The 64,379-nt window shown below is 39.4% G+C and overlaps 5 protein-coding genes and 1 pseudogene across 6 annotated transcripts; 2 read left to right on the forward strand and 4 right to left on the reverse strand.

The window, feature by feature from the left end:
- The first annotated feature begins 9,069 nt into the window (after positions 1 to 9,069).
- On the forward strand, positions 9,070 to 11,028 carry LOC147790504 (bZIP transcription factor 17-like; annotated as a pseudogene).
- A 13,365-nt stretch (positions 11,029 to 24,393) lies between these two features.
- Positions 24,394 to 24,930, reverse strand: LOC147790505 (uncharacterized). The gene has a single exon (XM_087127610.1). It carries the CDS (start codon positions 24,928 to 24,930, stop codon positions 24,394 to 24,396), a length of 537 nt encoding a protein of 178 aa, XP_086983736.1.
- A 13,837-nt stretch (positions 24,931 to 38,767) lies between these two features.
- LOC111803353 (ubiquitin-conjugating enzyme E2 22) lies at positions 38,768 to 42,880 on the forward strand. Its single transcript, XM_023687714.2, has 7 exons — positions 38,768 to 38,887; positions 40,444 to 40,578; positions 41,010 to 41,154; positions 41,244 to 41,321; positions 41,424 to 41,536; positions 41,630 to 41,733; positions 42,339 to 42,880. The coding sequence occupies exons 2-7, from the start codon at positions 40,576 to 40,578 to the stop codon at positions 42,706 to 42,708; spliced, it is 813 nt and encodes a 270-aa protein (XP_023543482.2). The 5' UTR covers positions 38,768 to 38,887; positions 40,444 to 40,575; the 3' UTR covers positions 42,709 to 42,880.
- A 173-nt stretch (positions 42,881 to 43,053) lies between these two features.
- On the reverse strand, positions 43,054 to 44,397 carry LOC111803364 (calmodulin). The gene is made up of 2 exons (XM_023687729.2): positions 44,122 to 44,397; positions 43,054 to 43,680 (listed from the first exon to the last, which is right to left on the reverse strand). Exons 1-2 carry the CDS (start codon positions 44,195 to 44,197, stop codon positions 43,307 to 43,309), a joined length of 450 nt encoding a protein of 149 aa, XP_023543497.1. The 5' UTR covers positions 44,198 to 44,397; the 3' UTR covers positions 43,054 to 43,306.
- Positions 44,398 to 46,829: 2,432 nt separating this feature from the next.
- On the reverse strand, positions 46,830 to 48,833 carry MC9 (metacaspase 9). The gene is made up of 3 exons (XM_023687705.2): positions 48,693 to 48,833; positions 47,624 to 48,010; positions 46,830 to 47,543 (listed from the first exon to the last, which is right to left on the reverse strand). The coding sequence occupies exons 2-3, from the start codon at positions 47,973 to 47,975 to the stop codon at positions 46,939 to 46,941; spliced, it is 957 nt and encodes a 318-aa protein (XP_023543473.2). The 5' UTR covers positions 47,976 to 48,010; positions 48,693 to 48,833; the 3' UTR covers positions 46,830 to 46,938.
- A 730-nt stretch (positions 48,834 to 49,563) lies between these two features.
- On the reverse strand, positions 49,564 to 51,506 carry LOC111803357 (uncharacterized). 2 transcript variants are annotated; one of them, XM_023687721.2, is made up of 4 exons: positions 51,004 to 51,506; positions 50,339 to 50,463; positions 49,878 to 50,125; positions 49,564 to 49,782 (listed from the first exon to the last, which is right to left on the reverse strand). In XM_023687721.2, exons 1-3 carry the CDS (start codon positions 51,407 to 51,409, stop codon positions 49,919 to 49,921), a joined length of 738 nt encoding a protein of 245 aa, XP_023543489.2. In that variant the 5' UTR covers positions 51,410 to 51,506; the 3' UTR covers positions 49,564 to 49,782; positions 49,878 to 49,918. The 2 variants fall into 2 exon arrangements, with proteins under 2 accessions (XP_023543489.2, XP_023543488.2); XM_023687720.2 differs by having other exon boundaries at positions 49,564 to 50,125.
- Positions 51,507 to 64,379: the final 12,873 nt, after the last annotated feature.

Here is a 64,379-nt window from a genome sequence, read left to right on the forward strand (position 1 = left end):
CTACCCATGTCTTAGGATGTCCCTGACAACTTTTCTTGTTAGATGACATGTTTCACATTCATGATATTCACCACCATATGTGACTTTCTAGGTCTTCTACGGGGAGTAGTCTAGAAACTTGTTAGGGACAACTGCCATAACACATGACCACAAGCTAAGAAACCATGTCAAGTTCTCGGTTTGAAAAAGGTACACCTTAGCATCCACCATGGTCACAATCAAAAGCCTACCAGTAGGCTATTTACTGAATCTTGTACTCACTTCATGTTTTTCATACTTTTCAAGTAATTAGGAGTTGGTCGGAGATGGGAGCGGGATCTGTAGGAGGAGTTAATAGAGAGTCACACCCACATCCTCTAAAATTATTTTGTTGTTTTAATGTTTTTTTGAATGGTTCCCTTTGAACTTGTAAACTATACTTTTGGTTAACTTAAATATGTGTTTGCATATTATGTTTGAAAATTTATCCTATTTGAGTCTCCATTTGTGCTTCCAGAATCCACAAAAATTGAGACATCAACTATTTGGTTTCGTGTTAGCATATTTGATTACTAAACTCAATTATTGAAGTGTTGTTCAAATTAATCCCAGAATTATCTATAGATCATTTTGAAGACAAATATAATGGATCAACAATCAAAACCTTAGAATTTGAAGTTTTATGAAATAAAAATAAGGACAAGAAGATGCATATGACAACAAATTGGACAGCTTGGCCGAGTGGTCTAAGATGCCAGATTTAGGCTTTGGTTCGAAAGGGCGTGGGTTTAAATCCCATTGTTATTTGTTACGTTTCTTTATGAAACTTTCTTAAAACCACAAGGAGACCTAGCATGGGCACTTGAATCGTACAACTTCGTCAAAAAACAAAAAACAAGGAAGATCAAGAGGTAAGAGTTTCGAACTTTGTTCTTTGTTTTTCATTAGATTCATAAGATTCCTATAGAGTTAGGTTTTGAAATTTGAGTATGTTATTCTAGAAAGGATTTCGTAGAACTTCCATGAAGAAATTAAGAGTGGAAGCAGACTAGAAGTTGGAGTTCCAGTGAACCTCAAGAACGGTGAAGGAATCAAGTTACGTAGGAAAAGATACAAAAATCGAAAGAAATTAGAAAAAAACATAAATAACGCACGACATTCTAAAATAATTCATGAAGTTAAATTGTAGGTGACATGCGTCAACCAAAGAGGAAGCGAACGCGTCTGGAAGGAGAAGGTGCCATGAGTTGAGCAACGAGGAGTGATATGTGTCAAGTGAAGCTAGAAGACACGCAACAAGTGGAGGATAAATAAAAGAAAATGTGTAGTAATAATGTAGTACTGGATCAAACCTGGCAATGGGGAGCCGGACGTGCCAATGAGAGTGTATCACATGTTATGAGCATAGTATCACAGTCATATTATGAAGAGAGTAGGTTGTGACCCTCATGTTGAGATAAGCAAAGTGGCGCCCATCTGGCCACGCGAGGGCCAATATAGAAGAATGTCATGATGCGATCGAGGAGGACGGTACATTATCTAACACACCATATAATGTGTGCATTGAATAGGAAACGAGGCATAAGCAAGATAGGGGCAACAAGTAGACATTGTTGTGTGCCAAAAACGGAACAAATGTACTCACAACACCAATGAACGGAATTACACAAAGAGACACCAAGATATTTACGTGGTTCGGAGAGAAGAAGTTCCCCTACATCCACGGGTAGCAACCAATCACTAATAAACAAAGTGTTACAAGTGAATACCTCACTATCACACTACAAAGACTCTCACCAATATGTCATTCAAGAAATACAATGTGACACACAAAACTTGATTTTTTCCGCAATGATATTATATAGCCTTTGGTTGAACTAAAAATATAGCGAAGTCCCAAAGAATAGGACTAATCAGTCCTAAAGAATAGGACTTTATGACAATTTACAACAATCTTCACCTTGTCATAAAATCTCCAAGTTCAAGTTGCCACCACCTCAAGCCTCAATACGTATACCAAAAAGAATTTTCTTTTTCTTCATAAACCCATTTATAACCAATTTTCTTTTTACCTTTTGAGAGTTGTACCAAATCCCAAGTTTGATTTATTTGTTGATTCATATTCTCTTGCAAGTGTAAGTTATCTGAGCTCTGAATAGCATCTTTGTAACTGTTGGGAACTCCATCAATCAAAGAGAAAGCATATGCTATCGTATCATCAAACCTTGCAGGTTTTCGAATTACCCTTCGTGGTCTATTCTTGGCGATAGACTCAGGTTCCTCCACTCTTTCATTTACAAGGCTTTGCTCCTCCTATTCTAAGACATCATAGTTATTATCTACCTGATCAGTAGGTTCTTCAGTAGGAGCAACCATATCAGGAGAGAACACCACCTTCTCCACCTGCTTTAATGCCTCGTCATTATTTTCAATTTTCTGCAAAAACATTCTAGACTCATCGAATGTTACATCTCGACTATTAACAATCTTACTTGTTTTTGGACACCATAACCTATAGCCCTTCACGCCTTTGCTAAAGCCCATAAACTTGGCTTTTTTTGTTCTAGGATCCAGCTCTGAGTCTGTCACATGATAATAAGCAGGACACCCAAACACATGCAATTTATCATAATCACTAACAGGAGTACCTGACCATACCTCAAGCGGAGTTTTCCCACCATTTCCAGAAACAGGTAAATGATTCACCAAGTGAACTGCATAACTGAGAGCCTCAGCCCAAAATGCCTTACTCAATCCTGCTTGAGACAATATGCATCGAACCTTCTCTATTAATGTCTGGTTCATTCTCTCAGCAACTCCATTTTGTTGTGGCTTACCAGGAACAGTGAAGTGTCGAACGATCCCTTCATCTCGGCATACTTTAAGGAATGGATCATAAGTATATTCTCCACCGTTGTCTAATCTCAGCTTTTTGATTTTCCTGTCCGTCTGATTCTCTACCATTTTTTTTCCACTCTAGGAAGATTTGGAAAACCTCGTTTTTTTGCCTCATGAGATACATCCAAACTTTCTTCGAGTAGTCATCAATAAAGGTGACAAACCACCTCTTTCCTCCCAATGAGACATTCTTCGTGGGACCCTATACATCAGTGTGAACATAATCCAAAATGCTCTTTGTTTGGTGTATAGCTGTACCAAACTTCACATTTTTTTTGTTTACCTAATACAATATTCACAAAAATCAATTTTACCAGTTGTGGCACCCTTAAGGACTCCTTGATTCACCAATGTCTAAAGCGCCTTCTCACCAGCATGTCCGAGTCGCATGTGCCATAATTTCGATATGTCTTGTTCTTTTGAACTTGCCACAGCAGCATGCCTAATTATTGTGGTTCTGTTGAGGTAGTATATGCTACCTCTTCTAGTTCCTTTAATTGCCACCAAAGCTCCACGAGCTACTTTCAAATTCCCTCCTTCCAAAATGATGCGATAACCACTCGCATCCAAAACGCCAAGGGAAATAAAATTTTTCTTCAAGTCAGGGACATACCTCACATCATTGAGTTTTCGTATAACCCCATCAAACATCTTGATTTGTACTAAGCCAATTCCCATCATCTTGCAAGTACTATCATTGCCCATATAGACAACTCCACCATTGAACTCTTTGAATTCCAAAAACATCGCTCTGTTGAACACATATGATAGGAGCACCCAGAATCAAGAATCCATTCACTAGTTCGGCTGACTGATAGGGAGATTGTCAAGGCATCATTTTTATCAGTGTCGTCATCTCTAACCACATTGGACTTCGACCCCTTCTCTTTTAAGATCGGACAATCTTTCTTCCAACGGCCTTTCTGTCGACAATATGCAAACTCATTTTTATCAAGTTTTCTCCAATTATCAGATCTACCTCTCGACTTTGATCGGGACTCTCCACATTCGCTTCTTTTTCAAGTAGAAGTCCTTCCACGAGTAGTGAGAACATTTGAGCTAGAGTCTTGATATGTCTCCTTTTCCTTCTTTCACATCTCATTATTTATTAAGGTATTTGAAACATCTTCAAAATCAATATTAGGGATTCCATGTAGTAGGGTCGTTACTAAAACTCGTAGGATTCCGGCAAAGAATTTAATAACAACAACGCCTTGTCCTTGTCATCAATCTTAACATCAAGATTGAGCAAATCAGTGATGATTTTGTTAAAATCATCCAAATGCTCAGCCACTGAGATACCTTTCTTGTAGTCAAAACGGAAGAGTTTCTTCTTCAAATAGAGTTTATTTTCCACACTCTTCTTCATATATTTCACCTCAAGCTTGTCCCATAATTCTTTCGCCATGGTAACTTTCATAAATGGATATTTCTGATCCTTGCCAAGACAGGATCGAATAATTCTACAGGCTTGTCGATTTAATTTCGTCCATACTGCTTCTGTCATGTCTTCAGGCATCTCCTCTTGGAGAGAAACATCAAGGTCTTGCATGAACAACAAATCGCTAACTTCGCCTCGCCAAACACCAAAATTATTGGTTCCATTAAATTTCTCTACTTTGAGATTGGAACTCCACAATCTCGATCAACGCCGTGATTTAATTCCAGATGATTCTGCCATTTGCAATAATTAATCTGGATGTAACTAAAAAACACAATTCTTGAAAATTGATTTTTAAGAGAATAAGCACAATTGTGAGCACGTCTAGTGGTCGATGAGGCCAAAACTTTCACAGTACCCCAAATACCACAATCAGCCTCTGATACCACTTGTTGTGCGCCGAAAATGGAAAAACTGTACTCACAACACCAATGAATGGAATTACACAAAGAGACACAAAGATATTTACGTGGTTCGGAGAGAAGAAGTTCCCCTACATCCATGAGTAGCAACCAATCACTAATAAACAAAGTGTTACAAGTGAATACCTCACTATCACACTACAAAGACTCTCACCAATATGTCACTCAAGAAATACAACGTGACACACAAAACTTGATTTTTTCAGCAGCAGAAAGAATGGCATTATATAGCCTTTGGTTGAACCTAAAAATATCAGCGAAACTTAAAGTCCCGAAGAATAGGACTAATCAGTCCTAAAGAATAGGACTTTATGACAATTTACAATAGACATGAACGTCACATATAGGCTTGTTAAAGGGCCTAATAGGGCCCCAGGATTTAACCTCAAAAGTTGGAGTTTCGAAGGAAATTTGGACAAGCGTTTCTGGAGTAAGTCTGTCCATATGAAATATGAAAACTTACCGAATTTGGTCTCAATCGGACACCGGATAGACGCTCCATGACACCGTATGTCTATGCACCAAAACTATGTCTACCCTCAACAATTTAGAAATGTCTCAAAATGTACCTTACGGGGAGGCATGATGTCAACTCTCCACCACCCCTAGGCCCTATGGCCTAAGCGCGCTTCGCATTGACACATGTGTGTGTCACAGTGAAGGTCAGCATTTCGAAACGAGTGTCCCGGGAGACTTCCTTTGAAATGATTTTTTCAAGGACAGTATCAGATGGCACGGATGTGCTGGTACTGTGTCCCAGCCCATGTGTCAAAGGTTAGATTTTGCACCTGCTATCCTGTATGGAGTCCGTAAATGACATGGCTGATGGTGTTAATATAACATATGCGGAAGCAATTTGGATCTTAGGCACTTTTAGAACATCAATTATACTAAATAACTAGCATGTTTACAAGTATTAAAACTTAATGAGTATAGATACTAACCTTTTGTAGTTCAAACTTCTTTTTCCTTACGAACCGGTTTCGAACCTCCACTAGTGTCTTCTCCACTATCCTCCGGCCTTAGAACGGGATTGTGGAATCCGGTGAGTGACTAAACTTGGGAGGGATTTTGTATATGTGAAGAGAGTGTTTGTGAGAGGTTTTTCTCAAGGTTTTTTCACCAAGAAGAAGAAGACCTTCCATGTACCATGATCACTCTATTTAAAGAGTCATGTTTGCATGTTCATGCAAATTTGAGATCACCAAATTTTGACACTCAAAATTCCACTCAAATGTTTGGGATTATGTGGCAAGTATGCATGTTTGAGTTAACCAAAATTTGACACTCAAAATTCCACTCAAACTTGTGGGGTTTATTTGGCAAGCATGCAAGTTTGGTTAAACCAAATTTTGACACCTCAAAATTCAACTAACATGGATTTTTCCATTAAATGAAGTCAACATTTTGACTTTCTTCATTTTAATTCAACAATTAATTTGAATAATGAATTTCAAATTAAAGTAAAATTAAATTAAATGATTAATTAAACTATTTAATTAATATTTAATATTAATTCAAATGCCAATCCCAATCAATTCCGACACATAATTGATTAAGATATTTAAATCAGATTCTCTCTTTTTGTTTAATTCGTAAATAAAACAAAAATGCGGTTAAATATATCGTATATATGTAGCGCATATTCCCTAATTTGAATTCGAACACTTCGAACTCACTCGTCACACTATTCTATGGTTTAGTCCGATATGAGCTAGTAGAGGGACCTAATGGACCTATAGATCATGGGCTCCAACGATCCAAGATTAACCGGTTAAACTCGTTAACCTTGTTAACCAACATTTGTTAACTACTAGGACACTCCACTATAGCCTAGTAGTTGCACTCCCCTCACTATACATATATTTCTGTCCATTTGATATAACCATGATTAGTAAGTCGATCCTTCACAGGTTGTTCGTAACTAAAGCTGGGTCAATTTACCGTTTTACCCCTAAAGTTACTTCTTCTTCCTTATGTCTCACTGATCCTCTAATGAACAATTGGTTTGTTGTCCAACCAGTAAACCGAATCACTCTCAGGCCAATGAGAGGGTGGGGCCCCTTGTTCAAGACCTGGAGTCAGTGCTTAAGGGAACTACCTCTCTTCTATCCCTAAAAGTGGGTAGGAGTGAATTCCATCTTGCACCCCACGTCCCCAGCCATTCACCCAGTCTTACCCCTGAAATGGGAGGCCTATTGAGTTGGCGAACTAGAGCCACTCTCACCCATGCAAATCTAAGGATAATTCCGAATAAACAGGAGTTCATGGTTAGCTCAGGATTAAAACCGAGTTACCTAGGTTATCGAATGAAATGAAAATCAGTCTCAACAGTAAACGACATTATAAAGTGAGAGTGGTTTTCTTCATGGTCCGATCTTACTTATTGCATAGGACGCCCCCACTCACATGTCTCCACATGTACAATTTAGTGATCACATTGTTTATATCATATACAAAAGTGGGTCGCATCCATAGTGTCCCCAGAATAAGGTACTCAGCCTTATCCTTATACTATAGATCATTTTGACTATATACTTGAACTTGCTCTCTTATGTCTCTACATATAGTTCAAGTAATCATACTATAGCGAGAGTGTTCTTAGTTTATTGGATTTAGATTAATGATCGTAAAGTTCACTTTATTCAATAACAATCTTTACTGAATAAACAACAATAATAACTTTATTGAAAATAGAATATGTTTTTGTTTACAAACTATGAGTTTTAGGACATAAAACCCAACAATGGCGTGGGCACAAGAGGGCTAATACCTTGATAGTACCCAGATGGATGAATGTTTGGGATGTCCTGATGTTATGAATGACACGTGGGCTTGTTCTCGATGGCATGACTGAGTGAGCTACAATGACTGACGACACCCGTGACTTGGGACGGCATCAAGACATATGGGTCATGTTAACTGGGAACCAAGGTCGATTGGAATGACTTAACCTAATGTAGAGGCAAGTCGGTTGTGTTGCAAATGATTGAAAATGCACGCGTAGGCAGTGTGTGTGGTCGAAAAAGCTTGGGTTCCACAGAAGTGACATTCGGATGACGAAGACAAACCTCACCTAAGGTCCAACGAAACCACAAAGTCGGGTGAATGAATATGGGGTTTGGGTTCCCCTAAAGGTGATCCTGAGCATGTCAATATCACGACGCTGTCAAAATTAGTGCAACTTATTGTTAGATGGAATTAGTCAAGTTGTTAAGTTATTCATCTTTATTAGGAGTCAACCTGAATAGTTTATTTCAGTAGAGTTTTTGTAGGAGCTATTTATAGGATTTATTTTAGTTTAAATCGAAGCACTCAGGCTTAGTAAACCACAAGCCACAGTAAGTAGTTCATTATTTGTCTCTTTATTATCCTCTTTGAGTAATAATAATTTCATATTTATTCACATCTTTGAGCCTGAGATATTGTGACAATTGGTATCAAAGCCAAGTTGATACGGTTGAAATTATTACTCAACGAGATGAATGGTGGAAGTGCTTCTATGGGTGTAGCTATGGAAAAGCTTGTTAGCAATAATTACAATTATTGGAAGTTATGTATGGAAGCTTATCTACAGGGACAAGGTTTGTGGGATTTAATTGAAGGTGATGACACATAAATTCAAGCAGACACTCCACAAAATGCTGAATTACGCCGAAAATAGAAGATCAAATGTGGAAAAGCCTTATTTACCTTGCGAACTCTTATTCGCAAGGAATACATTGATCATGTTCGTGATTTAAAGTCACCAAAGCAAGTGTGGGAAACCCTTCAAAAGTTGTTCACTAAGAAAAATACAACTCGATTGCAATTTCTAGAGAATGAACTGGCTGTGGTGACTAAAGGTAATTTTTCTATTGAAGAATATTTCTTGAAAGTGAAAAATCTATGTTCTGAAATTTCAGAACTAGATGCTGAGGAGTCAATGAGTGATGCTCGATTACGGAGTTATCTTATTCGTGGATTACGAAAAGAATTTATGCCCTTTGTTTCCTCAATACAAGGGTGGGCCAATCAGCCTACAGTAATTGAACTGAAGAATCTTCTTTCCAATCAGGAGGCCTTGGTTAAGCAAATGACTAGCAACAATGAGTCTTCTCCAAAGTTAGAAGATGTGTTGTATGTCAAAGATCAAAGGAGACAGAATTTTCATTCAAAGCCTTGATCAAGCAATGCAAATCAATTCAGAAGTGAGAAGTCGTCAAAGAAGCCATTTAAAGCTTGCTACAGGTGTGGAAAACCTAGCCATTTTAAACGAGATTGTCAAGTGAAAGTGGTGTGTCATCTTGCGGAAAGCCAGGCCATATTAAGCCAAATTGCCGAGTCAAAATGCAGGAATCAGAAGCAAATGTTGTACATGTAAGAAAAAATTCTTCAGATCTAATTTGGGAATACTGCTTGACCACTGAGGTTCTTTATCAGCCAACAAACGTGACTTCAGCCGTACATCAAGATGATGTCTCTACCAATGATCAAAATCCTAATTCCACTACTTACGCTTCTGAATTTGATTCCCTCCAAATTCCGCCTCTAGACTCTCTTTTTTCTCCGATGCCAACTCTACCGCCCTTAGTGACCCTCCTGTTTATTCCACGGCCTTGGATTTGGGATTTGACAAAAATGAAGATTTCGACAGTCCTTTCCTTTCCTTTGAGGCTGACGATTTCCTCATCTCCGAATATTTGGATCAAACTACCAATTCGTTGGACTTGCAGGCCGACCGAGAAGCTTCTAGGGGCGCTGTTGTTCGTGCTTGCAGCTTTGCATGCTCTCCAAGATCCGAAAGCTCTGCGGTTTCATGCAAGCAGTCCCCCAATGAAGGTGAGTTTCTAAACTATCAATCTTCTGAATTAAGAACCGCAGGTAGCGAGTCTTTTTCGACCCATTTTGGTGGATGGGACTCAAAGAGTCCGAGGATTGTAAATTGTTCTTCCCCAGAGCATGGTGGCGGTGGTAGTGATCATAAATTCTCAAGCGAGCCAGCGTCGTCTGACGGCTTAGGTTCTGGAAATTTTGGTTCTGGTGTCTCTGAGGGAATGAATTGTCCATCTTCTAATGCGGAGTATTACGATATCATTATCGATCAGAAGATTAAATCAGAGGAAATAGGAAAATTTTGCATGACAAAGAGGAAGAAAGACTTGGATGAAGGAAACCCGGATTTGAGATTAGAAAGTATCAATCCCCAATTGAATTCCTGTGCTCTAAATGAGGATGAAGAGAAGAGGAAGGCGAGGTTGATGAGGAATAGAGAGACTGCGCAACTTTCCAGGCAGAGGAAAAAGCATTATGTGGAGGAGTTGGAGGATAAATTGAGAAGTAAGCATTCAACCATTGCTGAATTGAATAGTAAGATATCATATGTGATGACTGAGAATGCAGGCCTGAGACAGCAGCTGAGTGGCAGTGGTATGTGTCAGCCTCCTCCTCCTCCTGCTAGGAGTAAAAAGAATGAGAGTAAGAAGGTTGTGGGAAGAACTAAGAAGGTTTCCAGTATTAATTTTCTGAGTCTGTTGTTCTTTATTATGCTTTTTGGTGGTCTAGTTTCGGTAGTGAATGACATATTTGGCAATGTTGAAGTAGTTCCTGGCACGTTAGCATTTGTTGGTGATAGGTTATACAATCAAAATTGAGGAAGGGGTTTGAGAGTCGGCTGGTTGAGAGAATTGGGGACGTCTTCAGAGCTTTTTGAGAAGAGGGTTTTCTGGGAAGAGTCTGGCCATGACTATGCTTCGTTTCTCAAGGAATTAGGGGTTTTGAGAACTCGAGCAGATCGAGCGTGGTCCAGAAAGGAGGCTTTTGATGGGCATATGACAGTTGGTAGGGTTTTATATGAGCACCAACTCTTCAAGGAGGCTCTTGTTAGCTTCAAGAGGGCTTGTGAGCTGCAACCTATTGACGTGAGGCCGCATTTTAGAGCTAGGAACTGCTTGTATGTTCTTGGAAGATACAAAGAGGCAAAGGAAGATTTTCTGTTGGTATTGGAGGCGGCGAAAATTCTTTGTTCTACCCATTTTAGAGCTTTGAAACTGCTGGGGAGTGCTTTATTTGGAGTAGGGGAATATAGGGCTGCCGTTAAGGCTTTAGAAGAGGTCATACTCATGAACCCAGATTATGCTGATGCTCACTGTGATTGTAGATGCTTCGTATAATTTGGGTGGACTTTACGTGGACTTGGGGTTGTTTCTCGCCATTCTTGCTCCCATTTGCACAGGTCCCCTTGAAAAGAGAAAGCGGGTGGCATGCGATGCCCTTGTATGGCAACCTGTGAACGAGTGTGGCACTTAGATCAGAAAATTCGATGCAGTCAGGTATATCAAATTGTTGAGGGCCATATATGTCCCTAGTCAAGGATCCAGTGAGATAATGGAAGTCCATAGGCAGACATACGGTTGCACCAAGTTGAATTTTTTTCATAAAGCTTTCGGAGTTGAGAAATAAGCTTGCACTAAGGGAGACTGTCAAAATTAGTACAATTTATTGTTAGATGGAATTAGTCAAGTTCTTAAGCTATTCATCTTTATTAGAGTCAACCTAAATAGTTTATTTGAGTAAAGTGTTTGTAGGAGCTATTTATAGGATTTATTTTAGTTTAAATAGAAGCACTCCGCTTAGTAAAACACAAACCACAGTAAGCAGTTCACTGTTTGTCTCTGTATTATCCTCTTTGAGTAATAATAATTTCATATTTATTCACATCTTTGAGCGTGAGATATTGTGACGGACGCCACATGGTTAAAGAAGTATGACTGTGACCATTGGTATCACAGCCACATTTTGTGTGTAACGACCCTCTTTTCGAGGGACTCAAGCCACGGATCGTTACTCACTAACGTGAAAATAATTTAAAATATGCATTTGATTTAAAAATTTTAAACGTGCATACAAATAAAGGAAATATAGATTTAATATGACATTGCTCGAAAATATATTACAAACTGACAACCCATACTCGCATATACAAAAAATATGATATAGGTAGTTCATGAAATCTAGAAATACAAAAACATTAAGGGTTCATAAAGGAAAACATATCAATGGGGTACACGACACCGATCTAGCCCAAAATCTCATAGCTCCTAGCTAGTGTGTGTCTTTTCCTCGTCCGCTCCATCATGCCTCCTCTAAAGGAAAAGTAAAAATAACAGCGTTGACTATATCAAATATACTTGGTAAGCAGCTTGCTGGTAGTTCATAGTTCGTTATCAAGTTTTATTTATCTTAGTTAACTTGTTCGGTTTCTTACTCTTATTTGGGGATTCGTTCCCCAATATAGGTGTCTCCTACGCTAGACCCTAGGTTTAATCATCTCATTCTTAGTTCTTGGTCCTAACTAGACCTCCAGCCCTTGGCATATTCTTAAGTTTTTTAGGTCTCCTGGTTAGTCGTTTATGTTAGTCTCCCTCATTACCATAACTCTAAGTCATCAAGGAGAAACCTCGATATAAATCTCATAGGTTTCATGCATGCTAAGACTCAACCAACTCTAGGGTGCAATTGGGGACTCCTGTCGCTCGTGACAGGTTCACCAAAAGAAAGTTAATTGGAAAACTTCCTAATAGTTCCCATAGGGCACAAATCATACCTCGTAAAACATCATGCTAGTTCTATGGTTACCTGGACTTTTGAAAATCGAGGCATGTTTATGATGAGGGGCTAGTTAGAGAACACCTACTGTCCTCATATAATCGCATAACTCGCATGCATGAACAATAATCGTCAACCAACTTGTAAGTTACAACTATAGATCTCTATCACTCGTGACAGGCTCACTACGGTAAGCTAAATGGTAAACATCACAGTAGTCCCCACAGGGTACAATCATAAGTCAGTTTTATGGTTATCCCGACCCTTGACAATCAAGTCAGGTTCTCGATTAGAAGTTAGTTGGCGAACCCCTAATCGTCCCCGTACAACTGCATGCATCACAACATATGGAATAAAGATAGAGCATAGTGATCTAAACATGGATACCTAGTCATGGATTTCATTTCGTAAGGTAGTGCATGCGTGTTTAGTAAACAAACATAATAGCATTCAACATGAATCATCTCAGCTCATTTTATGCTCAACATTTATAATAAGGTTCCTATAACATGAATATCATACTAAAGGCATGCTCTCAATTTCGTCAAATCATACTTCAATAGTTTATTCCTCTGTAAATATGCATCATAACGTTTGATGTGCTCTTGCGTACATCAAACCAACTCATTCCATGCTCAAATTTCTATGACATGTTTCTTATGTCATATTTTCATGCATAGTATGAGAATAGCTAAATCCAAAAATCTGAGGTGCCACTTGAAAAACGTGACACTTTTTGTTTGGGTTTGTATCTCTAGGAGATTTCAAAATTGGTCACACTCCTCAAATAGTTCATAGATTGAGAAAAAGGATTAAAAATGGTGAAAACAGCACCAAACTCGGATTTAAAAACGAGAAATTACATAAAAAGAGGTAGGGTTGGCCCAATTGGACCAAACCGGGTTGAACCGGCCCAACTAAATTGAATTGGTCGGGACAGTCGGGTCGAACCGGCCAACTTAGGCTCTAATAATTGTTGGATCCCCACTTCTTGCCAAAACACTGGGAATCGACACCTTCTTCCGTACAAGACTTCAAAGGGTGTCATCTTGATCGATGCCTGGTAGTTGTTATATGGAAATTTCACTACGTGCAAGTGTTCATCCCAGCTGCCTAAAAAGTTCAAGGACACGCCCTCAACATATCCTCTAAAATCTAATTCAACCGTTCTATCTGTCCAACGGTTTGAGGATAAAACAGTGCTGAATCTACACTAATTACCCAACGCCTTCCGTAAACTCTTCCAAAAAAAATTTAATTGGATAAAGGCTAAACTAATCGACAAATAATTTAAAACAAAATTACTAAAATACCCTGGCTTAACATGTTACTGTTTTAATAATTCTAATTATCCATACTTTTGAATGGGAAGGAAACAATATATAATGTTATATATTATATTTACCTTTTTTAATTTTATAAAAATAATTAAAAAAATGAATAGAGCATTTATAATTGATCTAATTATAACATTGCCTTTAAATTGTCAAATTAAAATTTTAATTATAGTAAAAAAAAATGTTTTAAGAATTTTTCATAATTGGAAAATACTTTTAAAAAATAATTGTTGGGTTATAAAAAAAATAGCAATTTAGCGCTGTGAGTCAGAGCAACGGCTAGTTGATCATTTTCTTTCTAAAATTCAAATTCAAATTCAAATTTTGTTAACTTATCCATTTCTTTTTTTAATACACAAAACGTAAAATTCTTATTTCTTATTTTTCTCTTAAAATCCAAAATTTCAACTAATATCAAAATTTATACAAAATTAATTTTAATTTAACGTAAATAATTAACATTAAAAAAAATTAAAAATTCATAAATTTCAGACTAAGCTCACAAATTTTAAGATAATTAATTGATCTACCAAATATTAAAATTGATTTTTTGAGTTTTAAGATAAATATTAAATATTTTAATAATTCAATTAAGTTTGTGAGTAAATATTAGCACTTTTTTTTTTATAATGTTTTTCTATATTTTTATGCTTTTTTTAACTTCTTTATTTTATTAAATTATTTAATGATTTATTGATAATACAATGTTTATTAAGATAACCAATAAATTGGCTAAAATCAAAGTAAATACGTCATTTTATTTATTTATTTATTTATGGCACAATCAATTTTTTTCTAAAATTTAGTGACTTTTTTTACGCTCAAATTAATAATTTAGTGGTTACGATATTAAAAAACTCTTTTAACTTTGTTTAAATGGTAGGTGGCGTCCGGAAGGAGAAGGTGCCATGTGTCGAGCAACGAAGGGTGACACATGTCAAGTAAAGGTAAAAAACAGCCACAAGTGGTTAATAAATAAAAGAAATGGGTAGAACTAATGCGATCATACCTGGGGCTAGACGTGCTAATGAGAGTGTACAACATGTCACGAGCATAATATTAGAATCATAGTATGAAGAGAGAAGGTTGTGACCCTCACGTCGAGATAAGCAAAGTGACGCCCATTTGGCCACACAAGGTCCAATATAGAAGAATTTCATGATGTGACCAAGGAGGACGGTGCCCATCTAACAAACCATATAATGTGTGCATTCAAGAGGAAACGATGAATAAGCAAAGATAGGGGTACCAAGTAAGATGAGTGTCATAGATAGGTTCGTTAACGGGCTGAGTAGGATCTCGGGCCTTAACCTCAAAAGTGAGGGTTCATAAGAGAATTTGTACAGCGACTATGGAGTGAGGGGCCTTAACCTCAAAAGTTCGTCCATATGAAATATGAAAGCTTGCCAAATTTGGTGTCAATCAGACACCGAAAAAACTCTTCACGACACTGTTTGTCCGTTCACCAAACTATGTCTATGCCGCCAATTTAGAAATGCCTCAAAATGCACTTGAGGAGAGGCATGGTGTCAACTCTCTCCCACTCATATATAACCGTTGATATATATATAACAGTTCTGATCTGGTCCTGTTTTAGATGTCAACTCATTGTAATTTTAATTTATTAAATGTGGATTTATTTTTTTAAACCTTATTCATAAACAAAGATTTTAATTATTTATACCGTTCAATCATACCCTCAAAAATTAACGAAATCTTGATTTCAATTATGCACTTAACAATTTGTAACCATAATAAATCCATTTAAACTTAGTTTTTTTTTTTTTTTTTTTTTTTTTTTTTTTTTTTTTTTTATGGCAGTAATTACAACTTAGCTTATCTTGGACATCTAAAACAACATTTTTTTTTTTATGTTTTTTAATACGATTAAGATGATGACATGAGCAATTTAGTTGAATCAGCCACGTCGTCCCCTAAACAAAATTAGATTAGTTGGTCAGTGGATAATGTCAAGGGGCTAAACAAAAGATAGGTACTAAGATGCTACTTCAGGACCATGAACGAGTCAAATAAGTGCTACTCTAACCTATTCCCTAAATGATTCTTGACCTCCCACTACGAGATGCATCATGATTCTATGTTTTCCTAACCTAGGTGGGATGTCATGCACCATGTTTTTATAGGACGTCTGCCATGTTTAACAGGTTACAATGCCTCATATTATTGTCCTACCCATATCTTAGGATGTCCTGACCACTTTTCTCGTCAGACGACATGTTTCACATTCATGATATTCACCAACCACGTGACTTTCTACGTCTTCTACGGGGGGTAGTTTAGGAACTTTTTAGAGATAATTACCATAACCCATGACCACAAGCTAAGAAACCATGTCAAGTTCTCGGTTTGAAAAAGGTAGTATACCTTAGCACCCACCATGCTCACAATTAAAAGCCTACAAGTAAGCTAGTTACTGAGTCTTGTACTCACTTCATGTTTTTCATACTTTTCAAGTTATTAAGAGTAGGTCGGAGATTGGAGCCGGATCTGTAGCAAGAGTTACAGAGAGCCACACCCACAACCTCTAAAATTATTTTGTTGTTTTAATGTTTTTTTGAACCGTTCCCTTCGAACTTGTAAATTATACTTTTTGTTAACTCAAATATGTGTTTGCATATTATGTTTGAAAATTTTCTAATTTTTATTTGTATAAAAAATTTATCTTATTTATCAACCTGTTTGAGTCTCGATTTGTGCTTCGAGCGGCCACAAAAAGTGAGTCACGACATCAGCTAGTAATCTCACTTGTAAACTTTACAAATGCATGTGCCAACGACTTGGACAGTTTGGCCGAGTGGTTTAAGGCGCCAGATTTAGGCTCTGGTCCGAAAGGAATAAATGTAATAAAGTAAAATAAAAATAGAAAAAATGGTCAAAATCTACCCAAATAGCATAGTTAAGTAGCTCCTAAGTTGAATAAAAATAATTGACCGGATGCTCGGATCCAACCATCAGGAAGTTATTTTGGAGCGAAGGTTTCTTTGTGCAACTTTCTTAGAAGCGCAAGGAGACCTAGCATGGGCACTTGAATCGTACAAATTCGTCAAGAAACGAGAAAGATTCAGAGGTAAGAGTTTTGAACTTTTGTTCTTTGTTTTTCTCTAAATTCATTAAGATTGCTATAGAGTTAGGTTTTGAAATTTGAGTATGTTGTTCTTGAAAGGAATTCGCAGAACTTCCATGAAGAAATCAAGAATTAAAGCAGATTAAAAGTTGGAGTTCCAATGAACCTCAAGAACGGTGAAGGAATCAAGTTACGTAGGAAAAGATACAAAAATCGAAAGAAATTAGAAAATACATAAATAACGCAAGGCATTCTGAAAATAATTCTTAAAGTTAAATTGTAGATGACATGCGTCAACCAGGGAGGAATCGAACGTGTCTGGAAGGAGAAGGTGCCACGTGTTGAGCAACGGCGGGTGATATGTGTTAAGTGAAGGTAGAATACACGCAACAAGTGGAGGATAAATAAAAGAAAATGTGTAGCTGTTATGGAGCACTACTGGATGGCAATGTAATGGAGCACTGGATGGCAATGGGGGGCCAGACGTGCCAATGAGAGTGTATCACATGTTATGAGCATAGTATCACAGTCATATTATGAAGATTGTAGGTTGTGACCCTCACGATGAGATAAGTAAAGTGTCGCCCATCTAGCCATGCGAGGGCCAATATAGAAGAATGTCATGATGTGTTCAAGGAGAACGGTGCATTATCATCTAACACACCATATAATGTGTGCATTGAATAGGAAACGTGGTACAAGCAAGATAGGGGCAACAAGTAGACATGAGCATCACAGATAGGCTTGTTAAAGGGCCTAATAGGGCCCAGGCCTTAACCTCAAAAGTTAGAGTTTCGAAGGGAATTTGGACAAGCATTTCTAGAATCAAGTCCGTCCATATAAAATATGAAAACTTACCAAATTTGCATCGGACAACGGACAGACGCTCCATGACACCGTATGTTCGTCCACCAAAACTAAGTCTACCCTCAACAGTTTAGAAATGTCTCAAAATGTATCTTAGGGGGAGGCATGATGTCAGCTCTCCATTACTCCTAGACCCTGTGATCTAAACGAGCTTCCCATTGACATGTCTGTGTTACAGTGAAGGTGAGTATTTCGAAACGAGTGTCTCGAGGGACTTCCTTTGAAATGATTTTTTCAAAGACAATATCGGATGGCAAGGATATGCTGGTACTGTGTCCGATCCCATATGTCGGAGGTTAGATTTTGCACCTGCTATCCTATATGGAGTCCGTATATGACATGACATAGGCACGAGAGGGCCAATACCTTGATAGTACCATATAGATGTCTCTTTCTTAGTTATTTATTTACCGTTTTGGCCTATTTTTGTTAATCTATTCTTATTTCTAAATTTTCCTCTATTTATTATCTTTGTACCATGGCTAGGTTCTGATAATTTTACGAGAGACCTTATTTAATGAATTCTAAAGACTACGCAAAGTTTTACAACCAATAGATCATGTTTGAAGCACAAACCACGATTTCGGTGAAACAAGACCAAAATGTCCCTAATTGTTAAACCATAAGATTTCAAGTACCTAATTAACTCCAATAAGTTTAAAACTTAATAGGACTCTTGTGTATGGTAATGTGATTGACTTAAGCTCATGAGAATGACATGTTGTCATAAATATAACTCATGTTAATGTACGACCATGAACCTTGTATTACATTACATGATTATGGTGTGTTACGAGTGATATTTTACCATAGGGTTAGCCTATGAAATCAAGTACTAAGATGCTACTCGAGAACCATGAACCAAGTCAAATAAGAGCACCACACACCCTCTGCTCTAAATTTACCATGACCCTTTAAGATGTGCTACTCTCATCTATGTCCTATATGATTCTTGCCCTCCCACTACGAGATGCATCATGGTTCTATGTTTTCTTAATGTAGGTGGGATGTCATGTACCATGTTTTTATTAGACGTCTGACATGTTTTCCATGTTACTTTGTCTCATGTTATTGTCGACTTGTCCTACCCATATCTTAGGATGACCTGACAACTTTTCTCGCGAGATGAAATGTTTCACGTTCATGATATTCACCAACCATGTGACTTTCTAGGTCTTCCATGGGGAGTAGTTTAGGGACATGTTAGGGACAACTACCATAACCAATGACCACAAGCTCAAAAACCATGCCAAGTTATTGGTTAGAACAAGGTAGTATACCTTAACACCCACCATAGCCACGATCAAGAGTCTACAAGAGTCTACAAATAAGCTACTAACTGAGTCTTGTACTCACTCCATGTTTTCAATCCGTTTAAGTTTCGATCCATTCTTCAAAAAAACTACATAAATTGATTCACGACATTAGTTTTTTTTGGTTTTGTGTTATTATAAAGTGTTATAAATTAATTGTATTAATATTAATCTTATATATCTTTGAGACAGTGTTGAATGTAAATATAATGGAAACAATCGAAACAATAAAATTTGAGATTTTATTAAATAAGTATATGAACTACAATTAAAAAATAATAATTATACAATGCATGTACTATTAACTTGACAATTTGGCTGAGTGGTCTAAGATGCTAGATTTAGGTTTTGGTCCAAAAGGGCATCGGTTCAAATCCCACAACTATCAATTTTTTTACCTTCAAGGATAATTTGAACGGCTTTGTGTAAAAGTAATGCAACACCAGATCAAACCTAGCAACGGGGGGCCGGACCTGCCAATGAGAGTGTACCACATGTTGGCTTTTTGGCCTTGATCTCACTTTAATTAATTTCAATCAATTAATTGATGTTTTGATGATAACAAACCTACTTTTTAATTATTAATTATTTTCAGTATTTTGAACTGTCCACAGTATAAGGTCGGGAATAACAATTTCAACGACTTTTCAATTACTCAAATCAGAGCTAAAACGAAGAAATTACAGTCGAGACAACATACCCGACGTGATGATGTGGCAGCAAAATCAGAATGATGGACAAATCAAAATATATCAAAGTATGACATTTATGATTTTGGGAGAGTAACAAATGGTGGAGTTTTTCTTATTACTATATTTTTAAATAAAGTTATTTTTACAAAATATAAATTTGAATCTAACCGTTACTCACATCGATTTTTATTATTACTATATTATATTATTATATTATTATATTTTAAAATTTTGGTGGTTACTCACATAGTTTTTATTATTATTATATTATTATATTTATAATAAATTTTGAATTTCATTTGACCGTTACTCACATAACTTTTTATTATTATTATATTATATTACTATTATATTAAAATTTTGAAATAAATGAATTTAGAAAAATTTCTTATTTATTTACTTTTAATCTCCACCTTCCATTATTTCTAACACAATCCAATGGTCAATATTCAATCCTACATTTTGCCACTTTTCTCCTCTATATAAACTCATCTTCCCCACATTTTAGAAAAACAACTTACATACATTCTCCAATCCTCATTTGTTCAAAGTCTTCATTGTTTGTTGCTCTCTCCAAGCTTACAAGTTTATTTCTTTTCATCTTATTCTTGAGAGGGATTATTTTTGTATTGTGAGGAAATAGTTGTGAGTATCCCAAATTGTAAATCTACTCTTTGAGAGAGTTGTGGTGTGTTATTATCAAACTCAAATACTTGTATCGGTTTGATCCTGCGCCGTGGAAAGGATTGAGTTTGCTCTTGAACTCGTAAAAAGAGCGGTGTAGCGGTTTGGCTCAGATCCGTGGAAAGAGTCGAGAAAGTTCTTTATTCAAATTCCCAAGAGGCGCTTGGGGAGTGGAGTAGGTCGAGTTTGACCGAACCACTATAAAACTACGGTGTCATTTTCTCTGACTCTTTTCTATTTAATTTCAAAATTATTATTGTGATTTATTGCATGTTCTACTTGATTATTGTTTTGACTTGAATTACTTTGTTATAGTAATTATCATCTTTTACTTATTTGTAAAAAGTTTCATCATTAGAAAAATTAATCACGTTTAAACACTTTTATCGTTAAAACCCTATTCACCCCCCCTCTAGGGTTGCCATACCGATCCAACACCACATGTCACGAGCATAGTATTACAATCATACTATGAAGAGAGCAGGTTGTGACCCTCACGTCGAGATAAGCAAAGTGACGCCATTTAGCAACACGAGGGTCAATATAGAAGAATTCCATTACAATCATATTAAGAAGAGAGCAAGTTGTGATCCTCACAGCAAAGAAACGCCCATTTGGCCACACGAGGGTCAATATAGAAGAATTCCATTACAATCATACTACGAAGAGAGCAGGTTGTGTGACGCCCATTCCCTCACGTCGAGATAAGCAAAGTGACGCCATTTAGCCACACGAGGGTCAATATAGAAGAATTCCATTACAATCATACTAAGAAGAGAGCAGATAAGCAAAGTGACGCCATTTAGCCACACGAGGGTCAATATAGAAGAATTCCATTACAATCATACTAAGAAGAGAGCAGGTTGTGACCCTCACAGCAAGGTGACGCCCATTTGGCCACACGAGGGTCAATATAGAAGAATTCCATGATGCAACCGAGGAGGACGGTGCCCATTGTCACAATCGCACTCTTGATGGCAGCGGACTTGTGATTGTGCGGCACCACTCACTTTCCAACGACAAGTGAGCTAAGCCAATTCGTTCTTGTGTCGCTTACGGCCAAGCGACGTATGCTCGAGCCTCTAGCCTTGATTTAAGAGAAGGTTTTAGAAAATGAGGGCAGAGAGAGATTTTCGAAAGAGAGATTTTTGAAAGAGACGTTATATAAGCAAGCAAGAGAGTAATTACAACGGCTCACAGTATATAACCTTGGGTAGGGAGAAGTTGACAACTAGCCATATCCCCCTATAGTACATTATGAGGCATTTCAAGTCTGGCAAGCCTAAACACGATTTTTTCAAAACGTCATACGCCCTAGAAATACAAAAGCAAAATACTAGAACATGGAAAGACACAAAGGCTTTGGCTTGTAATGGGCATGCGGCCATGGGCAACATGCCTTGGATGAGCATGACCGTGACATCCTCCCCCACCTAATTGGTTGACGTCTCTATCAACCGACTACTTTCAAACCTGACAATGTGGGTGGCGGCGAAGTCCAGATCTTCGGCGCATTTCCAATTGGTTTCCAACATAGGGAGATTCTTCCATTTGACAAGGAATTCGAGAATCTTCCGCACGGGTCTTCCTATCTTCCTAACTTTGTCGGCTAGGATCTCCTCAATTTCTTTGGTGTCTCTTTGTTTTAGATCGATACTCGGTCTCGTGATTACATTTTGCTGGTTGTCGTCTGGATCAGGATGATAGGGCTTCAAGTTGCTCACATGAATTACTGAGTGGATTTTCATCCATGTGGGTAGCGCAACTCTGTAGGAAGTAGCCCCGATCTTTTTAAGGACTTTAACCGGACCTTCATATTTTCGAACTAGTCTTTGGTCCTTTCGGCTGCGGAATTTGATCTGTTCTGGTCTCAACTTGATGAGGACTTGGTCTCCTGCTCGGAATTGGAGGGGGCGATGCTTCTTGTCCGCCCACTCCTTCATATGCTTGGAAGCTTTCTCCAAATATGTTCGGGCTATATCTGTTGTTTGCTTTCATTCTCTAGTGAAATTTTGAGCTTGAGAGTTTTTTCCTGCATAAAAATGATCAATAATATGGGGCAAAGTCGGCTGTCGTCCACTTACAATTTTGAAGGGGCTCTTTCCTGTAGACGAACTTGTCTGACAATTGAAATAGAATTGGGCGACATCAGGCAGTTGTATCCAGTTCTTCTGGCGAAATTCGACGAAGTGACGTAAGTATTCTTCAAGCAAGTAGTTGAACCATTCTGTCTGTCCATCGGTTTGAGGATGATAGCTCGAGAAGATGTTTAAAGTCGTTCCCAAGAAGGCGAATAACTCAATCCAGAATGTGCCGATGAATCTACCATCCCTATCGCTGATGATGCTCGATGGAATGCCCCATAACTTTACAATGTGTTTGAAAAATAGTTGGGCTGTTAGTTCAGCCGAGCATAATTTGGGGGTGGGAACGAATGTCACGTACTTCGAGAATCGGTCTAGGATAACCAAGATGGCGTCGTATTCTCCGACTTTTGGGAGGTGTGTTATGAAGTCCAAGAGACACACTTTTCCAAGGCCTTGTTGGCACGGGTAGAGGTTCCAGAGTCCCGAGACTTTGGCTTTCTCGACTTTGTCCTGTTGGCAAATGAGGCATGTCTTGGTGTACTGCATGATGTCGTCTCGCATATTTGGCCAGAAGTACCCTTTTTTTATCAAGGCATATGTTCGTCGCCACCTAGGGTGTCCGACCCATAAGGTATCATGACATTTCTGAATGAGCTTCTTCCTCAATTCTCCTATTCTTGGAATGTATAATCTGTTTCCCTTTGTCATTAAAAGGTCTCCTTCAACCCAAAACTGTCGTGTCTTCCCAACTTTGGCTAGTTCAACGATGGCTTTGGCCGATGGGTCTTTATGTAAGTGTTCTTTGATGATGTCGCGCATCGATCCATCGATCTTACTTGAGTGAATATGGGCTAACCTGCACAGGGCCGCATGTTCGCCCTTCCGACTCAGCGCGTCGGTTGCTTGGTTACTTTTTCCTGCCTTGTGTTCGAATTTGAAGTCGAATTCAGCCAATGACTCCAGCCACGGGGCTTGTTTTGCCATCAATTTCGGTTTATCAAAGAAGTAGAAAATAGCGCTGTTATCCATCTTCACTACGAATTGTGATCCCAAGAGGCACTGCCTCCAGATTCGTAGGCAATGGACCACAGCCAGCATTTCTTTTTCGGAGACAATGTACCTCCTTTCAGCATCATCGAGCTTTCAACTTTCATAAGCGATGGGGTGACCTTCTTGAATAAGGACACCACCTAGGGCAAAGTCAAAAACATCCGTCTCTATCTCAAATGGTTTAGTAACATCTATTAATTCGAGGAAAGAACCCTTCGTCATGGTTGCCTTCAGATCTTCAAAGGCTATTTGACATTTATTTGACCACGCCGTGAAAACCCTTCGACGAACCGCCTATAGTAGTTTGCTAATCCTAGGAAGGATCGCACATCGGATACTGAAGTAGGGATTTTCCACTCTTGGATTGCTTTTATCTTATCGCTATCCATACCGATCTGTCCATAACTGATGACATGTCCAAGGAAGTTGATACATGTTTGTGCGAAGACACATTTTTCTTTCTTGACGTACAACTGATTCTGCCGCAGCTTGTCAAACACTAGCTTCAGGTGCACCTTGTGCTCCTCCAAGGTTGTGCTGTATATAACTATGTCGTCGAGGTATACTACGATGAACTGATCCAAGTATTCATGGAAAACCTAGTTCATTAACGTGTAGAATGTAGCTAGGGCATTTGTCAAACGAAAGGGCATTACAAGGAATTCAAATGCCTCATATCTTGTTACACACATTGTCTTGGGCTCGTCCCCTTCAGCGATACGTACTTGGTAGTACCCTGATCGTAAGTCCAACTTCATGAAGTTTTTGGCCCCGTGAAGCTGGTCAAACAAATAAGATATTATCGACAGTGGGTATTTGTTGCGTACCATCACCTTGTTTAAGGCTCTATAATCTATGCACAGACGCAACGTCCCATCCTTCTTTTTCTGAAATAGTACGGGGGCTCTGTAAAGTGCCTTTGTCGGGCAGATGAATCCTACCGTCAACAACTCATCTAGTTGTTTCCTCAATTTCGGTTAGCTCAGGGGGAGCCATCCGGTATACATTCTTTGCTGGGGGTTTAACCCCAAGGAGGAGTTCAATTTCGTGATCAATGCCTCGACGGGGTGGTAGTGTTTGTGGTACGCTCCCTGGCATTATGTCAGCATAACTGTCTAGTACATACTTGATTTCGCTTGGAACAATTTCCTCAATGGTCATTTCTTCCATCAGGGGTATAGCCATAAATGTAGGTTCCTCTCGTGCGAGTCCTCTTTTCAATTGTATGGCCGAGATCATTCTAAGATTATCTTGTTGCTTGATGCTTGCAGGTATCACTGTGGGGTTGTGGTCGGTGATCACCAAGTATTTCGCCATTGATATTGGGATAACTTTATGTTCTAGGAGGAAGTCCATCCCAAGTACCACGTCGAAGTCATCCATGCGAACTACGAAAAGGTCCATTTCACCTGTCCAGGTCCCTAATTTGAAGGGGACTCTTTTAGAAACTCCCACAATAGGCAAGGCCTCGGAGTTGACAGCTTTCATTTTTTCGGGGTTCTTTTCTATGGTGAGTCCCAATCTTCATGCTTCTTGGTCGGCGATGAAGTTGTGGGTCGCACCTGAGTCTATCAAGGTGCTCTTGCTTGGTTGGGAGTTTATTGTTGCATCTACGAACATGAGCTCTTTCTCTATTATCTCCTTTGGGTCAACCTTCCGTTGGAGGGCTGACAACAATTTAAGCGTACCCATTCGGAGGATGTCCTGATCTTCCCTCCTATCTGGCGTAGTCTCGACTCCTGTGTCATTGCTCTCTTGAATGGACACTTGGAGTGCACTGAGAGAGGCCCGATGAGGATAGTAGGACAGTCTGTGGGGGCCTTTACACAACAGGCATTGTAAAGGTGTCATCGGGTAGTTCTTTTGAGGGTAAGGTCCTCGAGACGTCCCCGCTTGGTTATTCTTAGGAGGTCTATCTGTCCATCCACTTGGTCTGTCGTTACTTCCGTTTAGTCTATTAAGGCATTCATTTCGATGACTTGGCGGTCTATATGTTTTGCCCCCAGTGTTTGGGGCCTGTGTCGTTTTTCTTTGGAAACTCACTTCGTTCCCAAAGTCTAGGAGTCTCTCAGCGCTGGCAATTGCAGTAGCTAGATATTGAACCTTTTTCTCATGTATTTTTGTTTTGGCCCACGGTTGTAACCCATTTATAAAGAAAAATACCTTGTCCTTCTCTTATGTGCCCCTGATATTTAGCATCAGGGTCGAGAACTGTCTGACATAGTCCCTTATGCTCCCAGTTTGTTTCAGGGTTATTAGTTTTTCCATTGTCATGTGTTCCACGTTTTTGGGGAAAAATTGGTCCCTCAACTCTCTCTTGAGGTCTTCCCAAGAGTCGATGGTGCACAATCCATTCTCGATGTCTTGCACCTTTGTACGCCACCAAAGTTTTGCATCGTCTATGAGATGCATTGAGGCTACTGTCACTTTTATGTCGTCGTTACAAGCCGTCATGGCTTTGAAGTATTGTTTGACATCAAAGATGAAGTTCTCCAACTCTTTGGCGTCCCGGTTCCCTTTGAAGGGTCTGGGGTCTAGGAACTTCAGCTTGTTGGATCCTATATTAGTTTGCCCAGCCGTGACGTTCTCCACGGCTTTCATTGTCACCCCAATTCGGGTGTTCATGTCGGTCATCTTTTCTTGGATGGCATCAATCGTTGTTCTAAATTCGTCAACTAATCCATTGAGCAAACTCATCATTGTATTTTGTAGCACATCGAACTCTTCGCCACGTCCCTCCTTGCGCACGACAGAGCTATCGGGGATACTAGAAGGTCTTGAGCTGTTCGTAGGAGAAACTCTTTCTTCAAGCGAGGCCACTCGAAACATTAGTTCTGGGATTGGCACCCATCCAGGCGGTTGCCCTTTGAGTCGATTTGTATGACTTTTCCATTTAATTCTGTCACCCGTTCTTCTAGGAAGCGGATGGTGTCAGGGACTTCTTTGAGGAACAATATTTTCTTCTCTATTAAAGTAAGTCGGTTGACTTGTGATTTGGGTGTCGACTTTGTCGTCGACATAGTTTCGGTCTTTGCTATGTCACGGAGCTAACAAAGCTCTGATACCACTTGTCACAATCGCATTCTTGATGGCAGCGGACTTGCGATTGTGCGGCACTCACTTTCCAATGACAAGTGAGCTAAGCCAATTCGTTCTTGTGTCGCCTACGGCCAAGCGATGTATGCTCGAGCCTCTGGCCTCGGTTTAAGAGAAAGTTTTAGAAAACGAGAGCAGAGAGAGATTTTCGAAAGAGAGATTTTTGAAAGAGACGTTATACAAGCAAGCAAGAGAGTAACAGCAACGGCTCACAGTATATAACCTTGGGTAGGGAGAAGTTGACAACTAGTCATATCCCCCTATAGTACATTCTGAGGCATTTCATGTCTTGCGGCAGGCCTAGACATGATTTTTCAGAAATGTCATACTCCCTAGAAATACAAAAGCAAAACACTAGAACATGGAAAGACATAAAGGGTTTGGTTTGTCATGGGCAACACGCCTTAAAGGACCTTGACTGTGACACCCCTCACATCGAGATAAGCAAAGTGACGCCCATTTGGCCACATGAGGGTCAGTATAGAAGAATTCTATGATGCAACCGAGGAGGACGGTGCCCCTCACGTCGAGATAAGCAAAGTGATGCCCATTTGGCCACATGAGGGCCAATATAGAAGAATTCCATGATGTGACGAAGGAGGACGGTGCACCATCTAACAAACCATATAATGTGTGCATTCAAGAGGAAAGGATGAATAAGCAAGATAGAGGCAGCAAGTAAGATGAGCATCATAGATAGGCTTGTTAACGGGCTGAGTAGGATCTCGGACCTTAACCTCAAAAGTGAGGGTTCATAAGAGAATTTGTACATGCGCTTATTGACGCCCATTTGGCCACACGAGGGCTAATATAGAAGAATTCCATGATGTGACCAAGGAGGACGGTGCACCATCTAACAAACCATATAATGTGTGCATTCAAGAGGAAACGAGAATAAGTAAGATAGGGGCAGCAAGTAAGATGAGCGTCATAGATAGGCTTGTTAACAGACTGAGTAGGATCTCGTGCCTTAACTTCAAAAGTGAGGGTTTAGAAGAGAATTTGTACATGCGGCTATGGAGTCAAGTCTGTCCATATAAAATATGAAAGCTTGCCAAATTTGGTGTCAATCGGACACCGAACAAACTCTCCACGACACTGTTTGTCCGTTCGCCAAAACTATGTCTAAGCCGCCAATTTAAAAATTCCTCAAAATATATTTTAGGGGAGGCATGGTGTCAACTCTCTACCACCCATAGGTCCTATTGCAAGGGTCTTTATTTTTAGAGATATTTATAAGTTGATTTAAATTTTAAAAAATGATATATATATATATATATATAGAACAACTCTCATCCTTTCCAAAACCTTGACAAAGGATTATCCATATCATAGATGCTCGAGGCACTAACGAAATCAACTTATATATCATATATGTTCATGGCACGACTCTATCATAAGTTCTAACCTATGGTTCTCATCATTAAAATATATATATATATTTCAATCTTATCCACCTTATAGATGAAATGAGATAAATGAAATCAAAATGTTAACGACAACTATTAATTTGAAAATTCAAGTAAAAAACTATTTTCTTTAAGGATTTTTATTATTTTACCTATTTATATTTTATATGTGATTTAAATTTTAAAAAAATGATATATATTATATATATATACATACCGATCTGTGAACTCATTCTAATTTTAATTTATTAAATGTGGATTTATTTTTTTAAGCCTTATTCATAAACAAAGATTTTAATTATTTATACGGTTCAATCATACACTAAAAAAAATAATCAAATCTTGATTTCAATTATCCACTTAAGAATTTGTTTTTTTTTTTTTTTTTTTTTTTTTTTTTTTTTTTTTGTTGTTGCAGTAATTGCAACTTAGCTTATCTTGGACATCTAAAACAACACTTTTTTACGTCTTTTGATACGGTTAAGATGATGACATGAGAAGTTTAGTTGAATCAGCCACATCGTCCCCTAAACAAAATTAGCTTAGTTGGTCAGTGGATAATATTAAGGGGCTAAATAAAAGATAGGTACTAAGATGCTACTTCACGACCAGAACCAAGTCAAATAAGTGCTACTCTAACCTATTCCCTAAATGATTCTTGACCTCCCACTACGAGATGCATCGTGATTCTATGTTTTCCTAATCTAGGTGTGATGTCATGAACCATGTTTTTATAGGACGTCTGCCATATTTAATAGGTTACACTGCCTCATGTTATGGTTGGCTTGTCCTACCCATGTTTTATGATGTCCTGGCAACTTTTCTCGTCAGATGACATGTTTCACATTCATGATATTCACCAACCATATGACTTTCTAGGTCTTCTACGGGGAGTAGTCCAGGAACTTGTTAGGGATAACTACCATAACCCATGACCACAAGCTAATGTCAAGTTCTCGGTTTGAAAAATGTAGAACACCTTAGCACCCACCATGGTCACATACAAAAGCCTACAAGTAGACTACTTACTGAGTCTTGTACTCAATTCATGTTTTTCATACTTTTCAAGTAATTAGGAGTTTGTCGGAGATGGGAGCGGGATCTATAGTAGGAGTTATAGAGAGTCACAACCACAACCTCTAAAATTATTTTGTTGTTTTAATGTTTTTTTTGAATTGTTCTTTCGAACTTGTAAACTGTACTTTTGGTTAACTTAAATATGTGTTTGCATAATATGTTTGAGTCTCGATTTGTGCTTCGAGCAGCCACAAAATTGAGCCTTCATCAGCCTTTTGGTTTCGTGTTAGCATATTTGATTAGTAATCTCAATTATTGAAGTGTTAGTAAATTAATTTGACTAATCTTAATCCCATAACTATCGATAGACTATTTTGAAGACAATATAATGGAACAACAATCGAAAACAATAGAATTTGAAGCTTTATGAAATAAACATAAGAACTACCATAAACACAAAAGAAAATATACAAATGCAAGTGCCAACAACTTGGACAGTTTGGTCGAGTGGTCTTAGGCACTAGATTTAGGCTCCCTTCTGAAAGGGCGTGGTTTCTTTTATGAAACTTTCTTAGAACCACAAGGAGACCTAGCTATTTGTTTTTCTCTACATTCATAAGATACCTATAGAGTTAGGTTTTGAAATTTCGCAAAACTTCCGGGAAGAAATCAAGAGTGGAAGCAAACTAGAAGTTGGAGTTCCAGTGAACCTCAAGAACGGTGAAGCAATCAAGTTACGTACGAAAAGATACAAAAATTGAAAGAAATTAGAAAAAACATAAATAACAAAAGGCATTCCGAAAATAACTCATGAAATTAAATTGTAGGTGACATGCGTCAACCAAGAAGGAGAAGGTGCCATGTGTTGAGCAACGGCAGGTGATATGTGTCAAGTGACGGTAGAAGACACGCAACAAGTGGAGGATAAATAAAATAAAAGGTGTAGCAGTAATGGAGTACCGGATTAAACCTGGCAATGGGGGCCGGACGTGCCAATGAGAGTGTATCACATGTTATGAGCATAGTATCACAGTCATATTATGAAGAGAGTAGGTTGTGACCCTCACATTGAGATAAGCAAAGTGGCGCCCATTTGGCCACGGGAGGGCCAATAGAGAAGAATGTCATGATGCAATCGAGGAGGACGGTGCATTATTTAACACACCAGATAATGTGTGTATTGAATAGGAAACGAGACATAAGCAAGATAGGGGCAAGAATAGACAGGAGTGTCACAGATAGGCTTATTAAAGGGCCTAATAGGGGGCCAGGTCTTAACCTCAGAAGTCGGAGTTTCGAAGGAAATTTGGACAAGCGTTTCTGGAGTCAAGTCCGTCCATATGAAATATGAAAACTTACAAAATTTGGATCAAACAACGGACAGACGTTCCATGACACCGTATGTTTGTGCATCAAAACTATGTCTACCCTCAACAGTTTAGAAATATCTCAAAATGTACCTTGGGGGAGACATATTGTCAGCTCTCCACCACCCTTGGGCCCTGTGGCCTAAGCGAGCTTCCCACTGACACATGACACCGTAGTTTTGAAACGAGTGTCTCAGGGAACTTCCTTTGAAATGATTTTTTCAAGGACGGTATCGGATGGCATGGATGTGCTGGTACGGTATCCCAACCCATGTGTCGGAGGTTAGATTTTGCACCTGTTATTCTATATGGAATCCATAAATGACATGGCATAGGTACAAGAGGGTCAATACCTTGATAGCACGGAGATGAATGTATCTTTCTTATTTATTTATATTTTTAATTCTAATTTTATTCATTTGTTTAATTCTATTCCCAAATTTTCTTGGCCTCTTATTTCCCAATCTTCCTCTATTTTTTTTTTTTTTTTTCTCTTTTGATTCTTTGGCTAGTTTCTTGATAATTTTTAACTTATATCTAAATAATTGCAACAAAACTAGGGAAGATCTAAGCTCTAACAGTGATTTCCTAAAAGTAAAATTAGAATAAAAGAAAATAAAGATCTAATATATACCTTCACAAACTTAGACTCTGTTCGTGTAAATCTGCTTCTGTCATTTCTTGTTTTTTTCAAATCCGACATTTTTATTTTTCTGTTTCTTTGAAAGGAACCTCATATTCCCGTTGGTTGAGAAGAGATAATTGGGGGAAGGGAGGAACATGATATTGTAATCCTTTTTAAAAACTATTATTGAAGCTTTGTTTTGTCCTTAATTGAGGCCCTACCACCTTAAACTATTATATTTAGGGAAGGATCGTACTTATGCAGGTCTAGATTGGTCCGACCAATAAAAAAGATTTTTAGGTACACTCCGATGGCATATAACTTGACCTACCGTCTATGATAAGGTAAGAAGTTGATCTCTTCTTCTTATTTGCAATTCCATCTATGACTTTCATGAAGAAATTAAGGCCAAACAACCACAGTACAATGTTGAAAAATGCCTCATGCAATTTTATGAGAGACCTTATTTAATGAATTCTAAAAACTATGCAAAGTTTTACAACCATTAGATCATGTTTGAAGCTCAAACCACAATTTCCATGAAACAAGACCAAATGTCCCTAATTTTAAACCATAAGATTTCAAGTACCTCATTAACTCAATAAGTTTAAAACTTAATATGACTCTCGTGTATGGTAATGTGATTGACTCAAGCTCATGAGAATGACATGTTGCCATAAATATAACTTATGTTACTGTACGACCATGAACCTTGTATTACATTACATGATTTTGGTGTGTTACGAGAGATATTATACCATAGGGTTAGCCCATGAATTTAAGTATTAAGATGCTACTCGAGAGCCATGAATCAAGTCAAATTAGAGCACCACACACCCTCTGCTCTAAATTTACCATGACCCGTTTAAGATTATTAGGTGCTACTCCCATCTATGCCCTATATGATTCTTGACCTCCCACTACGAGATGCATCATGATTCTATGTTTTCTTAATGTAGGTGGGATGTCGTGTGCCATGTTTTACAGGATGTCTGCCATATTTCTCATGTTACCCTGCCTCATGTAATTGTTGGCTTGTTCTACCCATGTCTTAGGATGTCCTGACAACTTTTCTCGCCAACCATGTGACTTTCTAGGTCTTTCATGGAGAGTAGTTTAGGGACATGTTAGGGACAACTATCAAAACCAATGACCACAAGCTCAAAAAACTATGCCAAGTTATCGGTTAGAACAAGGTAGTATACCTTAACACCCACCATAGCCATGATCAAGAGTCTACAAGTAAGTTACTAACTGAGTCTTGTACTGACTCCATGTTTTCAATCCGTTTAAGTTTCGATCCATTCTTCAAGCAAGCTACATAAATTGATTCATGACATCAATTTTTTTGGATTTTGTGTTATTATATTTGCTTAGTAATCACAATTATTGAAGTGTTGTAAATTAATTGTATTAATATTAATCTTATATATCTCAAGACAATATTGAATGTAAATATAATGGAAACAATCGAAACAATAAATTATTAAATAAATATATGAACTACAATTAAAAAAAAAAAAAACTTATTTGTCTTAGATGGTAAATTTTGAAGTAAAGATAATTGACTGGATTCTCCGATCCGACCATGAGGAAGTATTTTCGAGCGAAGGTTTCTTTATGAAACTTTCTTAAAACCACAAGGAGACCTAGCATGGGCACTTGAATCGTACAAATTCGTCAAGAAACAAGGAAGATGAAGAGGTAAGAGTTTCGAACTTTTGTTCTTTGTTTTTCTTTAGATTCATAAGATTTGAGTTAGGTTTTGAAATTTGAGTATGTTGTTTTAGAAAGGATTTCGTAGAACTTCCATGAAGAAATCAAGAGTGGAAGCAGACTAGAAGTTGGAGTTCTAGTGAACCTCAAGAATGGTGAAGGAATCAAGTTACGTAGGAAAAGATACAAAAATCGAAAGAAATTAGAAAAAACATAAATAACGCACGACATTTTGAAAATAATTCATGAAGTTAAATTGTAGGTGACATGCGTCAACCAAGGAGGAATCGAACACGTTTGGAAGGAGAAGGTGCCATGAGTTGAGCAACGGCGGGTGATATGTGTCAAGTGAAGGTAGAAGACACGCAACAAGTGGAGGATAAATAAAAGAAAATGTGTAGTAATAATGCAGCACTGGATCAAACCTGGCAATGGGAGCCAAAAGTGCCAATGAGAGTGTATCATATGTTATGAGCATAGTATCACAGTTATATTATCAAGAGAGTAGGTTGTGACCCTCATGTTGAGATAAGCAAAGTGGCACCCATCTGGCCACACGAGGGCCAATATAGAAGAATGTCATGATGCGATCGAGGAAGACGGTGCATTATCTAACACACCATATAATGTGTGCATTGAATAGGAAACGAGGCATAAGCAAGATAGGGGCAACAAGTAGACATGAACGTCACAGATAGGCTTGTTAAAGGGCCTAATAGGGCCCCAGGATTTAACCTCAAAAGTTGGAGTTTCGAAGGAAATTTGGATAAGCATTTCTGGAGTAAGTCTGTCCATATGAAATATGAAAACTTACCGAATTTGGTCTCAATCGGACACTGGATAAACGCTCCATGACACCGTATGTCTATGTGCCAAAATTATGTCTACCCTCAACAATTTAGAAATGTCTCAAAATGTACCTTACGGGGAGGCATGATGTCAGCTCTCCACCACCCCTGGGTCCTATGGCCTAAGCGTGCTTCCCATTGACACATGTGTGTGTCACAGTGAAGGTCAGCGTTTCGAAACAAGTGTCTCGGGGGACTTCCTTTGAAATGATTTTTTCAAGGACAGTATCGGATGGCACGGATGTGCTGGTACTGTGTCCCAGCCCATGTGTCGGAGGTTAGATTTTGCACATGCTATCCTATATGGAGTCCGTAAATGACATGGCATGGGCACAAGAGGGCTAATACCTTGATAGTACCCAGATGGATGAATGTTTGAGATGTCTGGATGTTATGAACGACACGTGGGCTTGTTCTCGATGGCATGACTGAGTGAGCTACAATGACTGACGACACCCGTGACTTGGGACAGCGTCAAGACATATGGGCCATGTTAATTGGGAACCAAGATGAGATGATGGGATGTGATGTTGCATGAAACCTTAGCCCCGAGTAGAGGCAAGGTCGATTCGAATGACTTGACCTAATGTAGAGGCAAGTCGGTTGTGTTGCAAACGATTGAAAATGCATAAGGTCCAACGAAGCCACAAAGTCGGGTGAAAAATGAATATGGAGCTTGGGTTCCCCTAAAGGTGATCGTGAGAATGTCAATATCACGACAGCGTATGGTTAAAAAAGTATGACTGTGACTATCGGTATCACAGCGACACTTTGTGTGTGTAATGACCCGCTTTTCGAGGGACTCAAGCCACTGATCGTTACTCGCTAACGTGGAAATAATTTAAATATGCATTTGATTTAAAACTCTTAAACGTTTATGCAAATAGAGGAAATATAGATTTAATACGACATCGTTCGAAAATACATTACATACTGACAACCCATACGTGCACACACAAAAATATGATATAGGTAGCTCGTGAAATCTTGAAATACAAAAACATTAAGGGTTCATAAAGGAAAACATATCAATGGGGTACACGACACCGATCTAGTCCAGAACCTCATAGCCCCTAGCTAGTGTGCGCCTCTGCCTCGTCCGCTCCATCATGCCTCCTCTGAAAGAAAAGACAAAATAGCAGTGATGAGTATATCAAATATACTCCGTAAGTAGCTTGCTGGTAGTTCATAGTTCGTTATCAAGTTTTATTTATCTTAGTTAACTTATTCGGTTTCTTATTCTCATTTGGGGATTAGTTTCCCAATATAGGCGTCTCCTATGCTAGACCCTAGGTTTAATCATCTCATTCTTAGTTCTTGGTCCTAACGGGACCTCCAGCCCTTGACATATTCTTAAGCTTTTGAGGTCTCCTGGTTAGTTGTTTATGTTAGTCTCCCTTATTACCATAACTCTAAGTCATCGAGGTGCAACCTCGATATAAGTCTCATACGGTTCATGCATGCTAAGGCTAAACCAACTCTAAGGTGCAATTGTGAACTCCTACCGCTCGTGGCAGGTTCACCAAAAGAAAGTTAATTGGAGAACTTCCTAATAGTTCCCATAGGGCACAAATCATACCTCGTAAAACATCATGCCAGTTCTATGGTTACCTGGATCTTTGAAAATCGAGTCAGGTTTACGATGAGGGGCTAGTTGGCGAACCCCTACCGTCCCCATATAATCGCATAACTCGCATGCATGAACAATAATCGTCAACCAACTCATAAGGTACAACTATAGACCTCTGTCACTCGTGACAGGCTCACTACGGGAAGCTAATTGGCAAACATCACAGTAATCCCCACAGGGTACAATCATAAGTCATAAAATATCCTAAGTCAGTTTTATGGTTATCCGGACCCTTGACAATCGAGTTAGATTCTCGATTAAAAGTTAGTTGGCAAACCACTAATCATCCCCGTACAATCGCATACATCACAACATATGAAATAAAGATAGAGCATAGTGATCTAAACATGGATACTAGTCATGAATTTCATTTCATAAGGTAGTGCATGCGTGTTTAGTACACATGCATAATAGCATTCAACATACATCATCTCAGCTCATTTTATGCTCAACATTTATAATAAGGTTCCTATAACATGCTTTGTATCATACTAAAGGCATGCTATGAATTTCGGTCAAATCATAGCTCAATAATTCATTCCTTTGTAAATGTGCATCATAATGTTTAACGTGCTCTTACGTACATCAAACCAACTCATTCCATGCTCAAATTTCTATGACATGCTTCTTATATCATATTTTCATGCATAGTACGAGAATAGCCAAATCCAAGATTCTGAGGTGCCACTTACTTGGAAAACGTGACACTTTTTTATTCGGGTTTGTATTTCTAGGAGATTTCAAAATTGGCCACACTCCTCAAATAGTTCTTAGATTGAGAGAAAGGATGAAAAATGGTTAAAACGGCGCCAAAATCGGAGTTAAAACGAGAAATTACATAAAAAGAGGTAGTGATATGTGGAAATCACTACAAGGGGAGTAAGATTCGGATTACGTTGTTGATCGTATATCTCAAGCAAGAACATTGTTTGAGATTCGAATCACTCCACAAGCAAGATCGATCATGTCTAGCTTCAATAATTCTTGTTGATCAAATATCTCAACGCAAGAACACTTGTTTGAGATTCGAATCACTCTACAAGCAAGATTGATCATGTCGAGCTTGAATGATTCTACACGCAACCTAAACTACATACAATTGTAAAGAAACTTAGTCATTGGCTAAAGAAAGCACAGATGCTTTTTTTTACTGCATTTTCCAAGTCTACTTACAAATAAACATACATGTCTTTATAGTCTCAAAATGAAACTATTAAAGGCATTCCAAGAGCGGTAACATTGATACTTAATGGTAACCCTTATGTAATTGTAACCTAAAGTAACTAAAAAGTCTTAAAATACATTAATGAAATACAATAACTCTAAATTGTAATCCACCCAAAATTTATAACATGAAACTTCATTCTTCTTCAATGTAGCATGAATTGAAATATCTTTCGATAATTTCAACAATATTTTCTTTACATCTTCATTGAAGTATATTGTATGATTGATGTCTCTTGGTTCATATCAGGTAGGATTGGCCCAATTGGACCAAACCGGTTTGAACCGGGCCAACTAAATTGAATTGGTCAGGACCATCAGGTTGGGTGCACGGGTTGACCCGCGCGACGTTGGGTCGCATGTTCTTCCTTCGACAATGGCAATCCCTTCTTCCTTCCTCAACCGGCAAGCCGCCTTAATCTCACCCTTCTCTATTCTCGCGTGATCTCGATGAGGGATGGGACAAAGGTCTTTCACTGCCTACCCTCCGTACGTGTCGTCAACGAGCAGCGTAGGACGCTGCACATGCGCCTTTCATTTTTTTTCCTCTTTTGGACCGCTAGGTATTACAAATCATCCCCCTTTGAGAACTTTTGTCCTTGAAAGTTTCTAGTTCTTGAAACAACTCTGGGTATCGTGTCTTCATATCGGTCTCTCATTCCCAAGTCGCTTCTTCAGGCTGGTGGTTACACCACTGCAACTTCACCAGACTAATTTCTCTGTTTCGTAGGATCTTCACACATCTCGTCAGGATCCTTGTGGGGGTTCCTCATAACTCAAATCTTCTCGCAGAGGTAGTGTCTCAAAGTCAACCACGTGTGAGGGGTTGGCGGTGTACTTCCTGAGCATGGATACATGGAACACATTGTCGACAGTGACGAGAGTTGGCGGCAAGGCTAATATGTATGTCACTAGTCTTATACGTTCTAGGATTTCAAATGGGCCTATAAAACGGGTGCTAAGTTTCCCTCTCTTCCGAACCTCAACACTCATTTCATAGGAGCAACCTTGAGAAACACGTGATCTCCTACTTCAAATTTGAGATCATTTCTCCTGGAGTCGACGTAGCTCCTTTGCTTTGCGCTATCTGAATTCTTACTCTGATCCTCTACATAGCCTCATCCGTCATCAGTACCAATTTAGGCCCTAATAATTGTTGGATCCCCACCTCTTGCCAAAACACTGAGGATCGACACCTTCTACCATACAAGATTTCAAAGGGTGTCATCTTGATCGTTGTATGGTAGTTGTTATATGGAAATTCCACTAAGTGCGAGTGTTTGTCCCAACTGCCTACAAAGCCCAAGTCACAGGCCCTCAACATATCCTCTAAAATCTAATTCAAACTCTGTCTTCAGTAAACCCTTCCAAAAAAAATTTAATTGGATAAAGGCTAAACGATTAGTTGACAAATAATTTAAAACAATTGAAATTACTAAAATACCCTTGCCTAACGTTTTAAGATGATTAGAATTCTCATTATCCATACTTTTGAAGGGGAAGGAAACAATATATAATGTATAATATATATTTTACCTTTTGAAGGGGAAGCAACGGCTAGTTTATTTGGAGTTCAGATTTTCCAGCTCACCTCAACGTGTCGCCAAACATTTATCATTTTCTTTTTTTTTTTTTTTTTTTTTTTTTTTTTTTTTTTTCTTTTTGAAATTCAAATTCAAATTCAAATTTATTAATTTATTAATTTCTTTTTTTAATACACAAAATTCTTATTTCTTATTTCTTATTTTTCTCTTAAAATCCAATATTTCAACTAATATCAAAATTTATAAAAAATTAATTTTAATTTAACGCACATAATTAACATTAATTTTTTTTAAAAAAAAACTCATAAATTTCACGTAAATCTGATTAAGCTCACTGTTGGATGATGAAAGTCCCACGATCGATTAATTTAGGGAATGAACATGCGTTTATAAACAAAGAATACTCTCTCCATTGGTACGAAACCTCTTGGGGAAGCCCAATACAAAGCCATGAGAGCTTATGCTCAAAGTGGACAATATCATATCATTGTGGAGAATCGTGTTCGTATAACATGGTATCAGAGTCATGCCCTAAACTTAGTCGTGTCAATAGATTGGTAAATTCTCAAATGTCAAACAAAGGACTCGATTAAGGGGAGGCTAAAATAAAAGTAAATACGTTATTTATTTATTTATTTTATTATTATTATTATTATTATTATTATTGCATAATCAATTTTTTCTAAAATTTAGTGACTTTTTTTACGCTCAAATTAATAATTTAGTGATTATGATATAAAAAAAAATGGGTAAGAAAATTAGTGACACGTGTCCATTTTTGGAAAATAATATTTATTTAATTCCACCAATATTATTATATTTTAAATTTCAAAATCAATATATAAATATTCAAACGCTTCTCTCTAAATCTTCGATCAAAGCTTTTGTTTTGTGTTCTCTCAACTCATTCTTCAATCTCGCTGTTTGGTTCCTGAGAAAAAAAATCAGAGCCGCGGGGATTCTTCGGAGGTACTCTTTTTCTCATCTGGATTTTCCTTTCCGTCACTTGAACACGAAATTTCTTTTACTTGTTTCTCAGTTTTGTTTTTCTTACTGTGTATGATGTTTCCGCTGTCCACCATAGTTCGATCGGGCAGTTTTCGATCTCTTGAGTTGCTGACTGCTTGGGGAATTTTTGTTTTCCGATGAGAAATGTATTTGTTGTTCTTGTTACTTTGGTGTGAAGGTGCAAATGGAGATGGGGGATTTTGGGAGAATTAGGGTTTTTCTTGGTTGTTCTTGCCGTTGATTGAACCATTTGATTCTACGAGGGTTTGTTCTTCCGATGCTGAAGTTTATAGATTAAGAGTCTGTTTAAGCAATTACTGCACTTCTTTTTTGTATATTTCTATTGATTGAAAGCCGAGGTATCATCTGTTCGTGTGTCACTTCCATAAATTGCGGCTAGGTTTTTACAATGCTTTGCCCCTATGAAACTTCTCTTTTGGGTTTTTAGTAACCCGAAGTGTTTTGGCTCTAACAACAATGTTTTGCATCGTGTCTTGTTAGCTTTAAATTCTTCAAAAATTATCCACAAGTCAGTGGTCGATTACTGATGATTTCGAAGTTTGTTGTCTGTGCATTTATCAGTTTAAGTAACGATTTTCCATCAGTTCTGTAGCGTCTGTAGAATTATGCGTACTATCTACATCATTTAAAAGCTTAAAGATCTGGAAATGTGGAAGCGATTAATAATTTTATTGTTATTTTCCCATAATTAGCGTAACTTAGCAGTAATTGACATGTACTTTCTCTCTTGAGGTCGAGGTTGTAGGTTCAAATCCCTTACTCCATTTTTTGTACTACCGTTATTCATATAATGTCGGTTTCCACGAGAAAGTGGTAATGTCTAGGATTTAATCCTTAAGTATGGATGTCCATCTTAGTTGTAATCGCTCCTCTCGTCTACGGGAATGGTTACAACCTATAACCTTCAGTTACGCAATGAGTAGCAACAACACACACATTGGTATGTGTGGCACGGATCTACTACCAACATACCGACCATTGTTGTTTTATGTTTCTGCTTTGGATGGTTTGGAATGCCTTAGTACAAGGTGGTATAATATCTTATAATTAGACAACCTACATGCATAATAATCTGGTAATGTTGCCTCTAAGTTTGTACAATCAATTCTTCAATGTCCTTCATCTGGTGTATCCTAACATCATATGTGTCGTAGGGAAGATTCTGGTCACAAGACATTAGACATGTACACTTCTCTTGAAATTCGTAGGAGCTCGACTAGATGTACAATGAGCATCATATTGGTTTGCTTGTGTCAACTCTGGCACCAATTTAGTTTATCTTTGGTTATTGTACTGCTCCTTTGAGTTTATTACAGGTTTCGATGTTTCTTTACCCTAGAGTTTTTTGTTTTTCCTTTGCAAAGCAACATGAAATTAGTACGGATGTCCTATTCTTTTGTTCTGAATGTATCTCAATTTACATCAGTAATATACCTCTTAGTCATTACCAAAGTAATTCTTTTTTTTTTAACATTAACTTCCAATTCCCTGTGCAGGTTCTTTTTTGCTTCTGGGTTGCTTACGCTCGGCAAAGTTGCAAGTTTTTCAGCGCAGTTTCTGTTGATTGTTGAGAAAAGTTAATTCAATTTATCAGCTGCATAGAAGTGTTTTGTTTTCTCCCATTGGATATGGTAATTATTGGCTTATTGCACGTATACCACGAGAAGTATACTTGTGCACAGAGGGTTGCAGTTATGTTAATGAGTTGGTAGTTAGATTCCATGAGCACGGAAGTCCGTTGGGGAGGGAGTAAATAAGAAGGGATACTGGTGAAAGGACAAAGAAGGACTCAGGCTTGTAGTTGACAGACCTGCCTCCAAAAGATTTAGAACTCTGTATTTTACTTATTGAATGCATAGACATTCCCTATCTTTGGCTTCACGGGGGAGCGGGAATAAGAGACAATTAGGATGTATATTTTTCATGTCCTTATCCTGTTCGCTTACTCGATTTTATGAATTGTTTTGATTCTTTGATGCTCAAATGATCACATGAAAAATAGTTTCTCATTCCATTTACTGCTATACCCCATTAATGGATCATTCATTTCAATTTGTTTCAGGCCACTAATGAAAATCTTCCACCAAAGGTTATAAAGCAACTTGCAAAGGAGTTGAAGAGCCTTGATGAATCCCCTCCCGAAGGCATAAAAGTAGGTGTTAACGATGACGATTTCTCAACAATATTTGCTGATATTGAAGGCCCAGGCATGTCATTTATCACTCTAATGACTGAAGTTTATCTCATTGACATATAGTTTACATTTCTTACTGAATTATGATTGTTGCCCTTGCAGTGGGGACTCCCTATGAGAACGGTCTCTTCCGCATGAAGTTGATATTGTCTCATGATTTCCCATATTCTCCTCCCAAAGGTTTGCTCTGGTATTCCGTGTCGTCTATTCTTTCTCCTAGATCGCGTCAATGACGTATTATACATCCTTTAACTTTTTTATTTTTAAAAAAAATCTTTATAGGTTACTTCCTTACTAAAATCTTTCATCCAAACATCGCAACCAATGGTGAGATTTGTGTCAACACTTTGAAGAAGGATTGGAATCCAAGCCTTGGGCTGCGACATGTCCTAACGGTAAGTTCGCTGAAGAGAACAGTTTTAAAAGTCCTTTAATATATATTGGTTTCGTTTCAGAATCTCTGTATGATAGGTTGTTATGTGGAACAGGTTGTTAGATGTCTACTGATTGAACCATTTCCAGAATCAGCTTTGAATGAACAAGCTGGCAAGATGCTGCTTGAAAATTATGATGAGTATGCCAGACATGCCAGGTGAGTCAACCCCCCCTCCAAATTATTGTTCTATACTATAAGATGATATGACATGAAATGTTGTTATGGTTATTGTTTATTATTCCGAAGACCTCGGTGGATTTTATTGATGCACCCATGTGATCTCGAACCCAAAAATCACTACTCAAACTAGGAGTGATTTTGGTTGACTTTTGAAACGGTTAGAAGTCCATCTTCGAAGTATTCATAATGTCCTATTGTACGACTAAAACATTGTTTGATTATTTAGAAACTCTGAAGAACATGCTAGAAACGCTTCGACTCCTTTGATAACGATTTTGTTTTTTAGTTGGGTCGTTCTCAATTTCTTAATATAGTTTTTACCTTTTGAAATATGGATAGAAAGTGGAAAACAAAAGAAAGAAACTTATAAGTAGAAGTAGTATTTATAACTTTAGTTTCGGAAAACTCGAAACTAAATGGTTATCAAAAGCCATCCCGATTCACCTGCATCCATGTTTGCTTCTTCATCTCCACTGCTTTGTTCTATGAAGAACTTAATTTTCTAGTAAATTCATCCTTCAAAAGACAATAATGATGAATAATCCAACATGTAGCTAAGTTTTCTGTTGCTTTTCTTGCAGGCTCTATACAGGAATCCATGCAAAGCCAAAACCGAAGTTCAAAACCCGAGCCATCTCCGAGTCCACAACAGCCCTCAATGTCGACCCATCAAATGCATCGACTCTCAATACAGATCTCAAGAACTCATCTCCTGCTGCACTCCCATTGGCATGTCCAACTGCCCAATCTAATACTGCAGTGAGAGGGGACCAGGAGCAGCAGCAGCCGAATGTTACAGCACCAGCAGCAGCCTCAGAATTAGGAGTCGGGGGCTCCGGGGTGGCTGCACCAGCAGCAGCCGTGGCGAAGAAGGAAGCTGCTGGACCCTTAAAAATGCAGGCTGACAAGAAGAAGATAGATGCAAGAAAGAAGAGCTTGAAGAGATTGTGATGATCAGTTGAATGAATGAAAATGTCAATTAATATGCAAGCTTTTTAAGGTTGGTGCAGGGTGAGAGTTAGAAGAGTGTTGTGTGCAAAGGAACACACTTTCATTGACCGAATCACTGATGGAGTTTACTCTTTCTTCAACATATGAGTATGCATAATTTGAATTGTCTTCATTGAAACATCTTTCTTCAGAGGTGGATTAATTAATTGGATCATCCAAAAACTAAAAGTAGCCTTTGAATTTAAGAAGTAATTTATAGAAACAAAAAAAGCAACCAGCCATAATCCAAATGATGTAATGCACAAAAATTAAACCCTACAGAGAGACGAGAAAAAGAAAAAGAAAGGAAGAACAGCGAAGACACGTTTTCTTAGTCACATGATATGATGATACATTCAAACTGAAAGAAAACGTAAGAAACAGAGAGCAGACACTATTTTCTATCATAGATTTGGATTTAAACTCGAACGGCAAACCCGGAGGATCCAATAGAAGTTAACCAGCCCTTCCTATTTTTGCTACTTTTTTTTTTTTTTTTTTTTTTTTTTTTTTTTTTTTTGGATTGGTTCTGGTGATAGTGGAAGGATGATGATGACTTTTACTTGGCCATCATGACCTTGACAAATTCGTCGTAGTTAATCTGGCCGTCGCCATCCACATCGGCTTCTCTGATCATCTCATCCACCTCCTCCTCGGTCAGTTTCTCGCCGAGATTGGTCATCACATGGCGCAGCTCAGCAGCGGAGATGAAGCCATTCTGATCCTTATCGAACACACGGAATGCCTCTTTCAACTCCTCCTCCGAGTCGGTATCCTTCATCTTCCTAGCCATGAGATTTAGGAACTCTGGGAAGTCGATTGTTCCGTTGCCATCAGCATCGACCTCATTGATCATGTCCTGAAGCTCCGCCTCCGTTGGATTCTGACCTAGCGACCTCATAACAGTACCAAGCTCCTTGGTTGTGATACAGCCTGTAAGATCGATATAAAGGCAAAGAAAAATGAGTGAACTGAATTCGTGAGATCCTCATGGATTAATTGGTATCCAGCGTAATTTAAATGTTCACTCAGAATCCAGAATCACTTCACTGGAAAACAGAGATTCCATGAGTTCACGAGCTCATACAAAACTATAAATCAAACTTGAATCGCTAAAGGATGCAGAGATCCGACACAAACGAACAACATTAATGAAGCCAATCCTAATCCTCGATCAAGCGAAACGAATCACACAACAAAAACAATAAAGAAAACCGGAAATGAACAACAAAAAATCGGTAAAAATAACAGATAAACATAGAGAAAGGAGAAAAATATAACGGAAAACCAGAGATCCAGCACACTGACTGACGAGAACGTGAGAACGAAAAGCAATGCAGAATCAAAATAAAAGAGAATAGAAATAGAACGAACCGTCGCCGTCCTTGTCGAACAAGCTGAAGGCCTCCTTGAACTCAGAGATCTGATCATCCGTTAGCTGATCCGCCATTACTGTTCACTCGAGAAGATAATCGAATGAAGTAGTACTTTTCTACAAGAAAATGATTCAGAAGAAATATGCTAAAACTAAGCAACCTATAGAGAGAAATTCAGAGAGAGAGAGAGAGAGAGAGATGGCAGCCACCGGCCGGAGAAGATGAAGAAGAAGAAGAAGAAGAAGAAAAGGGGTTTTCTGTTTTTTGTTTGCAGTTGTTGCAAGGAAGAACGAGAATTAGGTTGACTTTTATACGAGCGCTCCACCTCTTCTTTAAGACTTTTTTCCTTCCAATTTTACCCATTTACCCTTCTTCTTTTTCCATAATTACCATTTCCATTTTCACCTTTTCTTTTGCTAGTCATTTTGTTTGCACATTTACCATAATGCCCTTGAGAAAAGCACATAAATAAAATAATAGTTTTTTTATTATATTTTTTATTTAAATATGATCGAAAAGGTTAATATTAAACAATGATTTAATTATTTGACTTTATAATAAAAATAAAAATAAAAATAAAAATAAAATGGTGTCAAAAAGGGAAGGGTATTTGAGGAATTTAAAATGCTAAAAATTGAAATATCTCAAACAACCCACCAAGCTAGAAGGAATCTTTAAAGGAAAAGCAAATCTCTTTTATTATTAATAATAACATACAAACAATTTAAAACTCAAATAAATAAAAAGATATTTAATTTCATTTACAAATTTTTTAAATATATTAATATAAGCTTTAAATATATATTATATTTCGTATATATATAGTGGTGGAAAATAAAAATAATTATAATAATAATGATCTCACTTGATATAATTATTAAAATGTTCGTGTCGATCCTCTTAAAAAAATACAATAACTAAACTCGGGTGTTGCAAATACTAACGTTATAATTTATTTTAATTTAATTAAGTGAGCTAAATACATAAAGGAAAATATTATTTATTTATTTTTTTTTTTTTTAACTTGTGTCTAAAGGGGAAAAAAAAACAATGAAGGGCATTTGAGGTATTTCGAGGTCCTAAAAACGAAATTGGAATTTGCAACATATAAAGGCCAACTCAAGAGGGGTAAAATGGTAAAATAACATAGAAAGGGACTGAAAAAAAGGGGAAAGAAGAGCAACCGGACGGAATCACGTACGATTCAAACCAGAGAAATTTTGTCTTATTTTACTGCCACGTGGAATGAAAGAAGCAATAAAACCATGACACGTAGAGGTTGAGAAAGTAATACTGTGGGAGTGGATGTAGTGGATACAGCCCTCCTCCCACCGCGTAACGGTAAGAAAAACGGAAGGGAAACGAATTTTTTAATCGGAAAAGAAGGGGAGTGGATACGCGGTTTGGACGCCACCCGGTCATTTCCTTCACTTTGGACTGCCACATCAGCCTATTCTCTGGTGGGACCCACAACACCCTGGCCCCACCCTCCTTAAATATTTTTTTTTAATTTTTTTATTTTATAATATATTTGAATATTCTTTTTCGATATTTTTCTTTTATAATGTTTTTTTAAATGGAAAAAAATTACAAATTTAGATTATCAACTTTTCTTTTCTTTTCTTTTCTTTTTTTTTAACTCTTAGAATATTTTTAAACTAAATTAAAAATAATCGTGGAGTATTTTAAAGTATTTTTTTTTATTAAATTATAAATTTGTTTGAAAATCGTATTGAGTTGACGAATATAGAATTAATATGATAATGATCATTCATCATTAAATCTTTACTCATTATTAGAAAAATATGGTTAAATTATAAGTTTAGTCCTTGAATTTTTAGGATCAAATCTATTTGGTTACGAATTTTAAAACTTTTAACGTAAACCAACCCCTTGAACTGCTACGAAAAACCCCATCGGATTTCAAAGTAGCATGATCTAATTAAAAAATTTCACCCAATTGAGCTCATAGTAGTAGCATCACTATAACTGACTCCAATGAAGGAGTCTCCCTTCAAACACACACTTACAACTCTTTCTTGTCTTGCTTTCGTCTTTCAAAGCAGCTAAGGCAATGGAATTGTGAGACCTAAGAATGAGCGAAGCCGTGAGACTGTAAAGGAAAGGAGAGGAGCGTGAGACTGTAAAGGAAAGGAGAGGAGTGAAATCAGGTTCATGAGTTTACAGTTCATTCATAAATAGGTTAAGGGAAAGGATCAGATCAAGAATAGGTTAAGGGAAAGGATCAGATCAAGAATAGTCTTTCCCTTGTTCCATCAGTCAAAGTTTAAGGTTTTCTCTTTCTTCTTTCCTTCCTAATTCATTTATTCTTGAACTGTAAAGAGGTTCCGGTTCAGGTTTTCGATTTCGTCTTACCTACTCCACTAAAAGCTTTTCAGATCACCGACCCGTTCAACACTATACTTCTCTTCGAAAAGGAACATCGGCTCTAACAATTCCATCCCCGTTGTCCTTTTCTGTATAATCCACCTTTAGCCAGGTTCAATTTTGTATTCAATTGGTATCTAAACTTTAAATTCGGTCTAATATGCTCTTATATATTTGACTTTTTTGTTCAATAAATCAATTTTTGATTCTTAACTTATTCAACTTTTTATAAAATTCGTAGACGTTAAATACATAATTTAAAGTTCGGGTTTCCTTTGACATGAAATTATATAATATATATATATATATATATAAACATTATCAATTAATCCATTTTTATTGAAGTTTAAAAATAATAAAAATAACCAGAGTTTGATTTATTTCATTTCACTTGTTCACCGGTCTGCTATATGGGCTGAGCATGAGCTCATGGGTTCTGGCACAAGAACATTGCCTCTGCATTCTCATCGCTGCAATACAGGCAGGGATGCTGCTGCCCCAAGCCTTGCTTCTTCAACATTCCTCTCGCCATCACCACCACCTGTTTGTTCGAAAGCGCAGCGGGGTTCTCCTTCAGCACGTTCTCGATCGCATTGCTGAATGCGCCATATGCTTTTCCAGCTGCATTATCTGGGTTCATGTCTGCTGAACTCTCATTTGCTTGGCACCCACTCAGCAGAATCCCTGCATCAGGCTTCTTCAGCGAGTCGATCGTGTCGAGTTCGCGTGAGTCCAGCTGAAATTTGAGACTGGCGTCTGCTCCGAAGGATTCAAGCAAGTGTGTGCCAATGTCTGTTGTGTTGATGTTGGTATGCAATGAAAGGTGTTGTAGAATTGATTGGAAGGGGATGGTTTTTGCCTTTGCAGCGTCCGGGGTATATCGGAGTTGGAGCTTTTCGTCATTGATAATGGTCGAAGGTCCAATCTGCTCTTTCTCCTTGTCGATCAGACCTCCGCTATGGCACGAGTCCGAAATCATGGTGAAGCTCGTTCCTTTAGGCAGGCGGTTTACAAGACGACGAAAATCAATATCTGCATAACACAAAAAACTCAGCTGAATTATTGCAGTTTCATGAATCACTTTCCTAATCTAAATAACAACACAGACAAACCTGTAATGAGATTGAAGTCACAGGGCACAATGGCCTCATCTTGCCGAGAGAAGTTTCCATGTTTCATGGAAGGAACTCTGGTTCCATGTCCACTGTAATGAAAGAACAGCACATCACCTGATTTTGCCTTACCAACCATTCGCCCGAGTGAGCGTTTGATGTTGGCACCAGTCGGCATCAACAACGAGCCTGGCTCATCGGTCAGCACCTGAATATTGCTCTCTTCAAAACCGAACCTGTTCATCAGTGTCTCTCGCATGGCCATAACATCATTTATGCAGCCATGTAACTCATACTTGGTATTAGGGTAATTACAACCCACCAGAACTGCCATCCTCTTCGTTGCCTCCATCGATACACAAATCTCTCTCCTCTTTCGTTCTCACACTAGTTCGATATGAAGGGCTTCAGAATTTAGCTTCTTTATATAAACATGCTAAAACAACAATATCTCAATGTCCAAACTTGCATTCTGGTACAAGCAACCTTCTTGCTTGCTTCCTTTAGTTAGCTTTCAAGCTTAACCACCCTCACATTCACATACGTACAAGTTAAGTCCAAATGAAACAGGTGTTCTAAACTTGGCAACTTCTCTTTTGAGAGGAACAGTAACTAAGAATGATCAGTTACTAATGAAAAGCTTGATGACAGGATAAGAAGTTTCATACATAATAGAACCTTTTCAATTTACACAGCTAATCTTGGCTAAAGAAAAGTATTCATTCATGCTTATGCTTCCAAAACCCTTTTCACTATTCAAGTATTTTCATCATCAAATAAGAAACTACAAAATCACGTTCAATAGACATTGTTTTCCTCGTATGGAACGAGACCGTTTCATTGAAAAGTCGGAAGCTATAGGGAGGTCAAAGAGGAAGACGCTCTCCAGAAAAAGATCCTAGGAAAAAGAATTACAGAAAACGAATTTGCGAGAGCATTCCAGGAGCAAGAAGCAACAAAGACTATAAGATCCCAAATATCTTCCCACAATCTTATGACATTCTGCAAAATTCTTCTAAATTTCCACAAAAAGACTAATGTTTTTCAAGGGAATTATCAGCCAACTTACATGATGTTGATTTTACCATCCATGGAGGAACTTGGTGGAAATTAAAAACGCCCCGAACAGCTTCTACCGAGGTCTTTTGAGTAAAAATATAATCCCAAAATAGAAAGCTGGTTGATTCGACATTTCTACAACAGAAAGAAAACTGAATACACTAACAATGAAATTTCAGTATATGAGCACTTTCATGTGGCATAAGAAGGTGGAAAACTACATTGAGTAATTGAAAATATGAATATATAGAGATGTTAGAATTTACAACGTTTATTTTCAACTTTGTGAAGCTAAAATGAATAGAACTTGCAAGAAATGTGCCACAATATGATTCAGTGATCAGAAACTCAGATGTCAAACTTTTCTGTACAACACTTTCCAATTTATGAATAAACTTGTTTTATCAAAAAGAAAGAAAAAGAAGGTTGAGCTTCACAACTGGACTAATTGTTTAAGCTTTGTCAAGTTTACAGCTGAAACCTATGTATATACACTGTTTTAGAAACTTCAAAAAGTGTGCACCTACACTCAGGCAAGGCACCTCGCCTTGCTTGAGCACGAACGCTTAAAGACAACATTTAAAAAATATATATATATGAAAAACTTGAACAAGAACTGCGGATTAATCTTCTCCATTTGACATTCTCTCTCCAAGCTCCGTTCCTCCCTCCCTCCAATACTTGTGGAGGCACATGAAAATGATACTAGAAGAGGAAAATGTGGAGGGGCTATAAGTCTAATGACGGCAGAAAATAGTGATGAAATCCTACTTCGATGACGACTTCTAATGTAATTTTGTACTGTACTGTAAGGATTTTGTTGAGGTTGAATGTCTAATAATGCTCGACTTTCATTTGCTCTATATCATGATTGATACTAATTACTAATATTATGCATAATTGTGCATATACATTTTATTTATTATGAACTTCATCACATTGAAGCCTTCATAGATCCAGAGAACCATTGTGCTTTTAGACTTCAGTGTACTTCATACATTATAAAGAATACTGTATACAAAGATGTAATAATTTATCTCACCTCACGACAACTTGATCACAAATTCCCTAAATTTGAAATACAATGCTATCCCCTCCACCTAGCAAAAAAAATCTCCAAATGTGAAAAACAAGAGATCGAATTTTAGGAAAAGGGAAATAGAAGGGATGAAGAACAGCCGAAGAATATTCTTACCGAGACCTAAATAGGGGCTGAATTAAGATAGGTTATTGCAACTAAAGATCTTTCCAAACTTTAAAATCTGAAGTCGAACTGTTATAGTTTATAATACCATCTTGACACCCCAGAAATAATGTAGTCCGAACGGGATCCATGTTTATCAGTGCATGGGCTGTTCCTCTTGGACTTGCTGCAACAGCAACCTCATCCGCACTGATTATCACTTCAGCATATCCCTTATCGCCTACCTTGCTGTTCTCCAACTGTATAGGGTGGATAAAGATACAAAGAATCCATATTAGTAACAGGATAAGAGAATTAATTATCTATACAAATAAAACAAGATCGTTGAGACATTTAATTTTGAATTTTACCTTTTTACGTTCAAGGAAACAGTTCCCAGCTCTATGTCACATCCATAAAATGCTTAATATAAAACAAACAAATGGTTTTCAATCTCCTAATCCATAGCTTACCCTGAATTTTGTTCTAGCCCCCCACAGGACAAATGTCTCGTTACATGTATGATGTCTGTGGTTTCCCCTCATAGCACCAGGTTGAATTTCCCCAATATGAACAGAAGCACAGGACACTGCTCCACCTGCGAGAATAACGAAATGATCACAGAAATGAACGAGGGCTTCAATCGGAAATCACAAAGCCGTAAACCAGGTAATAGGAATTGAAGAACTAAATGATTTTGGAGCACCTATAGGCTTAATAAATAACTGGGTTTGGATTCCAGTGGCAGTGGATAGAATTCCATGCAGTTTCAGGCTCAAAGAAATGAAGATGCGCGTATAATTTAACACCCAGAAAACTCATAATAGGCTACGTAGACACCCAAAAGCCGAATTCAGCGCAAACTAAACGGAACACTAATGAATTCAAACCAAAAGCGAAGATGATCGGATTACCAGGAATGCCAAAAAACTCATAATAGACTACGTAGCACCCAAAAGCCGAATTCAGCGCAAACTAAACGAAACAATAATGAATTCAAACCCAAAGCAAAGATGATCGGATTACCAGGAATACCAAAAAACTCATAATACGCTACGTAGCACCCAAAAGCCGAATTCAGCGCAAACTAAACGAAGCACTAATGAATTCAAACCAAAAGCGAAGACGATCCGATTACCAGGAATTCCAGAATCAAGCGCAAGGGAAATAGGATCGAGTAGCCAGCCCCTTTTGTCCCTAGAAATCGAGGAAGGAAATCCAGACTTGAAGCGAACGAGGTTGGCCTTGAGATCGTCGTCCTTGCTCCACGAATCAGGATTCTGTTCAAAGCGGGAGGAATCGGGAGAGGAGAATTGAGAAGAAGAGTGCTGGATTCTGAGAGAAATCCATGTGAGTAACAGGAAAACAGAGAGCAAGAAAGGGAACGCGTGAGGCTTCTTCAGAAAGTTCTTCAGAAACGAGAATAAGAAGCGTAACGAGAGAGAAAGAGTTCGGCCATGGGATTGAACGTGAAATGGACTCTCTAAGCTTTGTGGATTGCTTGAAGATAACAACGAAATTGAGGTCCTTCTAGGGTTCGCCATCGTCGTCTCCTCTGTCAAAGCTTCGCTTACTCACCACTGCCCAACTGCCTGCTCTGATATTCTCTCTGTTTTTTTGTTTTCTTTGGGCGATAATGATTTAAAAATCAAGGTCGGCTTAAAATGATCATAGATTTATAACCATTTGCTCGAGTATCTTCAAAGCCTCGTTACATACATGAGACATTCTTTAAAATTGATTTAAACTTGAGTTCAATTTTAACCGAACTTAACTCTATGGTGTAGTAATTTGAATAACATTTTTCATTACTTCTTTCCGGTCATATTGTATGATTGAGATGCCTTAGTTCATATCACATGGACTTGGGTGCAATGTCGGCACACCTGTGTCGTTCGATACTTTCCTTGAAAGACCCTTTTCAAAGGAATACGCTAGAGACGCTCGTCCCACAACTATTGTCCATACTCAAACACACATATATACCACAAGATAGTTCACTTAGGTCACATGACATAGGAGTGGTGGAAAGCTAACATCATGCCTCCCTCATATAGTATATTTTGAGGCACTATCAATTTTTCTCGAATAGACGTCATTTTGGCAAGCAGTTATGTGACCCCATACAGCGTCCCTCGAGTATCCAATTGACACTAAATTTGGTGAGCTTTCATCTTTCATACAGACAGAGTTAACTCTAGAGCCGCATGTCCAAACTCATATCAAAACTTCGACTTCTAAGGTTATGGCCTAAGGCCCTACCCAGCCCTCTTCGAGTTCGTCTTCAACACTCGTGTCGCATCATTCTTTCGAACCTAGTGTATGTATGCCTCATGAATGCACATTCTTGGTGTGTTGGATGATGCACCGTCCTCCTCGGTCGTATCATGGTACTTCTCAATCTTGACCCTCACGGTGGCCGGATGGACGTCACTTGAGGGTCGCCCCTTGTCTGTCTAGTGTGTGGGGGCCACACCTACTTTCTCTCAGTGAGGTTGTGATATGAACAAAGACATCAATCGTACAATATAAACTTCTAGGAAGATGTGAAGAAAATCTTATCAAAATTATCAAAAGATATTTCAATTCATGTCACATTGAAGAAGAATCAAGTTTCATTGTTACAAACTCTTTAAATGTATCATTTAAGGTCAAGGGTTTTGAGGCTATATAAAGCCAGTAGGTTATCATTGTAAAGAAGATTTGAAAAATGTAGTAAAATGAGCATTTGTATTTTCCTTTAGCCAATGACTAAGTTTCTTTGCAATTCTATATAGTTTAGGTTACATGTAAAATCTTTCAAGTTTGACATGATCAACCTTACTTGTGGAGTGATTCGAATCTCAAACAAGTGTTCTTGGCTTGAGATATTTGATCAACAAGGTAATCTGAATTTTACTTTCTCTTGGAGTGATTCTTTATTATTAGGGTTAAGTTTAGATTGCATGTTTAGAATCATTTAAGTTAGACATGATCGATTTTGCTCGTGGAGTGATTCGAATCTCAAACAAGTGTTCTTGCCTTGAGATATTCGATCAACAAGGTAATCTGTTCCGAAGCTTTCCCTCGGGCTGATTCCTTTTCAGGTTGTGACACTCTGCTCACTTAACCTAGTCATTATCCTTAATGACTTTCTCGGAGGCACAATCGTATTGTCGATTGTAACACTTTTCCCCACTTAATCTCGAAATTTAAATATTGAACTAGTTGTTCACTTGACCCACTAACTTCTTCGCACTTTTAGAAAGAATACGGAAACTTGCACACTACGTATGAACTATCCCACTGTCGAACCTTCTCTCAGTCTCTGAGACGCGCAACATAAGCATTGTAAAACACAACTTGCTCAATGGTTGTGGACTATCCCTCTAGGGACCTTACTTTGCCCACTTTTTGGACTTAGCCCAAGACTTACCAGATAAATCATGGCAAAAGCTAGCATAGAAATTTTTCGCTTGAGCTAGGGGGAACACACCCTAAACGTGGCCATCATGATCGAAACCGTCGTATTCTCTGAGTCGCACAGAGATCTATATCACGATATTCTCTCGTCATGGCTACATCCCTTTATGGGGATGTGTACCATAACGTTCCTTGTCATGGCCACAATCCTTTTCGAAAGCAAGGTCTATAAGCTTGTAATTCATCCTCGTGTTGGCACCACACTTCAGTCAACTTCTCAACTGACCACCTTCATGTGGCAAATTTTGTACCGACTCTTCTCTGGTTTTGTTGCAATTTTGTTCACTATGTCACCCACATCCAGCCTGGTACTCTCTTCTCGAGCGGGTCTTGACACTCATGTGATCCATCCACCTTAGGCACTAGGTGATGACTCAAGGAACACACGTGTGCTCGCTTCTTGGAGCACTTCTTCGGAGCAAGCAACTCATTCTCTTGAGCACTCCCCCACTTAACTCAACTACCTCTTTTGCAGCGATGTCGTCCACCCATATGGACTTGTGTTATGCACATTTGCACTTGACTGACACATCTCTCATTTAACCCTTGACTTCTTTCCTTGCAACCATTGACATTATTTATCTTATGCGAATGACTCTTCTGAATGCATCGACCTGATACACCTTATGATTCACTGTCTGCCATTTGAACTCCCAAGCCCTTGGCAAAACGAGCTTGGTTTGTAATTTACTGACGTGTAAAACTCCTCCCCAAGGAGTTTGGCTTCAACCCACAATGTTATTCTTGATTCTTACTCGTAACTGTCCTGCCCAATCAGGCACTCGTGACACACCTGCAAATTTTCATTCAACCTTCAGGTTCTCTGTCTTATTCGACTGGACACACAAAGTGTGACTCTAGTACCAATTGTCACAGTCGTACATTTTCAACTGTGTGGCATCGTGATCTTGACACGCTCATGACCAGCTTTGAGGGAAACTCAAGCTTCATTCACATTTTTTTCCTGACTTTGTGGCTTCGTCAAACCTAAGTGAGATTCGTCTTTGCCAATTGAACCCAACTTGAACGAAATCTAAGCTTATTTAGCCACATACACCGCTCATGCATGCATGTTCAATTGTCTGGGACTCCCGATTTCCTTTACACTAGGCCAAGTCGTTCGAGTTGACCTTGCCTCTACTCTAAGTCGAGGTCTCTCATAAGCAACGTCGCATCTCATCATCATTTAGGTTCCCATTGAATGATCCATGCATTGTGATTTCGTCCCATGTCTCAGGATAGCTTGACCATCTTGACTTGCTCTGAGATATCAATCAAAACTAATCCAAGTGTCATATCTCATCGAGGCATCCTCAACATCCATCCATCTAGGTTCTATCGCATTTACAAAATCCATTTGTAACGACCCTAAATTTTCACATATCTAGAGTCGCCACTAACGTCTCATGCTCATCTCTAATACAGAATATAAATCTAAGAATACTCATCTTTATTAGCGAAAAAATTTAAAACTTCAAAATACGTTCAAACATTAGAAAACACTGCCGGACTTACGTGTTTCAAACATCATGCTGGAGTTCAAAAAAAAAATAAAAACAATTACAAATTAAATAATTTAAATGAATGAAATGCAAACACCCTATCCTAACCAAGACTAGGAATTTTAAATATGCAACTATCCTATGCACGCGCCACAGTCTCTGATCACGATGCCACCGTCAACCGTACATGGGCGCCTTGCCTTTACCTGAAAAAAACAATATGGCACACGGCCTGAGTATTTCGAAGAAATACTTAGTAAGTGACCCCACTATAGGGGTCATGCTAATGCAAACACATGCAATCATGAATTAGGGACCTATTTCTAATCATCTTAAGTGTGGCCTCCGGTCTCGGACAAATTGGATGTGTAGTACTTCCCTACACACGACTCACACGTGCGAGTGTGAATCCCCAGGGCGCTTGCACACCCCCTGGACCCTCTGGTCAAGCTAATCTGTAGCAACGTCCGAAGGTCAGCGGAACCCCATAGTGTCATGCACCTCATGAACACCCTCATCTGTGTGCATTCGCACCTGTGCGCATACGCGCTCATCATACGGTGCGCGTCTGAACTCATCATCTCTAGGGGAAGTAGCCCTATACTTATGAACATACAATATGCATGAGGTCCCTCTAAGTCAAATTATACATCTCTTCTGACACAACCCTCTAGTCTCATCTCTTGGTTACACTATGTAACACGTGCTCGTGGATATTTACATTAATATCATTTTCATACTCTTAGGGTTGTGCCCTATGTCAATCTAACGACATGATGCAATATGGCAAACAACATCATAAGGCATGTTCAACATGGAAAACATCATCATGTTAATAACATTGTCATGCATACATCATACTCATCATAGAAGCCATTAAGTGCATTAAATATAACATGTACGTCATGCATTGAAACATAAATAGCGTACATTTAACAAACATCACAACACAACGTCATACTCACACATCATCATAATTCAAACAATCTTTAGCCTATCCTATAGTAAGGCCACTTACATGGTTGGCCTTGGCCGAAGTACTCCCTAAATAGCTAAACGTAAGCTCCCGTTCCATGAGAGCTACTTCCTACATTGCCGGGGTTTGTTTCCTATCACACCGTTCACCAATTTCCATTATTATTTCACAATTAATTAACTATAATTCAATAAATGTGAAATACGGCTCTAAAATGGCCTCGGATACCTTAATCGGGACTAAAAACAAATCCCAGAGGGTCGAAACAATGGAAACCGGGCTAAAAACAGGTGAGCCGAGCTGAACAGCCGTTGGGAGCCGCTGGAGTGTCACCGGAGGGAGCCCGAGCCATTTGTGCCGAGGGACCGCCTGCGCCGCTGTGTGACACGTGGCAGCAGCAGAGCGAGCCACGTCGTGTGGTAGCGTCGGGTCGTGGTCTGGGTCGCAGGCTGCGGAAGGCTAATGGGCCAAGACTAATCGTTGGGTCTCGGCTTACTAGCCTGGGTCGCAAGTGTTTGAGTTGCAGGTCGGCTCGATTGGATCGTGGGTCTGGTCATGGGTTGGTTCAACTAAACCGTAGCTTCTAGGCTGGTTTGAGGTTTGGGCCGTTGTAGTTGGGCTGGGCCGAAGGCAGAGGCCGAGGGAAAGAATGGGCTGGCTTTCTCGGGTTTTGGGTTCGGGTTGACCCGAATCCGTGGATATAGTCTTCCTTACCCGACTTCGGCCGATTTTTCGGCGAGTTTTCTCTCTCCTTCCTGCAACATTTTCATTGTCGATTTTGGTCCTCTTTCTTCCTTTTCCTCTTTATTTGTCGTCTTTCTTTCTTTTCTTGGAGTTTTGCGGCCTAAAAGTTCCTAAAACCACAATCTAAGAACGATTAGGAAAACCCAATTTTCCGACTTCGGTTACCGACGATGGCGCTTACGAAAAAGCACAAAACATACCTTGAGTTATTTTGCTTTCGTTAGGGATCCTTCTCGTGGTGGTAACTGATCGTTTAGTGTCGGTTTTTGGGTGGTTTGAGGGCTCGTCGGAGAAACTGGAAACTCGCCAACTTTTATCCGAAATCTCTCTCTCGTATTTTCTTTCTTTTCTCCCTTTGCAGGTATTCTGATAGGTGCTGGGAGTCGTGGGCTGAAGGCTGGGCGTGGTGTGGCCGTCGTTTCGCGTGGGGTCCGCGAAACTCGGCGACTGAGTTTTTTTTTTTTTTTTTTCGTTTTCTTTTTCTTTTTCTTTTTCTTTCCCTTTTTCTTTTTTTTTCTTTTTCTTTCCTGGGTTGTTACATTATCTACCCCTCAAAAGAACTTTCGTCCTCGAAAGTCTCAAACTCTTGTACCAACTTGGGGTATTTTTCTCTTATTTCGTCCTCACGCTCCCACGTGGCTTCCTCACTGTGGTGATTCCACCACAGTACCTTAACGAACGCAATGCTCCTGTTGCGTAAGGTTTTTACTTCTCTAGCTAAGATTCTTACTGGTTTTTCCTTGTAGCTCAGATCTTCATTGAGTTGGAGTGGTTCGTAGTCTATTACGTGGATAGGGTCCGTAATATACTTCCTCAGCATCGACACGTGAAATATATCATGTACTCCTGAGAGGGCTGGAGGTAGGGCTAACTTATACATTACTAGACCAACTCGCTTTAGGATCTTGAATGGTCCAATGAATTTAGGACTTAACTTGCCCTTATGTCTGAATCTTAACACACCTTTCATAGGTGCCACCTTGAGGAATACTGGGTTTCCTCTCTCAAACTCCAGGCTTTTACGCCTTACATCGGCATAGCTTTTCTGTCTACTTTGAGCGGTACGCATCCTCGCTCGAATTTTTTGGACAGCCTCATTGGTGAGTCGAACCAGCTCGGGTCCTACTAATTCTCTCTCTCCCACTTCGTCCCAACATAGGGGACCTACACCGTTTCCCGTATAGGGCCTCAAACGGTGCCATTCCAATAGTTGCTTGGAAGTTATTGTTATACGAGAATTCCATCACGTGGAGTTTGGAATTCCAACTTCCTTAGAATCTAGTACGCAAGCGCGTAGCATGTCCTCTAGAACTTGGTTTAAACGCTCCATTTGTCCATCTGTTTGGGGGTGAAAGGCGGTACTAAAGTCGAGGTGGGTACCTAGTGCTTTTTGAAGTCCGCGCCAAAACGCTGACGTAAAGCGTGGATCCCGATCCGACACTATAGACACTGGGACTCCATGTAGTCTTATTATTTCTTTCACATACAGTTGTGCCCAATTGTCAACGGTATATGTAACTTTCCCAGGTAGAAAGTGTGCCGACTTGGTCAACCTATCGACAACTACCCAGATCACTGTATAGCCTTTGGGCGTTTTTGGTAAACCTACTATGAAGTTCATCGCTATGTTTTTCCACTTCCACTCCGGTATGCTTAGGGGTTGCAACAACCCCGCCGCCTTTTGTCTTGAAGCTTTCACTTGTTGACAAACTAAGCACTTGCTCACAAACCCGGCCACATCCCTCTTCATGCTCTTCCACCAAAAGTGTTGTTTTAAATCTTGGTACATCTTAGTACCTCCTGGATGCATGGCAAATGGCGAGTTGTGAGCTTCCATCAGTATCTCTTTCCTTAAATCTTCTATTGTCGGAACACATAAGCGTCCCTGATACAATAGTCCTTCATCTAATGACTTCGAGAATCCATCTACCGGACTTTCGTCTAGCTGTTCTAGGACTTTTTGTAAGTTAGGATCCTCTCGTTGGGAGGTAATAATTCTCTGCCTAAGCGTAGGTTGTACCGTGAGTCGGGCCAGCGTGCTATGACTCCCTCGATCGCTACAACTATGCTGGCTCGCTCGAACTCTCTTTGTACCCTTACTTCCCTCGTAATGAGGGTCGACGAGTGGACCGTCTTCCTACTCAAGGCATCTGCGACCACGTTTGCTTTTCCAGGGTGGTACTGGATATCTACATCATAATCCTTCACCAATTCTAACCACCTTCTCTGCCTCATATTTAACTCTTTCTGGGTGAAGAAGTATTTCAAACTTTTGTGGTCGGTAAAAATTTGGGTTTTCTCTCCATACAGGTAATGTCGCCAGATTTTCAGCGCGAACACTACAGCGGCCAACTCTAGGTCGTGGGTAGGGTAGTTCTTTTCATTCCTTAAGTTGACAAGATGCGTATGCGACAACCTTGCCGTTAGGGGTGTACATGGTCCGAGTTGGGTTGGGTTGGGGGATTTTTTTGACCCAACCCAAAAGTTCGGGTTGGTTGGATTAGTAAGGATTGTAAGCGGAGAATTCATCGTAGACACCGCTAAGATTGAAGTAGCTATGAGGTGGCCAAAACTGACCACAGTCACTAAGGCACGAAGTTCTAGAAATCTTTCAAAAGACTCGTACGTGATATTTCCAAGATCTCTGCAGCGCCTGCACAGTTAACCAAGGAGGGAAAACCCTTCGATTGAATACCAGTAGGCGGAGAGAGTTTCCAGGAACTTAAGCAAAGGTTGGTGACTGCAGCAGTTCAAGATGAGCTAGACAACCTTGTAACGTATAGAGATGCCTCATGTAAGGGATTAGGGTGCGTGCTTATGCAGAATGGTAAGGCAGTAGCTTACTCTTCAAGAAAGCGGAAAGAGCACGAACAGAATTACCCTACTCATGACCTTGAACTAGCAGCAGCCGTGCTTGCCATGGAGACATGGCAACATTACGAGCATGGAGAACAGTGCAAGCATACACTGACTAAAGAGCCTCGAGTACTTGGTCGTGCAGATGGAATGACACAGACCGTTCATACATCTGCAATGATCACCAAGCAAGGGAAGTTACAAGATGAAATGAAGAACGCTAAAAACAGGGGTTGTAGTTAATGGTGATATCACTAAGATAGCACAGATGACCATTCAACCCACTTTGTGAAAACGTATCTTTGATGCCCACAGATCTGATGAACACTTTAACAAAGTGTGGAGTCAGACTGGGGCGGAAAAACCAACTAGGTATTCTATCTCCTCAGACGGGGTCCTACAGTGGCAAGATTGCTTGTGTGTTCCTCGAGACGAGGAAATCCTAAAAGACATTTTAGCTGAAGCCCACAATACATCTGATACGTTCCACCTAGGATGTACGAAGTTATCTGAAGAGATGCGATTGGTGGCTTGAGAATGAAGAGAGACATGGCGGGTTTCGTAAGATGATGCTGCTAGCAGGTTAAGGCATGGAGATAGCGCCCAACAAGATTGCTACAGCCCTTAAATGGGAAGTAGTGACTGTGGGTTTTATCTCGGGTTTGCCAAAGGCTAAACAGACTCGTAACGTGATTTGGATACTTGGGGTAGACCAACCAAGACAACTCACCTCATCCCAGGTGAGACCACTTATCGAGTAGATCGATGAGATAAGTTATATGTCAAAGAGATGGTACGCCTATACGGGTACCAGACCCTATCGGGTCAGACCAAGACGCGAAGTGTTGGTATGAAAGAGCGACTACCTTAGTAAAAGTCTCGTGGGAGTAACCACCTTAATGAAGAGGAAACTCGAAAACGTAAAGAAGACGGGAGAGGGGCCTATCCCAAACTCTTCCAAGAGATGCCAACTTTCGGGGACGAACATCTGCCTTTAATGGAGTTTGCCTACAACAATAGTCATCAAGCGACCATTCAGATGGCCCCCTTTGAGGCACTGTATGGGCGTAGGTGTCAAACACCAGTGTTTTGGGAAGAGGTAGGCACGCAGCAACTACTGGGACCAGAGTTGGTCCAGGTCACCAACGCAGCGGTGCAGAAAATCAAGCAGAGGATACTCACCACACAGAGTCGACAGAAAAGCTATGCAGATGTGCGTAGAAGGGACCTCGAATTTGAGGTGGGTGACCACGTGTTCTTGAAGGTGACCCCTATGAGGGGGGTGTTGAGGTTCGGAAAGAAAGGGAAATTGAGCCCAAGGTTCATAGGCCCCTTCGAGATTCTAGACAAAGTTGGGGATGTGGCTTATAGAATTGCCCTACCACCGAACCTTGCCGCCGTGCACAATGTGTTCCATGTATCCATGCTGCGAAAGTATACTCCCGACCCTACTCATGTAATCGAGCATGGGAGGCTTCCTCTTCGAGAAGATCTGTCTTACGAGGAGAAGCCTAGCAGAATTTTGGCTCGAGACACTAGGTGGTTGCGTAACAAAGATATTCCCTCAGTAAAGATCTCATGGGGTAACTGCCGTGAGAAAGAGGCAACCTGGGAACCAGAAGAGGACGTGAGGAAAGCTTATCCCGAACTCTTCCAAGAGATAGCTACTTTCGGGGACGAAAGTTCCTAAGGAGGGAGAATTTGTAACGCTAAAAAAAAAAAAAAAAAGGGCGGGGGGCTAAGTCAACTGAGGGGCAAAAAGGTCATTTTGCCCCTCCAGCCCTAATAGGGGTCCAAGGAGAACCCTGTCAGATTCCCTGCAAAAGAAAGAAGGAGTTAGAGAGAAATCAGAGAGGAGTCAGCCAGGAAGATTAACGGACCACCGCCGGAATCCATCTCCAGACGAGACTCATACAAGGATTGAGAGGCTAGCAAGGCCGACGCTCCGTCAAAACCTAAGAACATTTCGCGAGGTAAGGTTTCTGAATGACATTGCTCAGATCTCAGTTTTCCCCTACGTGAATCGATCCTAAAATGCTGAAATCTTCACCTAAGAACAACTCACGCACGGTCTGTGAAGAAGTTTGGCAGAGACCTCAACCCAAAGGCGGAGATCCGAGAGTCGTCCTAAAACGGTGAGCGAACTTCCGACGTTCTTAAATCATCCGATAGTCAAGAAAAAATTATAGAAAAAATACTAGGACGTAGCCTGTAACACAATTTAGAAATTTGCCGAAGGAATCATATCGATCCGATCTACGGATCGAAAGTTATGAAAATCGAAAAAAAAGACAGACTAGGTTTCGATTTTCAGAGGACAGAGAAGAAAGAAAAAAGAGAAAAAAAAATGGCCGGCGAGTAGCGGAGGGCGGCGACAGGCGTTGGACACGCGTCGACCATCGGCTGGAGCAACGCAGCTCCAGTGAGGCGTCGACACGTGTCGCCTGCAAGCCGGGCCGAACCGCAATGCGAGTCGAGCCGACCGGACCGGGCCAGGCCGGTCGACCGCGACTACGCGGGAAGTGAGCGCGCGTGTAGCCTGTGACTGGCGCCTTCCCGCGCGCATGGCGACGCACTCCCAGCGCGTTGCTGGCGCGTGAGCGCGCGTGGAACGGCCAATTTGGGCTGGTTGTTTTCTGTTTGCCCGACTTTTGTCCCGGTTCCAATTCTAATACTATTTTTACGTGAATAGGGACCTAATTTAAAGAAATCAGTATTTTTGGACACCTCACGGGCAAAGAAACGCTAGCAAAAAGGGCACGCGTCAACCAGGTAAGTCACCACCCGGTATTTAGGAAGAAATACTTGTAGGATTCGCTCGGATTGCATGCATGCTAGTAGTTCTGCTTCAGATTAGCTCTCCATGTAAACTATTAGTCAGATTAACTGTTGTGTTTGTATTGGGTAAATTACATGAGTGTTGCTGTATGCTTTAAGCTTCCGCTGTATGTATGCATGCATTGATTTATGTTAGAATTGTGTATGCCGAGTTTCGGGTGCTTGATCGACGAATTCGCCCCATTGAGCGCGAACTTCATGCTCTGGGTGCTTGATGGAGGTCATCGCCCCGTTGACCCGGTATGCCTAGTTTGCATGAATTCCATACTATGATGTTAGAATAAGATTGCATGCACCCTCTGTTAATTGCTAGGGCCCATTTCTATGATAAGATTAGGGAATTTCTGTTAGGAGCGATATGCCGCTCTAGTCAGACTTAATTTTCCCCTAGAAACTTAGCGGTTTACCACGGCAAGAAGGTACCCCGGAGTGTTCATAGATTGCTAGCGTGTGAACGGTATCTATAGCTTCGTGGGAGGACCAAGGGGTCCCTGATCAGTCCTTACTGCTCTTAGCCATTTCGCATGGGAAATGTGTCCCCACGTCGTACAGCCCATTAGCTGCATGGGAACGGGTTGGGTCGCGCCCCCCATAGGGGGAGTAAATGGGCGTAGGGGTACTCAGCACACCCCTAGGCTAGGTACCATGTAGTCCCAGATAGCCATGTAGAGGTAGCACCTCATAGAGAGATACCGACCATAATAGCTTGGCATAAAGAACCTCTAGGCCTTTAATGAAAGGACGACGAACCGGTGAAACCCAAGGGGCAAGCCCCAAGGGACTAAGACTAGAACCAGATGTCCTAGAACCGAGTTAGGAAACCGTGGGAATCTGTAAATTAAGATGCGAAGAGAGCCTACAAGTAGGTGGCTTACTGAGTATAATTTTTATACTCATTCCTTTCTACCTTCCTTTTTGTCAGGTGCCGGTCGAGGTGGAGGAGCGTTGGAGAGCTGTGCGGTCACAGAGGGGGTCGTTCCGGAGCGTCAGTCCCTTTTCGATCTTTTGGAGTCTTTTGCGAATTCCTTTTAAATTTGTATTTTATTTCATTTTTGTAAACTTAAACCCTCTTTTGAAATATTTAATTTTATTTGATTTTCATCTCTTTATTTCACTCTTCTTTTTATTTTCTTTCCATTTTGTTTGTTTTCGAAGTCACGATTCGGTTTTTTAAAGCCTCGAAAATCGGGTCGTGACAGTTATACTATGTAACACGTGCTCGTGGATATTTACATTAATATCATTTTCATACTCTTAGGGTTGTGTCCTATGTCGATCTAACGACATGATGCAATATGGCAAACAACATCATAAGGCATGTTCAACATGCAAAACATCATCATGTTAATAACATCGTCATGCATACAGCATACTCATCATAGAAGCCATTAAGTGCATCAAATATAACATGTACGTCTTGCATCAAAACATAAATAGTGTACATTTAACAAACATCACAACACAACGTCATACTCATACATCATCATAATTCAAACAATCTTTAGCCTTGACCACTTACTTGGTTGGCCTTGGCCAAAGTACCCCCTAAATAGTTAAACTTAAGCTCCCATTTCGTGAGAGCTGCTTCCTACGTTGTCGGGGTTTGTTTCCTATCACACCGTTCACCAATTTCCATTAGAATTTCACAATTAATTTACCTATAATTAATTAAATGTGAAATGCGGCTCTAAAAAGACCTCGAATACCTTAATCGGGGGCAAAAACAGATCCAGAAGGGTCGAAACAGTGGAAATCGGGCTGAAAGTAGGTGAGCCGAGCTGAACAGTAGCTGGGAGTCGCCGGAGCGTCACTGGAGGGAGCCCAAGCCGTTTGCGCCGCGCCGAGCCGAGCCGAGGGACCGTCTACGCTGCTGTGTGACACATGGCAGCAGCAGCGCGAGCATTGTCGTGCGGTAGCATCGGGTTGAAGCGCGGGTTGTAGTCCGGTTCGGGTCGTGGTCCGGGTCGCAGGCTACGGAAGGCTACTGGGCCAAGACTAATCGTTGGGTCTCGGCTTACTGGGCTGGGCCGCAAGTGTTTGGGTTGCAGGTCGGCTTGATTGGACCGTGGGTCTGGTCACGGGTTGGTTCAACTGAACCGTAGCTTCTGGGCTGGTTTGAGGTTTGGGCCGCTGTAG

Source organism: Cucurbita pepo, chromosome 10 (genome assembly GCF_057944985.1).
Source record: "Cucurbita pepo subsp. pepo isolate OVF chromosome 10, ASM5794498v1, whole genome shotgun sequence".
NCBI classification, from domain to species: Eukaryota; Viridiplantae; Streptophyta; class Magnoliopsida; order Cucurbitales; family Cucurbitaceae; genus Cucurbita; species Cucurbita pepo.

What these genes read in the sequence shown, in the direction of transcription:
- LOC147790505 (XM_087127610.1), bottom strand. Translation starts at nt 24,930, where the DNA reads ATGAAAGCTGTCAACTCCGAGGCCTTGCCTATTGTGGGAGTTTCTAAA.
- LOC111803353 (XM_023687714.2), top strand. An exon ending in CCCATATTCTCCTCCCAAAG is followed by an intron (nt 41,322 to 41,423) that starts GTTTGCTCTGGT and finishes AAATCTTTATAG; the next exon opens with GTTACTTCCTTACTAAAATC. An exon ending in GAGTATGCCAGACATGCCAG is followed by an intron (nt 41,734 to 42,338) that starts GTGAGTCAACCC and finishes CTTTTCTTGCAG; the next exon opens with GCTCTATACAGGAATCCATG.
- LOC111803364 (XM_023687729.2), bottom strand. Translation starts at nt 44,197, where the DNA reads ATGGCGGATCAGCTAACGGATGATCAGATCTCTGAGTTCAAGGAGGCC. An exon ending in GTTCGACAAGGACGGCGACG is followed by an intron (nt 43,681 to 44,121) that starts GTTCGTTCTATT and finishes TCGATCTTACAG; the next exon opens with GCTGTATCACAACCAAGGAG.
- MC9 (XM_023687705.2), bottom strand. Translation starts at nt 47,975, where the DNA reads ATGGAGGCAACGAAGAGGATGGCAGTTCTGGTGGGTTGTAATTACCCT. An exon ending in TGACTTCAATCTCATTACAG is followed by an intron (nt 47,544 to 47,623) that starts GTTTGTCTGTGT and finishes TGTGTTATGCAG; the next exon opens with ATATTGATTTTCGTCGTCTT.
- LOC111803357 (XM_023687721.2), bottom strand. Translation starts at nt 51,409, where the DNA reads ATGGCGAACCCTAGAAGGACCTCAATTTCGTTGTTATCTTCAAGCAAT. An exon ending in GCTTGATTCTGGAATTCCTG is followed by an intron (nt 50,464 to 51,003) that starts GTAATCGGATCG and finishes TTATTCTCGCAG; the next exon opens with GTGGAGCAGTGTCCTGTGCT. An exon ending in GGGCTAGAACAAAATTCAGG is followed by an intron (nt 50,126 to 50,338) that starts GTAAGCTATGGA and finishes CACCCTATACAG; the next exon opens with TTGGAGAACAGCAAGGTAGG.